General features: G+C 49.2%; 2 protein-coding genes and 1 pseudogene across 9 annotated transcripts; 2 read left to right on the forward strand and 1 right to left on the reverse strand.

Moving 5' to 3' along the window:
• Positions 1 to 22,483: 22,483 nt before the first annotated feature.
• On the forward strand, positions 22,484 to 22,602 carry LOC112582874 (annotated as a pseudogene).
• A 2,509-nt stretch (positions 22,603 to 25,111) lies between these two features.
• LOC123464632 (S-antigen protein-like) lies at positions 25,112 to 29,203 on the forward strand. 8 transcript variants are annotated; one of them, XR_006639667.1, is made up of 3 exons: positions 25,112 to 25,511; positions 27,410 to 27,476; positions 28,191 to 29,203. XR_006639667.1 is itself a non-coding variant. In XM_045161982.1 (3 exons), the coding sequence occupies exons 1-3, from the start codon at positions 26,423 to 26,425 to the stop codon at positions 28,253 to 28,255; spliced, it is 579 nt and encodes a 192-aa protein (XP_045017917.1). In that variant the 5' UTR covers positions 26,396 to 26,422; the 3' UTR covers positions 28,256 to 29,203. The 8 variants fall into 8 exon arrangements, 1 of the variants encoding a protein (XP_045017917.1); XR_006639666.1 differs by lacking the exon at positions 25,112 to 25,511 and adding an exon at positions 25,527 to 26,283; XR_006639669.1 differs by lacking the exon at positions 25,112 to 25,511 and adding an exon at positions 25,527 to 25,881.
• A 4-nt stretch (positions 29,204 to 29,207) lies between these two features.
• LOC102415700 (liprin-alpha-1) lies at positions 29,208 to 58,628 on the reverse strand. Its single transcript, XM_045161981.1, is given in 16 exon segments — positions 29,208 to 30,851; positions 32,146 to 32,318; positions 33,165 to 33,361; positions 33,950 to 34,030; positions 38,907 to 39,129; positions 40,926 to 41,149; positions 43,840 to 43,975; positions 45,742 to 45,927; positions 46,556 to 46,635; positions 50,425 to 50,556; positions 53,851 to 54,051; positions 54,274 to 54,375; positions 55,475 to 55,594; positions 55,597 to 55,641; positions 56,113 to 56,211; positions 57,406 to 58,628. Coding segments are annotated over 16 exon segments (2,172 nt in total). The 5' UTR covers positions 57,523 to 58,628; the 3' UTR covers positions 29,208 to 30,795.
• Between the last annotated feature and the right edge of the window lie 456 nt (positions 58,629 to 59,084).

Consider the following 59,084-nt stretch of genomic DNA (forward strand, 5'->3'; position numbering starts at 1 on the left):
CAGTGATTTTGGACCCCCAAAAAATAAAGTCTGACATTGTTTCCATGGTTTCCCCATCTATTTACCATGAAGTGATGGGACCAGATGCCATGGTCTTAGTTTTCTGAATGTTGAGCTTTAAGCCAACTTTTTCACTCTCCTCTTTCAATCATTCTACCTTATCATCTGTTATATAGAGACATTAGTCAAGTGTCAATTCATTCCACCTAGAACTCAAGAGAATTCCTGATTACTTTAATATAACTGCTTGAGCCTCATCAATACTTTTAAAAATCTGGAGTTCTAACTTTGGTTAATCATATGTATTTTTACTCTTATGATACTAAATTTAAAAAAAATCAGTTAATCTTTACTATATTCAAATACAGGGAATTAAAAATTAGATTAAAAATGATTTGAAATTTACAAGGCCACAAAATATAAAGCAACTTGAAATAGTTAAGCCTTCAGGGTAAATTTTTCATAAGTTGCCAGCATCTTTCATAAGTTGCAGCAAAGTGTTAAGTCAATGAGCTTGAGGTTCCTCAAGCCCTTCACATTCCAGAGTGACCACTGACTTTTGATCCTTGAAGATAACTTTTGAGTCCTGAGAATAGCCTGCTTGATAAGATCATATTTGTATAAATGAGACCTTGGTCTTGCCAAATAGTTTATGGAAATGATCTGATTTACAGGGTACACTTGTTTTAAGTTGACATGCAGGCCTGGCAAGGCTGTATCAGTCTGATCTCAGGGAGGGGTACTAATGACTAAGTAGCTAAGGTCAAGTATATGGGCTCTTCATCCCTATGTGACCTCAGTTTAGTTCAGTTCAGTCGCTCAGTCATGTCCGACTCTTTGTGACCCCATGAATCGCAGCATGCCAGGCCTCCCTGCCCATCACCAACTCCTGGAGTTCACTCAGACTCACGTCCATCGAGTTGGTGATGCCATCCAGCCATCTCATCCCCTGCTGTCCCCTTCTCCTCTTGCCCCCAATCCCTCCCAGTGTCAGGGTCTTTTCCAGTGAGTCAACTCTTCACATGAGGTGGCCAAAGTACTAGAGTTTCAGCATTAGCATCAGCCCTTCCAATGAACACCCAGGGCTGATCTCCTTCAGAATGGACTGGTTGGATCTTCTTGCAGTCCAAGGGACTCTCAAGAGTCTTCTCCAACACCGCAGTTCAAAAGCATCAATTCTTCTGTGCTCAGCTTTCTTCACAGTCCAACTCTCACATCCATACATGTGGAAAAACCACTGGAAAAACCATAGCCTTGACTAGATGGACCTTTGTTGACAAAGTAATGTCTCTGCTTTTGAATATGCTGTCCAGGTTGGTCATAACTTTCCTTCCAAGGCGTAAGCATCTTTTAATTTCATGGCTGCAGTCACCATCTGCAGTGATTTTGGAGCCTCAAAAAATAAGTCAGCCACTGTTTCCACCCCCCAATAAAAACCCTGGACATTCAAGGCTTGATGATGGTCGACACTACTCTGCACATGCTGTCACATTGTTTGCTGAGAGAACTAAGCACTGTCTGTAGAGCCCCACTAGGCCAGACAACTGGAAGATTGCATATGGCTCCCTGTATCTTTTTTTTTTTTTTTTTTTTGCTAGCTCTGATCTATATTCTTTTGCTGGTTTTAATCTGTATCCTTCTGCTGATATAAACCATAGTAAGTGCAAGTATTGTGAGTTCTAGGTGGAATGAACTGAAACTTGACTAATGTCTCTGCCTAACAGGATGAGTGGAGAAGGCGATGGCACCCCACTCCAGTACTCTTGCCTAGAAAATCCTATGGACGGAGGAGCCTGGTAGGCTGCAGTCCATGGGGTCGAGAAGAGTTGGACATGACTGAGTGACTTCACTTTTACTTTTCACTTTCATGCATTGGAGAAGGAAATGGCAACCCACTCCAGTGTTCTTGCCTGGAGAATTCCAGGGACAGGGGAGCCTGGTGGGCTGCCATCTATGGGGTCGCACAGAGTTGGACATGACTGAAGCGACTTAGAAACAGTAGCAGCAGCAGCAACAGAATGAGAGGGCAGGATGGGAGGCTCAGAGAAGGGAGATGAATGGAACTGCAGAGCTGAATGGCTGAGGAGGGGCCATGTTTCAGCATCCTCTTCTACTACTCCCTCCTCACCCTCAGGAGTCAAATGTGACCAGACCACAGCTCTAAGATGTTGGTCTGGTACTTTAGTTCCCAAGTACATACCCTGTTCGCAGTTGCCTAAGGGCAGCAGTCTGATGCAGGCAATGGAGAATCCTCTCTTTTCTCTGAGAAGCACTTTTGATATTTGGCTGAATGTCAGTTCCATTTCCTGGGCGATTGATACCATTCTCGCCTTTCTATGTGGACTAGAGTTCATTTTCCTGGTTCTTCCCTACCTCGAGAATAACCCATCCTTTCCTCCTCCTAGGAAATGTGGAAGCATCAGGAAGGGAAGGAAACCTTGGCAGAGATCCACAAGTATGAGATCCTCTTTTCTTTTCTATTATTATTTCTACTTTTCTGAATCATCTAGAGAGATCCCTGAGAAGGGAAAGAATAGGACATCTATTCTCATGAAAGAATAAAACATCACCCTCAGGGGACAACCAGGCTGGGCAGAGTGACCATTTCTCTCCAAAGATCTCAGGTATCAGTTGTCCGGATCTGTTTGAGGGCTCCAGGGTATGTCTCAAACACAGTGACCAGGGCCTGAGGACTGGATACTGAGTTAAATCTCAAATACAGCACAGGTGCGCGAGCACTGCTTCACCAGCCATGAAAAGGTATCTTGGACGAGGACTAATCTGAGGACAGTGCTGAGGTCTTGAGCATCTTGGAGTGGGGCCCTGGACTTGGGAAACAGAGACCCACCTGACAGAAGGCAGATTCACCCACTGTTCTGAGAATGTGTGCATTTTTGAGCAGAGGAACAATGGCAAAATATCCAGGTGAATCTCACTTCAGAATCCTTATGTTCTTCAAAAAATGAAAACAGAAAATCTTTTTATCCACCTTAAAAATGCGTGAAAAGAAAGAAAAACCACAGAGCTCTGTTAGTGAAATGCAGAAAATCATATTATGTATGGACACTGAGTGTCTGATGCTAGTCTTGAGACGGGAGCCTGAAACTTGGGTCTCAAGCCCTCATATGTTTGGGTGGGTCTCAGCATCAAGTGGAGCCAAAGGAGAGAGGCGGGAGTAGGGATGGAAATGGAGCTTTGAAAGGCACGTTTTGAAAGGCCATTCAGCAACGTGTTTACCTGGTGTTAGCCCCATCTCTCCAGCCCTGAGGGCCCAGGACCACCGGCTCAGAAGAGGCCTTGGGAAACAGAAACCTCAGGGAAGCTCCTGGAAGAAGAGCAGAACCCAGATACTACCCAGATTCCAAAGGTGTGGCCCAGAAGGTGCCTGTGGGCTGCACTGAGCCAATAGCACCTGGATTGGGAGGTGGGACTCCAGGTCCAACTGTGGACACATTTTTTGTTTTAATTAATTTATTTTAACTGGAGGATAATTCGTTTTGCACATCATTTAACTTCTCTCATATTCGTCTATGCGGTGACTGCTGTCTATTCTTCCCCACAGAGGGGTTGGTGAGGGCGTCAAGGGGTAATGGATATGAAAGCACTTTGTTAATGTAAACCCTATTATAAGCCTCACCATCACTGAAGGGATCATGTGGCCTTGGACCCTGGTACTTGGATTCCAATCTCCCAGTTGTGTCCCCTTAAAGGGACACAGCAATCAGCCTCCTATAATACCCTTATGCCCTGGCTTCCTCACCATGACCTAGTCTGCTGATTTCCAGCTTGCAGAGGTTGCCTGGAAGCACTGGAAGAGGTCTGGGACCTATCACTTCTGCAAAGGCGGAGATTCTTCCTCTTCTCTCCTTGGTGGTTATTCTTCCCAGAGCCTATGGTGTGACCCCAGGGCTGTAGGTAGGCTGGGGTTGAGCTGGGAAAGGGAGTCCTGGGGGTGGGTTATGGCTAAAATCCTGGGGTAAGGAGCAGCAGGAGCATTGTAAAGTCAGTATGGGGGGGGGGCGTGCAGGGCTGTGGGCTGTAGATGCCCACCCTGGCCAACTTGCCCATGTCTCCTGGCCCAGTAGCTCCTGGCTGCAGCTTGCTTCTCAAGTCTTCTGCAGGCACCTGGGAAGGTTCCCTGACAAGGATGGCTTTCATCAGGTCTCCTCTCAAGATACTCCTGGGAGGCGTGCAAAGCAACACCTACTGTAGCCCAACAGCAGGTTCCAGGGAAGAGCCTGCTCCCACCATGTCTCCTCGGCCCAAACAGCCTCTGCCTTGAGCCTCCACCTTTTCTCCAGGCTCAGTTCCCTCCTTCATTTCCACTCACTCAAATTCATCCTTGAGTGCCTCTCAACATCAGAGCCTTTCCTTCCCCTGGACAGTCTTTCACCAAGGCCACTTGCTGTCTCCCCTTCCTCACCATGTAACCTTGATGAAGGGACCTGCCCTCCACCTCTGACACCCTCCTCCACCTCACCACCATCAGGCTCCATGCTGAGTCTCACTTAGGCTAACTCCATGGCACTCCCACTAGGCACCATCCCACAAAGGTCATCTCCATGCTCCCCTTGGAGCTTGTCCATTCAAGCTTGTCTCAGGGCTTGTCCATTCAAGCTGTCCTCTTTCAAACCTGTCTTGTTGGTAGGGGGCTGCCAGAGCATGGAGCTTCTCCACCTTGACACATTTGGAGTCCTAGTAAGAACACCTTCACTGCCACCCACCAGAAACAGACACCCCAGACACAGACAGGTAGAGGCTGGTAGCTTCTCTTGTCAACCTGTATGTCCAGAAGCTGCTAGAGATATGGATTACCAAGAGAGTGGAACTGAAGATTTGGAAGGAGAAATAAAAGGAGGAGGAGGCCCGCTACCATCTGACTTCACTGGGGATGAGAATTAAGTCACTGAGTTACAAGCAGGACACCTTGGGTCACCAAAACTTCTGGAACATAAAAGACAAACAAGAACAGCTGCTTGGTCCCCAATAGACCTGATATCCTGACACTTTGGGGGACCATCTACAGAAGACATGCAGGCAGCTCTTCTGGGGTCTCCCCTTTCTGCAGAGTGAGTCTCTGGTGGCTACTGACACAGTACCTGGGTCCCCTCTAGAGTAACACCCTATCTTATTCAATAAATGCTCTAAGGCTGAACAATTCCAAGTTCAAGCTAAATTAACTTCACAGCTGTCATTGGTCCAGCCATTACCCATGCTGTAGCCCACTCTCAGCCTCAGTCCTTGACTCCAACTATGTCCCAGTTGCAACTATCACCTCTGGGTCACATGGAGACCCAGGCCAGACCCCTACCCTTAACTCTAGCCATGCCCCCAGATTCAATCACCACATTTGGGCTGACATGAAGACTCAGGCTAGACGACAAGTCTTGACTCCAACCATGCCTCAGTGTCAACCACTACCTCAGGTTCAAGTGGAGACTCAGGTCCAAAACACTTGACTCCAACCATGACTCACTTTCAACAACCACCTCCAGCTTATGTGGACACATATGCTCAACCACAATCCTTGACACCAACCACAGCTCACTTTCACTGACCACTACCTCAGGCTCACATGGGGACCCAGACTGACCCAGTCCCTGACTCCAATAAAACCTTAGTCTCAACCACAACCTCGGGCTCACATGGGAACCCAGGTCCAACCCCAACCCTTGACTCCAACCATATCTCACTCACAGCCACAAACTTGGGCTGACATAAAGACTCAGGTCAACTCCTATCCTTGACTCCACTCAAGCCTCACTCACAACAACAACTTCGGGCTCACATAGAGGACCCAGCCCAACTGCAACTTTTGACTCTAACCAAGCCTCACTCTCAACCACAATTTGGGGCTCATATGACAATCCAGGCCCGACTCACTCTTGACTCTAACCATGCCCCAAGATCAAGGACCACTTTGGGCTCAGTTAGAGACCACTGCCCATCTCACACTGTATTTCCCAATCCAACCATCTCCCTATTAACTTCAGACTAGGTACTATGAAGTCTTGCCCTATAATCCAAAATAAGTCACAATCTTTGATCCCCAATGCAATTCAAATCCTGGAATATCATTTTTTTTAAAGCAACTAAAAAGTGGGAGAACTTTATCCTCTTTGGTTAAAAAATCTCAGCAAGTCTTTAGCCAGGTCACCCCCAATCTTCCCCAGGGGAACAGGTCTTCTCAGGCCCATGCCTCTGTTTCCATCACTCCTAGGGGTTTGATCAGCCCTGAGGTTTGGGAGAAACTGGAGTATCATCTTTCCAAAGGGTTCATGCAACAAGAGAGAGCCCTGCCCTGCAAAATCCAAGAGTCTCAGAAAGTGATGCAGACTCAGAGCGATTCCCTAAGGCCTTGTCAGGCACTGGAAAAGAAGGGGCCCTCAAGTCCCTCTGGAGGTCTAAGCAAAAGCAATCCGGATGCACAAAAGATGAGGTCCTGGTACCCAGCAAGGATCCCACAAGGGAAGCACCTGTGCCAGGATGTAAAGCAGAGCATGGAGAGGATCCTAAAAGATCTGTACATGATCTCAGCCAACCCTCCAGTGAAGTTTCCAAGTGCAAAGCCTGAGTTAGAAAGAGTTGAGCCCAGGCAGGAAGCATCCAGAAGTCCTGGGGGTCCTTATAAGCAGGAAGGGACAGCAGATGTATGAGTGACGGATACCTGTCAGTGTCTGTTATTCAAGACTTGCTGCCAACCACTTCTTAGACCTTCCTGGAGAGTCAAATGCTCCTTCGGGTACAGAAAATGCAGGTTCCTCTCAGGATAGGGAAGCCTCCATGAATACTTCCCATGAAGTCTCTTGTCCTCAGTCCTTATATTCAATAGGAGCTGGAAGTGCATATGACAAGGTTTTGCATCAGGCACAGATGGGTCCTACTACCCAAGGTCCTCAAAATCACATTTAGCTTGAAGTTGAAAAGTACTCACTGTATATTCCTTCCAAGGTCCACCTTGAAGGCCACTCTGGGGACCACCCAAAAGCCCAGTTACCAGAGGGCTTGTGAAAACATTCTCATCCCCATCCAGGAGAGAAATTGATAACAATGTAGGCAGTGCCCACCCTGGACAGTCCCCTCCCTGCCCCCTACTGTGTGACTGAGGAAACCCCGGGGGACTCTGGAAGGAACCTCAACTGGCAAACATCCAGAGGCCCTCAGAGGCCCCTCTGACTGGACAGGAAGACAAGCCACCTTCTTAGGCCCCCACATAGAACAGAATTTGGCACAATGAGTCTGTTGTGGAGGCTGACAAAGGCAGCCTGGAGCCCAGTCCAAATCCAGCAGTGTTCATGAATGAGCCACAGGAGGAATCTGGAGGACGGGCCTCCCCAGAAACTTGCTGTAATGAGAGAGTCATGGACCTCGATGAATATTCCCAATCTTCCAGAGAACAAGAGGCAATGGGCAGAGACACTACTTGGAAAGGTACTTTTGAACCTGGTCTCTTAATCAAATACCAAATAATTAATGTAGATATGAGATCGTGGTATCCAAGGCCCCATAAAAATCCCTCCTCAAACACAAAGTCTGTTGCCACAAATCCAGAAGATGTATCCTTTGATGAACAGTTTCAAAAGCTTAAGTTCCAAGGGTTCACAGACTGGCAGAAACAGGCTACGGGCCAGGCCACTTGCCTGCTCCTTCAAGACTGTGCCACTGAGAGGCTTCTCAAAGACTGCCATTTGGATATAATCATTGCCACAAACACCTTGGCTTCTCAAGGATCTCTGTGCTGTTTTGAGACCTTGTCCAGTGGAGACACATCGGATTCCCTCACATGTGATGTTACATCGAGTGGAGGGAGCAGCCAGGGACAGCAGGAGGCCCTGAGAAGGCAGCCCCAACATCAGAGTCAGCACAGGAAGCTCATTTCCACTGATGCGAGAGAGACTAATAGGAATCCCAAACTGGGACAGCGTAGAAAGTGGTTGGCGGTACGGAAGTCCTACCAGGCCTGCAGGATGAGCCACCCTGGCCAGAAAAAGGAATCAGCAGAGTCCCTACAAAGCAAGTCTCACAAGATAATCCTGAAGAAGGGACACATTTCTTCAGAAAACCACTTCAGAGAAAGGATTAAGCACTTTCTGCAGTGGATTTTCCCCAATAAATCAAAAGACCAGAATAGCCCCTGCAAAAAGGCAAGCCTGCAGCAGACACTGCCCAGAGCCAGGGAACAGTCCAAAGAAGTCTGACTATGGACATCAAGACTGTTGAGGATCAGGCTGTCATGACAGCTGTTGGACAGATCTTAGAGGAGAAGATGGAGCTTCACCATGGACCTCAGCTTCAGAGTTTCATTGATACAAAGGAGAACTCCAGGACCCATAGGTCCATACTTACTGCTACCATAAGTTTCTCTCCAACAAAGAGCAAAAGAGAGTGATGGAAAAACAGGGGGGACAAATGGGGGACAAACAGTGTGCTACCCCCATGGGCCGCAGCTGTCCTACAAAGAGTAAGTGGACTAGTCCCAGGGACTGTATGTGGACCTTCCCTCCCAGGGATTCAGGTCCCCTTTCGGGCAGAGCCTGTCAGCATGGATCAAGAGTGACAAGTGTCCCACGCCATCCCCTCCACTGTCCAAGACACTGTCTTCTTCAGAAATACACCTCTTCTGGTCAATCAAAACATGCTTGTCACAGCTTTCCTGAAAAGAAAACTCTTCTCCAAAAAAAATGCATACCATGCATATGAAAACATTGTTCTCTCATGTTAGAACATCCTCTGTGTTCTAAAAGCTTCTTCCTACCACACAATTAGTTTCCTGAAATAAATGTTTTTTTCTCATGAGAAATGGTGCTCTGTCTGTGCCCTGCTGGCTGGAAGAAAATGGATCAGGGTCCACTCTTCCCAGGTACCTGCTTTGACTTCCATATGGGACGAGGTCACGGAAGGAAAGTGAACCCCAGCATGGATACTCATCCATACCCTAATTCCCTCCCTGCACCTCAGTGTCCGCAATACCAGCATTACAGAAACAAGCAACAGCATTCAGGATATGTCACATGAACTAAACCTAAAGACCTCCTTCTTCTCAGGATTTAGCTCTGTCATCTCCACTTCTCTCTCTACCTTGAAATTGTGAGGCTGTAGGGGAGGAGTTTGCATAAGCTGAAATTCCACTCAGGCTCAGAAAGTGTCAGAGACAATTCACATGTCAGAACAAGGAGGGGACTTTGGGGCAGTGCTGGCCCGGAGTCCAGGGTGAGAGATAGTCCCCGTGTAATGGTGGGATTAGATGGCTCTGTCCTGGAATGGCTCTGTCCTCTTCTGGATGAAGCTGTAGTGAGATGGACCAGGCCTGTTACCCTTCCTCTGTGTTTCTCATGTGCTGGAGCAGTGGCGAGGATGAGGACCACACACTCTCAGCTATAAGAGTGTGTGGTGTGGAGCATGGAGGTCTCCAAAGGCCAGTCCACCTCCACCCTGGAGAAGAGGACAGCCTGCTCATAGTACCCGCCTCTGCCAGGGAATGGGCAGAGGCATGTCTTTGTGTGCAGTCCCCTCACTGTCTGAGAGTGGGACACTGTGCCCCTAATTTCGGATGCAGGGAAAGGAGGCAGGGGGCAGAGTCACTTCATCCCATCAGTGAAACATGAAACTGAGATGAGCTTCCCACTGCTAGAAGAATCCTAAGTCTTCACAAAAGAACAGAGAGCACGTCTAAAGGCTTTGGGAACATCAGAGCCATATCTCTTCATAGTGGGACTCCTCAATCTCTCCAGTTCTCTGACCTTAACTCCTTCTCAGGGACACAACTTCCCCACTGTTAGGGAAATTAAATAAATAGTCTTTTCCAGGCTTCAGAGACAGAGCAGAGCAGGCCTCTGACCTAGCTTCTAACTTGCCTGGACACTGCCCTAACACTGAGTGCCCTGATTGCCTATTGTGAGTGCAAGGCTGGTGGCACCATATGTAAGATAGGGGACGAGTCTTAAAATTGCTGAGCCCTGGGAGGAACCCTTTTTGCATTTCTTTTTCTTGGGGATGGTCTTGAGGATGACAGAATGGCTTCTGCAGAGGCCTTACAAACAGCTGAGAAAAGAAGGGAAGGGAAGGCGCAGAGAGAAGGAAAGACACACCCATCTGAGTGCAGACTTCCAGAGAAGAGCAAGGAGAGAGAAGAAAGCCTTCCTCAGCGATCAGTGCAAAGAGATAGAGGAAAATAATAGAATGGGAAAGACTAGAGATCTCTTCAAGAAAACTAGAGATACCAAGGGAACATTTCCTGCAAAGACAGGCACAATAAAGGACAGAAATGGTATGGACCTAAGAGAAGCAGAAGATATTAAGAAGAAGTGGCAAGAATACATGGAAGAACTATACAAAAAAGATCTTCATGACCCAGATAACCACAATGGTGTGATCACTCACCTAGAGCCACACATCCCGGAGTGTGAAGTCAAGTAGGCCTTAGGAAGCATCACTATGAACAAAGCTAGTGGAGGTGATGAGATTTAGCTGCACTATTTCAAGTCCTAAAAGATGATGCTGGGAAAGTGCTGCACTCAATAGGCCAGCAAATTTAGAAAACAGCAGTGGCCACAGGACTGGAAAAGGTCAGTTTTCATTCCAATCGCAAAGAAGACAAGGCCAAAGAGTGTTCAAACTACCGCACAAATGCACTCATGTCACACGCTAACAAAGTAATGCTCAAAATTCTCCATGTGTGTTTTCAATAGTTTGTGAACTGTGAACTTCCATATGTACAAGCTGTATTTAGGAAAGGCAGAGGAACCAGAGATCAAATTGCCAACATCCTTTGGATCATGGAAAAAGCGAGAGAGTTCCAGAGAAACACCTACTTCTGCTTCATTGACTGACTATGCTAAGGCCCTTAACTGTGTGAACCACAACAAACTCTGCAAAATTTTGAAAGAGATGGGAATGCCAGACCACCTTACCTGCCTCCTGAGAAATCTGTATGCAGGTCAAGAAGAAACAGTTAGAACTGAACATGGATCAACGGACCTGTTCCAAATTGGAAAAGGAGTAGGTGAAGGCTGTATGTTGTCACCGTGCTTATTTAACTTACATGCAGAGTACATCATGTGAAATGCTGGGCTGGACAAAGCACAAGCTGGAATCAAGATTGCTGGGAGAAATATCAATAACCTTAGATATGCAGATGACACCACCCTTACGGCAGAAAGTGAAGAGGAGCTGAAGAGCCTCTTGATGAAAGTGAAAGAGGAGAATGAAAAAGCTAGCTTAAAACTCAACATTCAAAAAATTAAGATTATGGCATCAGAACCCATCACTTCATGGTGAATAGATTGGGAAACAATGGCAACAGTGGCTGACTTTATTTTCTTAGACTCCAAAATCACTGCAGCTGGTGACTGCAGTCAGGATACTGAGACACTTGCTCCTCGGAAGAAAAGCTATGACAAACCTAGACATCATATTAAAAATCTGAGACATTACTTTGCCAACAAAGGGGCATCTAGTCAAAGCTATGGTTTTTCCAGTAGTCATGTATGGACGTGAGAGTTGGACCATAAAGAAAGCTGAGTGCCATAGAATTGATGCTTTTGAACTGCAGTGTTGCAGAAGACTCTTGAGAGTCCCTTGGACTTCAAGGATATCCATCCAATCCATCCTGAAGGAGATCAGTGCTGAATGTTCATTGGAACGACTGACGTTGAAGCTGAAACTCCAATACTTTGGCCACCTGATGTGAGGAACTGACTCATTGGAAAAGACCCTGGTGCTGGGAAAGATTGATGGCAGGAGGAGAAGCAGGCAACAGAGGATGAGGTGGTTGGATAGCATCACCAGCTCTATGGACATGAGTTTGAGTAAGCTCTGGGAGTTGGTGATGGACAGGGAACCCTGGAGTGCTGCAGTCCATGGGGTCCCATAGAGTCAGACAAGACTGAGCAACTGAACTGAACTGGAGGGTCCCTGGCCAACAAAGTCCCAGGCTTAACAACATTCCAGTTTTGCACGTCAAACAAACAGCATTAATATGAAACCAGGGCTGCAGTTTGTTCACAGATTGATGATGGTATCAGTTTGAGTTCTCGGATTATAAACTGGAATCCCAAATTGCAACATTTGAAATCTCACTCATGGAGCACATGCATTGCCTGGAAACTTCTTCCAACTGGGACTCCAGATATGCGATGTCATGCAACTTCCCAGTACTATTTATGCCTGGGTGTTGGTCAAAACCCATCCAATTTGTTAATAAATTCTTTGAATCTGAGACAGAAGTGAAAACTTTCTGCAAAACACGCACCTTCATCCTTGTCAGTTCACTGATCCCCAGAGGTCCTGTGTATCCCTGGGATGTTAGGCTTCCACACATCTAAGCTGGTTGAAGGGCTTCCCTGGTGCCTTACTCATAAGGAATCCACCTACAATGTGGATTGATCCCTGGTCCCTGAGTTCGATCCCTTGGTGAGGAAGATACCCAGAAGGAGTAAATGGCAACCCACTCCAGTATTCTTGCCTGGGAAAACCCATGGACAGAGGAGCCTGGCAGGCTATAGTCCATGAGGTCGTAAAGAGTCAGATACGACTGAGTGCACACACACACAGGTTAGTTGAGACCTAGTAATACAGATGATACTGTATCACTGTGATACAGATGGCTACTCCATAGTGCCCATGGCATCCTGGGGCAGCTGTGTTTAGGCACACATGACTTTGTAGACTTACACCACCTGGACCCATTATGGAGTTGTCCTTGCCCATCAGCTGTCCCACAGAAAAGCCAGCACCACCTGGTGATGTCCAACCAAACCGCAGGGGTTTTTCCTGAGAGAGCACTTGGTTATCTGACCTCTTACCCAGGAAGCACCATGACTTTTGACTGCTGCCTGTTACACCAAGACACCTCTGAGGGTTCTCCTCTGCATGGCCATCTGTCCACCAGACCCACCCCTCTAGGGGCCCAGATGCTAGGACCCACCACACAAATGCTGAAGGAGTGCACACCAGCCTGAGGTACAGACATCCCTCTATCCATCTGCATGATTTCTGCTGGGAATCCCCAATATTGATGGGAATCCTTTGACCCACCTGATAGGAACAATGCAATGATTCAGAATGATGAGGGTCCATTTGCCGAGGTCCAGCCCTGGCTGATCCAGGGTATTCGAAGGAGAGACGGCGTTGGCGATTTATTTAAATATTAATTAGAGATATAAAGAGTAATAGAATGAGAATAGCTCAGTAGGAAAATTCAGCGGAGAAAAGTGGCTGAGTAGCTTGGTTTACATGGAAAATCAGTATAACCTGTGACACCAGGTTAGCTCTGACCACGGAGGCTGCAGGCGCCCTCTCGAATAGCAGAAGGTGCCCCACCTTAGATACCTTCTAGAGTGGGTCTTAGAAGCCCAGGCAAATAAAGGTCGCAGAGGACCTCCGCACTCCAGATGGAGACTCAGCCAGAATGTGAAAAGAACGAATGACATGGGGAGACCAAGCTTTGGTGAGCAAGGCCTGTAGCTTTATTTTCAACAGGGGCTTTTATACCCTAAGTTACACATAGAGGATAATAGGGGATGTGAAATCATGCAAAGTCAGCAGTCTTTGATCCTTATCAAAAACCAGGGTTTCTTTCCTGCAAATTTATCATATACAAATGGTTTAGGTGATTTACATCATCTTCTGGCCAGAAGGCCTATTAACATTTTATGGCTCTTGACAAAGGTTTGTCAACCATAAGACTTATTTTCTCTAAGAGTAATTATTTTAAGGTTTGGCACCATCCTCTGAAGGTGTTAGATAAAGTTGCATTCCTATAGGGCAGAGGTGCAGTGGGTTTACAACAAAGGAAATAATTTATTACCTTAAGGGTCTAAAGTTGCTAACACCAAGTCCACTACTTATTTTTTCTACATACCAACTATATTAATTAATACACATTCAAGCATACAATACAGGGGATGTGGAAACTTGGCAGCAAGCATTGGCTCATCAATGAAATCTTTTACTAATTTTATTCTGACAGTTTCTAACTCTCTGAGAGGCTCTAAGCTATTTGAATATCTTAAGCTTCCTGTGCCTCTGGAGACTGGGAGACTGTAAACAATCGTATGCATAGCTGTAGGAGTCCGGGTAAACTTGTCAGGCCAGTTAGAGAGCTATCTGAGGGGTTTGGATTTAAACACTCCTAATGCCCAGGAACTTTAATAATTGGAGCTGTAAGTTAACTCTTTGTCAGAGAGAGCAAGATGGTGGTGGGGGACAGCCCCCAGTAAAGTCAGAGGTAAGAGCACAAAGCAGTAAAGTAGGCAGACTCTGTTTTTTTGGGGGGGTAGATCCAGGGGGACTCCTGAGGCTCAATCCCGCCTTTGCATATGCCAAGCCTCCTTCCTCATGACCTTTGCCATGAGTGGAGTGCCTCTCACTGGCTCCCGGCATCCATTCACACATACAAGGGCCCAAAACCCCAGAAGCCCGATACACAATCACATAAGAGGGTCCTACAATGTTCCCACTGATGCCCAAATATTCTTGCTGACACATATATACTTCTAAGCACAGCATCAATATGTGATGATAAATGCTTAATAAAAAGTTCTTTGAGAAAAGCAGGAGGACTGTATTTGTGATATCTAAATAAATGTTCCCACCATGATTTCAAGCTACCTACTTGACATCACTGAACACAGAGCTGGGAGGAGATACGTACCATTGACTATCTGATGCTAGTATGAACCAGTTCCAGAGCATCCCAAATCTTTTCATATGAGCATGTGCATACAATCTACTTACACCTAGAGTAGGACCCTCAACTCCCATCACAGATATATAAGCAGAAGGACAATGTGTGTGTGTATATATATATATATATATACACACACACACACATACATACATATATGTGTGCATGTGTGTGTTCATATACATTTATTCTGAACACACATATACATTCCTACTCTCATCTTGAATAAATAATACACACAGAGCAACTTTTACTACCTAAATTTTTACAGACAAAGCCCTATTCACCCTGAAGATGTCCATGACACTCTTACAACTATATATATAAACACACACAACATGGGCCTAAACACAAACGTGCAACCAATATACCACTGAGATGTACACACTGAATACACACACACACAGGCTCAGCAAGTACACAACTGCCTCATGCATAACTCCAAAAAGACCCACATGCAATCCCACAGCCCTAAAATACATATACTCCAGATTTCTGAACATACACATAACCTACACAGTCTACTGAATCCTCACATCCACCAGAATACTCACCTAATAACCCCAGGAACTCAAATCACACACAGACACAAACCACCTACACTTATCAAATACAGCTGAACCTCGAACAACTTGGGGTATAGGGTGCCAACCCTCCATTCAGTGCTTCTGTATGCATGGATCATGTATTAGTACTGTCAGTCAGTTCAGTCGCTCACTTGTGTCCGAATCTTTGCAACCCCATGGACTGCAGCACGCCAGGCCTCCCTGTCCATCACCAACTCCCAGAGATACCTCAAATACATGTCCATCGAGTTGGTGATGCCATCCACCCATCTCATCCTCTGTCATCCCCTTCTCCTCCTGCCTTCGATCTTTCCCAGCATCAGGGTCTTTTTCAATGAGTCAGTTCCTCGCATCAGGTGGCCAAAGTATTGGAGTTTCAGCTTCAGCATCAGACCTTCCAATGAATACTCAAGACTGATTTCCTTTAGGATGGACTGTTTGGATCTCCTTGCAGTCCAAGGGACTCTCAAGAGTCTTCTCCAATACCACAATTCAAAAGCATCAATTCTTTGGGCATCAGCTTTGTTTATGGTCCAACTCTCACATCCATACATGACTACTGGAAAAAAAAACATAGCTATGCCTAGACGGACCTTTGTCGGCAAAGAAATGTCTTGCTTTTTAATGTTTAGATTGGTCATAGCTTTTCTTCCAAGGAGCACGCATCTCTTAATCTTATGACTGCAGTCACCATCTGCAGTGATTTTGGAGCCCAAGAAGATGAAATCTGTCACTGTTTCCATTGTTTTCCCATCTATTTCCCATGAAGTGATGGGACCTGATGTCATGATCTTAGTTTTTTTAATTTTGAGCTTTAAGCCAGCTTTTTCCACTCTCCTCTTTCACTTTCATCAAGAGACTCTTCAGTTCCTCTTCACTTTCTGCCCTAAGGGTTGTGTCCTCTTCATATCTGAGGTTATTGATATTTCTCCTGGCAATCTTGATTCCAGCTTGTGCTTCATCCAGTACTGTAGTATTTACTAAAAATAGATAGAGAAAAACAAAACCACTAGGAGTGGACTGTGTGGTTCAAACCCATGATGTTACAGAGCCAACTGTACTTATATGTCCAACTCACTAATACTGAGAATATATATACAAGCAACATCACTAAAATCTTTAGGCATTACATTTTGAGATAGATACAAAGAGGACTGTAAGCCTTCTGATATACTCACAAATCACAAAAACACACATCTACACACCACCCATGTGTATACACCCCAAATGCTCAGACACACACAAAACACAAAAACACCAAATCTCTGCATCTTACTAAAATACATACACAGTTCTCACACATCTATGGACACATATGTGCAAAAATTCCCAACCCCTGAATGTAGAGATTGCCCCAAACACTATACATTATGTTACCTCTCCAGAATACAACCTTCCAACTGATCCCAAAAAATGTCAACAAAAGATACAATATACATATATCTACCCTCAGACTAATATACAAACGGACCACTGCTTACTTTGAAACCCATGTATAAACATCCTAGGAGTCTCCAAAGAAATGCACTTAGAATATGCCTAACAATTCCATACTTTATGAACAAACTGATAACTCAGGCACATGGTGATGGACATACAAATTACAATACACAAGAAGACACAGAGAAATATCTACAGCAAATCATTTATGAAATATCTTCCATATGCCAAATTATCCTTCGCTAATAGGAGCCAGCTCCTATGTCTGCAAAGACCAACAAATAATCATATCATATATTCCTAATACATATAAATGCAATTCTGCATCTCCTAGGTAGAAATATAGAACTGCACCTCACCATTAGATACACATATACTCACTTCTCAAAATATGTAAGCCTAAGAGGCCCGTAGTAAAAATACAAATGCATAGCAGCCACAAATATTCCTGCAAATGGCCGTGCCCCTTGAATACACACAAAAACTCATTATACACACAACAATCCACAAGCCCCCAATACAATCACAATTACCCATTACACTACAAATATGCAAACATAGAGCAGTATATAACCTTTGTTCCAAATACACATATAATACCACACTATCGGCATATACATAACCCCACATTCCCAAATTCTCAGATTAACTCTTCCATCATGAAGAATACAGAATCACACAAATAAAACACACCTACATATACAATATCTACTAGTCCCATACAATAGCCACAGACTTGCCCCCTACACAGCAAAACATACATAGACAGCTCTGGAAAATATACACACACACAAACCTCAAATCCATACAACATACACAATACACAAATGATATCCTGATACACAAATGATCATCCTACATTCCCCAAATACACAAAAGATCATATACCCAAAATAATATACCCCAGTAGTTTTCCTAACATTGCCCTTTATGCATACAGAAATTCACCATTACACCCATACAAATTTCCAAATTCATGGGTGAAAAAAACACATGTGAAAATATTCCCCAAACACCAATTTACAATTACCTAACCATCCGCACCTTGAGTATGCCTGTATGAAATCTAAACTTCCTTCAAATACAACATTCACCTTTACACATCCTCACAAAAACACAACCTGCCCTTAAATACAAATATCCACAAACAAAACCAACCTACACATTGGGCTACATGTCAGATTCCACCAGTCAACTAAATAGGCACAGACCCCATCTGAACTTGCAAACCAGTCATGATTTGACATCAGACTACTAACTGATGTCTATTACTACATTCAGCAAAGTTTCTCCCATCGTGGACAAGAGTGCAGTTTGAATATATGTGTTGATGTTTTCATGTTGTAGCAGATTCATTTTGATATTTGGCAAAACTAATACAATTATGTAAAGTTTAAAAATAAAATAAAATTAAAAAAAAAAGGAAGACACTCATGAAACGATGAGAATGTACAGTTAGATCTTCACCCACTTTCCACTCATTTTCCTATAACCTGTGCTGGTTCTTGGGAACCTGATGAAGGCTTTCAAATCAGAAGAACTCCCCTCTAGCTTTGGTACTCCTCAGAGCACGTGGACAGAATGGCACCTATTTCAGGCTCTCACCCACTATTTACTCTGAAATGTATGCCTGCCTTCACTGAACTGACTATGCAGCCTGCTCCCCTATGTCACTAAACCTGGTGTAAACAGAGCAAGGGAACTGAGCTCTATGGAGGCCTGAGTCCACATTCTGGGGAGTCTCCCTACATGGACAAGGCCACAAATAACCAACAAAGTGAATAGCAGTGCAGACTGTGACACCTGAGGGGTTGAGAGTCCCTGTATCTCTTACTTTGATGTTCCTTTATTTTATTTATTTTTTTAATTTATGTATTTTAATTGGAGGTTAATGACTTTACAATATTGTATTGGTTTTGCCATACATTGACATGAATCCGCCACGGGGGTACATGTGTTCCCCATCTTGAACCCCCCTCCCATCTCTCTTCCCCCTCCCCCCCCCATATCATCCCTCTGGGTCATCCCAGTGCACCAGCCCCGAGTATCCTGTATCATGCATCGAACCTGGACTGGTGATTCCTTTCACATATGATAATATACGTGTTTCAATGCCATTCTCCCAAATCATCCCACCCTTGTCCTCTCCCACAGAGTCCAAAAGACTGTTCTATACATCTGTGTCTCTTGCTGTCTCGCATACAGGGTTATCGTTACTATCTTTCAAAATTCCATATATATGCATTAGTATACTGTATTGGTATTTTTCTTTCTGGCTTACTTCACTCTGTATAATAGGCTCCAGTTTCATCCACCTCATTAGAACTGATTCAAATGTATTCTTTTTAATGGCTGAGTAATACTCCATTGTGTATATGTACCACCGCTTTCTTATCCATTCATCTGCTTATGGACATCTAGGTTGCTTCCATGCCCTGGCTATCATAAACAGTGCTGCAATGAACATTGGGGTACACGTGTTTCTTTCATTTCTGGTTTCCTCAGTATGTATGCCTGGCAGTGGGATTGCTGGGTCGTACGGCAGTTCTATTTCCAGTTTTTTAAGGAATCTCCACACTGTTCTCCATAGTGGCTGTACTAGTTTGCATTCCCACCAACAGTGTAAGAAGGTTCCCTTTTCTCCACACTATCTCCAGCATTCATTGCTTGTAGACTTTTTGATAGCAGCCATTCTGAGTGGCGTGAAATGGTACCTCATTGTGGTGGTTTTGATTTGCATTTCTCTGATAATGAGTGATGTTGAGCATCTTTTCATGTGTTTGTTAGCCATCTGTATGTCTTCTTTGGAGAAATGTCTATTTAGTTCTTTGGCCCATTTTTTGATTGGGTTGTTTATTTTTCTGGAATTGAGCTACAGGAGTTGCTTGTATATTTTTGAGATTAGTTCTTTGTCAGTTGCTTCATTTGCTATTATTTTCTCCCATTCTGAAGGCTGTCTTTTCACCTTGCTTAGAGTTTCCTTTGTTGTGCAGAAACTTTTAATTTTAATTAGGTTCCATGTGTTTATTTTTGCTTTTATTTCCAATATTCTGGGAGGTGGGTCATAGAGGATCCTGCTGTGATTTATGTCAGAGAGTGTTTTGCCTATGTTCTCCTTCAAAGACTGGTTACTGAGATAAGCTTTAGAAACAAACTCAGAGTGTCCTTTTTAACAACTTAATTAAGCCTCTTAGCAATGTAATATAATCACAAGGAACTATCTAAGGAGTGAGTCTTAGAAATACAGACCTTAATTAACAAAACTGGGACTTAATATTCAGTGAAACATAATAGATGCCATAGGCCTGACATCAGTTAGGTAGATTTGTCTTTTAGAGCTCCCCGGTATACGTTGAGATTTCTGTATATGTTAGGAGACAGTTGTTTTATTTACCTGATAAGGCTGTTCAGAACCCAAGTGTTTCCAGTTTCTGGAGGGATGAGGCAGAGAGAAAAAAGGTATAATTTTACCCATAGGAGTAAGTCACTAGATTGTTTTAAACCATCAGTAACTTGAGAAGTGCTTCTTTATATCTGAAAACACAGATTAAAAGCCAATAATATGTCAGACAAAAAGTCATGAAAATTGTGGTCATATTTAGCAGTCTACTGCATCCCATGCAATTGATCCCTTTGTTCTGTTGTCCTTGCCCAATGACCAAGGACATCAGTGAAAGCAATAGTCTCGAAGAAACTCATGAGGTTTTTGCCAGTGTCTGTACAACTGGTCCAGCAAAATGGGTACCCCGATCACTGGAGATTGTAGAAAGCACATTTTAACCTTTTTTTTTTTTTTTTCCTTTCTTTCTATTCTGAGATATTAATCCTGAAGCCAGGAAAGGCATTATCAAATAAAAATGAGGTTTGTCAGGGAGCCAGGAAAAGCCAAGCGGCCATCTTGGACCTCTCATAGCCCCAACTGTTTGGTTTATAGCCATTTTTAATCCGTTTTAAATTCCCCAAGAGGGGTTAATTTTTGCAGGAGCAGAATGAGCTTTGTTCATGTGTGCTATAGTCTGTTATCAAAAGCCACATTCCAAGAGAACTTTCTTCTTTCAATCAGCGAGAAAAAACCAAATTCCAGTTTGGTACTGGCTGTGAAGCAATAGTTATTCACTTAGTCATAGTAACAATAAGACTTCAAAGGTAGTTTAATGTGTTAACAAACTTGTACCATGCACAAAAGTCTTCTTTCACTTGCCACACACCTTTTTTACACTTTCTGTATTCATCACTTCATTTGTCCATTTAGAGGACAGCCACCTGTACTTTTAGACTTACTTTCCTTTTCCTTAATAGAATGTAATTCCATTCCTTATTACTTTTTATTAAAAACACATATCTTACTTTTCTTCAGCAACCATGAATTGTACTTTACATCATCATTCTATACACTGGTAAGGATACATCACCCAAAGTTATGTCATTTATAGAAGTATATTCACAATGTTTCTGTTAATTAGATCAATAAACAAACATCAATATCATGTATCAATTCAATAATGATTATTTACCAGTTCACACAAGCATTACATTCATTTACGTTAATTTTATTGAATTTAGAATTGTTTGATTTGAAAGCACTTACTTCTCTTTAGGCCAATTAATTAGAGCTCATTGATCCACTTCAGTTCAGCTCAGTTCGGTCACTCAGTCGTGTCTGACTCTTTGTGACCCCATGAATTGCAGTACGCCAGGCCTCCTTGTCCATCACCACTTCTTGGAGTTCACCCAAACTCATGTCCATTGAGTCGGTGATGCCATTCGGCCATCTCATCCTCTGTCGTCCCCTTCTCCTCCTGCCACTGGATTCATGGATTCTTCTGGGGCCAAAGACAGTCTCAGTCACTCAGAGCTTTGTGTATATTTTATTTAAAGTGAAGGTGACAGAAAAAGCTTCTGACACAGACATCAGAAGGGGGTAGGAGTGTAACCACCTCACTAATTTAAGCAGGGACATATATACTTCTCAACTAGCTTCTGAGAATAGACAACATCTCAAGGATGTGAGCGTTTTGCCCAGACCCTTTCCTATAGCATACATCCAAAGCTCAAAAAGAGGAATGTCCTTGAACCTGAGATACTGCTCCCTACAATGCCTACTTGTCTTAGGCCAAAGAATGTGAAAAAGCAAGCAAGCTTGCCTCCTCCTTAAAGGGGCTTTAGGCTTGGACTCTTTATCAACCTGCTGGGACAGGTAAGTATACAGTTAAAATCAGAAAACTCTAATGTTGTAATGGTGGTGAGTAAAGCATTTGTATAACATACCACTGATAACTCATATAAGTATATCACTTATAAATTCAGTATGAAGGTCAAAAGATAAAATATCAAAATAATGATAACTACAAAATGAAATAATGGAACCATGTTTGAAGAATTAGATGACAGTATGATACTAAGTCAACAAACAGAGAGACCCAATGAAGAGCTACAAATTATTTTTTTTAAAGGAAACTAACATAAATTCTGGATTTGAAAACGAAAATAATTGAAATGAAAAATTGATAGGTTCAATAGCACATATGAGATGCTGGCAGAAATAATCCATAAACTTGAAGATGAATTCATAGAAATCAATGTAAAAATAAAGAGAAAAAAATGTTGAGGGAAAATGATCTAAGGCATCCATTCATTACACCATCGAGTATGGAAGGAGAGAGACTCTCAGAAAGCAGGGAGAGAAAGGGGAAGGAGTAAAATTACTTGTAGTCGGAATGGCTGACCGGCAGGTCAGAGCGAAAGGGAGGCGCAGCGCAGGGCTCTTAGGGCGCCGGCGGCAGCGGCCTCCGTCTAAGGCCATAGCACCCTGAACGCGCCCTGTCTCGTCTGATCTCGGAAGCTAAGCAGGGTCGGGCCTGGTTCTTACTTGGATGGGAGACCGCCTGGGAATACCGGGTGCTGTAGGCTCTTTGCCTTCCCTCTCCTTTAGCCCCCGCCCCCACGTCCCAACTCTTGGGCTCCCGCACCCCAACCCCTCCTGGGGGTGGGTGGCCAGGGCACCGACTCCCGCTGCAGACCTGGGGTGCCTCCGCGCGGCCCGCGAGCCCCTCCGCATTTGGCTTCCAGGAAACCAGACGACCGTCCCGCGGGTCTCCGTCTGGGGCTCCCTTGGCGTGCCTCAGGCAATCCCCGGGGGCTGCACCAGCTCCAGCCCCAGCCCCAGCCCCAGCCCCAGCCCTACCCCCAGCCCCACCCCCACCCCCCATCCTCGCAGGCGAACGCCCGAGCTCGCGCGCATCTGCGTGCACACACAGATATATGTGCACAGACGGTGCATGTATCTTGTTCAGTTATACTTTTGGTGGATATGTGCCTGGGAGTGGGACTGCTGAATCATATGGTACTTCTAGGTTTAGATCCTTCAGGAACCTCCATACTCTTTTCCATAGTGGCTCTACCAACTCACATTCCTACTAACGGTGGAGGCGAGTTCCCTTTTCTCCACATCCTCTCCAGCATTTGTTATCTACAGACTTTTCCATGAGGACCATTCTGACTAATGTGAAGTGGTACCTCGTTGTAGTTTGGAGTTGAGTCTGTCCAATCATGAGTGATGTGGAGCAAGATGACCTTTTTAAAATGCAGATGCAGTTCTATCACCTCCCTGCTCCAACTGCTCTTGTATTTTCCCATCATAGTGAAGATATGACCAAATCCCTTCATTGCTTGGTCCCCACTTTCTTCTCTGATTTCTTTTCACTGGAATGCCCTCTGCACTCTTTTGGTTCCATCCCATAGGGCATTTTTCATTTCTTGAATGTACTAAGGTTCCCTTGTCACGTAGCCTTCCAAGATGCTATTTTACCTGCCTGAAATTCTTCCTGCATCTCAACCCTGGTTTACGTTGGTTCAACCTATGGATCTCAACTCAATTATTAGTCTGAAAAGCCTTCTCTGACATCCAGTTTTTGGTGAGGGAAGAGGCCCTATAGAAGTTCTCAAAGGATCTGCCTGTTATTTATCATTAGATTAGTCTCAGGGAAAGAAGGAACTGTGTGTCTTCTTCTCTCAGCATTCTATTTCCAGAAACATATTGCATGCCTACTAGCTCATAGTAGGTGCTCAATATTTATTCAGTGTGTGAAAGACAGAAAAGTTCTGTGAAGCCTCAACTTTTCACTTGGCTCAGCACTTTTGATCTCTTTGTATCTTTGTCGATTCAGTTCTTTTCTTTCTTCTGTTGATGTGCACACTATATTCAAGGCACGATCTAAGGCATGAAGACATATCAATAAATATAGGTTCTTGCTTTCCAGGAACTCGTACATCAGATTTCTATAATTCAGGGTTTTTTTTAATGCTCTAGAACAATGTGAACTTTTAGTATTATCCATTTTCATTTCAAAGAAAGATCATTTTACTTACATAGCAAAGGTGGAGACCTTCCAACTTTCAGTCCAATACTTATACCTTTACCATTTCAGGCAAGTCTTGTGGTTCCTTCTGGAGGTGTGTGGCTCTTCCAGAAATGTGAAGATCTTCCATAGTCCTCAGACTTTGGTGTGATTTGGAATCATCAAGAAAGTTTCCAGGTATAGGTTCCAGACCACCACCTCAAAGAGTCAGTAGCGAATGGAGTGGATTCCAGGAACATGCATTGTTAACCAGCATCACTGGTGATTCTGTTGCTACAGACTCAATGCAGTGGGCAGGGCCTGGACTGCCCACTGGGTCTGATGTGGAATGGAAAGAAGGGCTTCCCCCCTCCACTGTTTCTAGCCTTGTGACTAGAAACGGTCCCCAAACAAAAATCAGACAAACAAGATAATCCCAGATGGTAGTCCATGAGATGAAGGAACTAAGCAGCTGGTTGAGATGGAGCCAAGGGGAAAGGTTGCTCTTTTTTTCTCCACCTCTACTCCTTTCTTCCTTGATGCCTTAGTGATTCATCGTGGAGATTTGAAATAAAGTTCACAAGAGTCATATTTGTCGAATAAAGATTTTGCATTGAACCAACTCTAAAAAATGAAGAAAGTTTCACCTGCCACATGTTTCTTTTAAAAAGTCAATTGCTTTTCAACTCTGGGGTTTCTCCATTGCCTTGTTCAAGTAGCCTTAATCGGAAAAATAAAATATAACTAAATAAAGATTTAAATATACCAACAAAGGAAAGCTTCCGTTTCTTAAATCATCTTTCCACTTAGTAGAACACTAGCTCTTTTCTTTGTATTTTGACTAGGCAATTAGTTGTATCGTGGCTCAGATGGGAAGGCATCCGCCTGCAGGAGACTCAGGTTTGATCCCTGGGTCGGGAAGATCCCCTGGAGAAAGAAATGGCAACCCACTCCAGTATTCTTGACTGGGAAATGCCACGGACAGAGGAGCCTGACGGGCCACAGTCCATGGGTAGCATAAAAGTTGGGCACAACTGAGCAACTAAGAGCAGAAGTATTTCCAAGGACCACATTCAAGAGATTTGGAACTCTTGCTTGACTCCCTCATGTTGACCATGTTGACTAGGCAGCAGATAGCAGCTGATTCATCTGTACAATTAAAAAAGAATGTGTCATTCTGTTCTATACTTTTCTGTACTGTAGGCAGAGACTGTACAGAGCAGATGTCTGGACTTGTACAGGACTTTCGGTCCTTTAGAGGATTACAGTGGCACCATCAATGCTTGCCAGAGGTGGCAGGAAGGCGGCCCTGGAAGTTTGAGTCCAGACATGTCCAGTGTTTTAGACTCATATATCAGATGAGTCAGAGTGCATTTACCCTTCACTATGTCTCCATAGAAAGTTGCTTTGGGTTTGGAGGTACACACACACACACACACACACACCCTGCCGCCGAGACAGGTCAAGAGCTAGAAACCACAGGTAAGGGAGACGGAGAAAGAGGGAGAGAGAGACAGCAAGAGGACACGCAAGCTTCCCAACCCCCGGCCTCCACACCCTCCCCCTCCACTCTGGGTATCCACCCGGCCCCAAGTCGACCCGACCCCACCCTCACCCACCGACACACTCACACACACTCTCACACACTCACCCTCTGGCCTGGGGGTGGGGGCTGGGTCTCGCCTTAGGTAGCCAGGCCGAAGGGGACCTTTGAGACCTCGGCTTCGAGGAAGTCTTGGGGTCCCCACGGGTGACCGCCAGCCCCAGGGCACCGCGTCCAGCCGGGGCCCGGCCCAAGGCTGACGCCCCCTCCCTTGGGGAAGCTGCTTCTTCCGCGTGGCCTTCCTCTGAGGTGCGTCACGGGCTGTGCCAGTGTGTCTGTCTCAGATCCGATGCCATCCTCTCTCCCCTGTCTGTCTCCTGTTTGCTGTCTCTCTGTCACTCGCTCTGTGTCTCCATCTGTCTCTGCCTCCCTGTGTGTGTGTGTGTGTGTGTGTGTGTGTGTGCACGCGCGTGCGCATGCGTCTGTCTGTCTGTCTGTCTGTATCTCCCTCTCGCAGTCTTGGAGTCTGTCTCTGAACTTTCATCTCTTTCTGCCTCTGTCTCTCCTGACACCCGGCGGCCCGTCCGTTCCTCTGGCCCCAGCCTCTCACAGGTGCTATGGCTCTGGCTGACGAGCTTGCGACGGCGGGCTGTCGACTGTCTGTGTGTCTGTCCGTGTGACTGCCTGTCGCTCGTTTGCTCTCTCAGGAAGGTTGTGTGCTTGTCCGGCGGCGTGGGGGAAAGGGGGGGGGGGGGCCTCGGTAGGGCGAAGGGGCGGGACTGAGGCGCTCGGGAGGACTGCGCCTCCGTGGCTCCCGGTGGGTTTGGGCACCGGGCAGGTGTCCGGCAGGATGGGCGCTCAGGGCCCTGGCTGGGCTGCGCCTAGGCCCACAGGAGGCTCAGAGGCCCGCGGGCCGCGGGGGAGCGGGTGGCGGCGGGTCCGAAAGCCAGACACCTCTGGGCCGCACGGCCCTGAGCAGCGAACGGGATCCGGGGAGGCCCGGTTCGCCGAGCGCAGCCGGGCCTGGAGAGGCCCGGGGTGGGAGGGCACCGAGACCTCCGCGCCCCTCAGCCCACCCCCCAGGCCCGCACGCACGCACGCACGCACGCCCGGCATGCCGCTGGGGGTCCTGGAAGCCCTCCGGGCTGCCGAACCTGGCCAGGCGTTTGCTGGCCACGGGGCGGCGGTGTTCGGGGGCGTGGCGGCATTGGCCGGCCGGAGTCTGGTCGCGGGTCCTTCGGCTCAAGTACAGCGCGCGCCCCCGGGGAGAGGTGCGGCCGGCTGGCCCGACCGGCAGGTCAGAGCGAAAGGGAGGCGCAGCGCAGGGCTCTTAGGGCGCCCGGCGGCAGCCGCCTCCGTCTACGGCCATACCACCCTGAACGCGCCTGATCTCGTCTGATCTCGAGGGCTCACATTTGATGGTGGGCTTGTCATCTCGTACCTCTTTCTCGTAAAGCTGGCAGCTGAGGGAATGAGGGAAGTGTAAAATTGAATAACAATAGACTATGTGGAATCTGTGAATCTGGACCTCTGTGAATCCCTAGGTCTAAGGAGAGACTGGCAGCTGCCGATGTGGAGTATCTGTCCCCATGACCACGTTTACGTTATCAAATGTGCCATTGACCGCCCTCCCCCCACCCCGGGGGGCAGGGACCCCCACGTGGCAGCCTCCAGGCTCGCTCTCTCCAGCTCATCCACCCTCTACAAGTTTCCCCAGACCCTCAGTAGGAGTGGGCACTGCTGCGGGTGTGCGTTGTGTGTCCTCGTGCCCCATGTGACGTTGCACGACTAACCGCACTCTGTGTTTGCACCCTTCCTCCCACGCTCATGGGACCAGGCAGCGTGGCGGGAACGCAGGGGCTGGATTCTGCTACAGTCAGGACTTGCTCCTGATGTGCTTCGGGGTGAGTACAGGCCGGCCTGGTCCTGCGGGGGCACGGAGCCCACGCCCCAGGGAGTGGAGGGTCAGCGGGTCTCCGGAGGTTAGCCTGGGAGAACCCTCACAGCAGAGAACGTGACCTTGGTGCCCCACTGCCGCCGGAGTGGTCAGAGCATGGCCAAGGCCCCTCGCATAGGGACGCGTGGGTATCCCTCCCACAGTGGCAGTGCTGCCGGCCACGCCCTGCGTGCACGTTCTCGGAGGGAACAGGGCCCAGACCGTCAGGGTTCACGAGGCTGCCCTGCCCTGGACCTCTCCGTGCAGAGGCCAGCATTTCACACGGAGGTGCACCGGCATCTGGGGCTCGGCGGCCACTAAGGGGCCACCCTCCCTTGCAGGTGCTGCTCTGGGTGGTCCTCTGGTGGGTCCGGCCCTGGGGCCCAGCCCTGCTCGAGCAACTCTGAGGGCAGGAGGCTGTCTGCTCTGTCCTGTTCACATCTCAGCTAGAAAGCTGGATTGGGCTTTTGAGGGTTTTTTTTTACCAGCAGCTTTTAGCTATATGTCAGAATCAAGTCAGCCACAGAGTTCTCTCCTTGATCTGCTTGGTCCTCCATGTTTCTCTGAATTCTCAAAGCAGCTGAAGCCCCAAATGGGGTAGGGGGTGGGGGTGTCAGGAGGGGCAGGGGCTGGGGCACCAGCTGCCAACCCAGGACTGACTTTTCTGTGTGTTTGTTTCCAGTTTACCTGCACGAATTCTCCAGATGTTTATACAGCATCCAGTATACAACAAAGACTACATTTTGAACTCGATGTCATCTTTACTCTGTTAATACTTGTTACATGGATCCGAAGATATTACAGGGTTTTTAATTAGTGAAAAATTCATGAAGACCATAGAGAAAAAATATTTTAGAATTTAATGTTTCTGATATTTATGTAAACTTATGACTTCATTTATAGAATTACTTCCTTTTTCTTGTATATTCAGGCTATGAATATCCTTTCAGATCCATTCATGTTCTGATACCTGATTTCAGTCTTTCAAATGAATGTACTGTAGTGCTTGTCTGTATAAATCCTATGAACAAACACAGGGCTTTTGTAAATGATGCATTTATTGTCATTATTCTTGTTTTTCAATGTTAAACCATGAGAGAAGGGGTTTTCCTGCGATGGTAAAATCATCATGACACGGTGTGCATTATTATCCTTCCAGAATGTAACCAAGCTCTCCAACAATCACTCTGAAATAAGCAAACTTAATTTCAACCAATTGTTGGTGGATGTTAACGACTGGCCTAAACTGTACTTTTTCTAGCAAGAAATGGTTTTTGTCCACAGCGTGAAGTGATTTAAAAGTACTGGGTGTTAAATGTGAGCTTCTAATGAAATTTGGGCTGAAAGGATGCCTAGAAGACGACTATGAAGATCTCTCCTGTAACCTAGTCTCTGTGGACCCGGATCCCTCCTCTCCCGTGAGACTCTTTGGGGACCAATTGCGATGCCCTGCACCTGCTGCAGAGCCATCGAGCTGGACAGTGAAGGTGCCACTTCCCAGACAGACAGGGTAGTGCAGCTCTGACAAAGGCCTTATTTTTATGTAAATCATCTTTTTACATGTTTGTAAACATGTGTAAAGAATGGACCTAGGCGTACATTTTTAGATTGTGATGACATAGCCATTCTGGATTGTATAAATAGCAAATGTAATCTTTACTTTTTCAGCAGCACATTAAAAAAGCCAGCAAGAGATGCGTTCAGGTCACAGTGTGATATTTATTATGCAGCTGGTATCTTGGTAGACAGAGACAGCATGTCTCTTTACATGTGGGTTCCGCCTTTAATTTACTTGTACAATTCATTGTTATCATTCTATTTTCCTATTAATCTTTTGTGAACTTCCCGAATATGTGACAAAGTATGTACAGTCTACTTTTGAACTATTTTTATCACAGTATTATTTATTGCTTTCTTTCAATCAAGTACTGAAGCAAAATTTCCCAGGGCCAATAAAGAGTGCCGAGGGTAAGCTGTACTCTCACTGAGAACAGACCAGAGCTGGTAACGGGAGCCCGTGTCATCACACGGACATTCTCTTAAGAGAAACGGACGGATGCAATGGAAAGGCCAGAAGGCGGAAGCATAGGTGTCCCTAGAGGGCGCCCGACGGTGTGTTCATTCCCTTGGCTCCGGAGACAAGAGGCTCCATCACTTCAGCATCTGCGGGGACAGGGCCCCTCTGCTGCTGAGGCGTGGGCAGCGGGCCGAGGGTGGGAACAAAGTGCAGGTGTCGAGGCTCGCCATCGGTCACAGGGCGGGGTGTCCGAGGGCAACCTTGACGGGGACCCGAATGATGCACCCTAGTCCAGCATCAGGTCCTCCCTCAGCATCAGACCCTAGTCCAGCATCAGACCCCAGTCCAGCATCAGATCCCAGTCCAGCGTCACGGCCCTAGTCCAGCATCAGGCCCTCCCCCACCCTCAGACCCTCCCCCCACCTCCGACCCTTCCCCAGTATCAGGCCCCCCACCTCCAGTATGAGGTGTGGCAGCCCTAACTTGTCTGGTACTCCTGAGCACACTCAGGCAGCCCCAGAGCAGCAGGACAATAGCTCTGGCAGGAGGTGCATCTTTAGGAATCACCTGCAGAGCAGCAGCAGCTGGCGTTTGTTTCAGGTCAAGGAGAGACAAAGAAAAGGCACTTGTGCAGGAGGCAGTGGAGGTTGTGTGCACGTTCCCCAGCTCTGCTTCCTCCCCGTAGGGGCTTTGCTCTCCTGCTCTCTCACAGGCCCCAGGGTGGTGTCCTTCCAGATTCACGGTCTCCTTGATATCTCAAGCCCAAGTCCTGAGTTGCGTCCCAGTCCGGTGTGGCAGAGGGCTGGGAACACCCAAGCTCAAGGGCTGAAAGGATCCCAGGGGGACAGCCGGGCCCCAGCAAGTAGGCAGGGCAGGGCATGAGGGTGGCCGCCCACAGAGGGCCCCAGAGCAGCACTGGAAGGAGAGCGGTGATGCCTGAGCTCACTCGGGGACGCTGCCCGGCCTGGCACTCAGAGAGGTTACTGCCAGCAGCTCTGGGGATGCAGGAAGCCCGGTGAGTGACACCACGCCACCCAGGCCGTGTGGTGGGCACTGCTGACCATGGCCTCGGTTTTCATTCTGGTTCCAGCTGTCCCTCCAAGGGCTGACGGGCTCCTCTTCCGAATGGCACAGATATTTCCTCTATGTGGGTGAACGCATCCCTTGTTTCTGTTGGCGCTGTTGTCGCTCATCGTGTGTTTTCCTCTTTACAACCTGTGCTTGCTGCTCTTCCAGTTTAACTTAGGAGCGGCCCTTATGTTCTGCGTTTCTAGTTGTCAGCATTCACTGGGGCTTTCCAGGTGGCGCTAGGGGTAAAGATCCTGCCTGCCAATGCAATAGATAACGAGAGATGTGGGTTCGATCCCTGGGTTGAGAAGATGCCCTGGAAGAGAGCATGGCAACCCACTCCAGTCTTCTTGCCTGGAGAATCCCATGGACAGAGGAGCTAGCGGGCTACAGTCCCTGGGGTCGCAGAGTCAGACACGACTGAAGCAGGTTAGCACACACTCAGGTTTTAGTTCAGTCGCTCAGTTGTGTCCGACTCTTGCCACTCCTTGGATTGCAGCACTCCAGGCTTTCCTGTCCTTCACTATCTCCTGGAGTTTGCTCCAACTCATGTCCATTGAACCATCATGCCATAGAGCCATCTCATTCCTGTTTCATCCACGAGAGAGGTGGCTGGGGCTCGGCAAAGTGCCTGGTCCCACTGGGTGGGTGTGAACCTGCCCTCACCGCTCCCTAACCACGTGACTGTCACTGTGTCCTCCTCTGTGAATCGGGAGGGGGCAGCACCTGCTTGCTAAGGCGCACACAGCATCTGGTACATAATCAATGCACCATCCATCTCATGCATTGTATTTACTAATAATAGGGATAGCATTTAATAATCTGCTCCTTTTTCTCTCTTGTCACTTAGCTGTGCTCCAGACCACATCTGCTTTACTTACCCCTGTACATCCCACACCCAGCACAAACAAGACTCAACAAATTTGTGGCTGAAGAGGCAGGAACATATGCTGTCTGTCCTCAAGGAGAGGAAGCTGAGTGATATGGGGGCCTGATGATAACCCTGTGTGATGAGGGGACCCCAGGAGGACCTGTGTGGCTGTGGGGTGGGGTGGGGGCATGGGCAGAACCCCTGATGAGCTCCTGGGGATGGGGAAGGTGGCAGGAAGGAGGGCGGGCTGTTCCTTGTGGGGTGTCCACAGATTGTACCTCACCCCTCACTGAGGACCACTTAGGCCGTTTCCAAACACATGTCACTGTTAGGATGAAACAATCATTGCCCAGCTCCTACTCAATCAATTGCGTAGAATATGTTTCTAGCACTGGAGTACAATCATCTGCTTTATTCATTCCATGCTCCATTCATCCACCCATCCAGCCAGCCATCTGTTCATCCATCCACCCCTCACTAATCCATCCATCCATCCACCCAACCATCCACTCATTAACTCAGCCGATCATCTCAGACCCATTGAGAAGACAGACGCCTCCTCCACTCCTGCTCCCAGGAGGACCCCCAGCGTGATTGACAGGAGCCTCGTGGGGACGACGGGGGAGACACAGAAGGGAGATGCCTGCAGGCCCTCCTCCCTCTGAACGGTGAAGCACCCACCTGGTCCTAACGCCTCCTTGCTGGGGTGTTCAGGCCGGCCCTTTTCCTTCTTGCGAAACAAGCGGCTGATGGAGGACTTGATGCCCTTCTTCTTTGGGGCTTTGTGCAGCGAGCCCTGGCTGCTGGTGCTGCTGCTGGGGTTGTTCCCGGGGCTGTCCTGAGAGCCTGTGGAGCTTCGGGGAGAGAAAACGACCTTTAACTGGCACCCTTGTGCAAACACACACCCCTCCACAAGAGCTACTGATAGAAACGGGCACCCAGCAACACCCGCGCCTCAACCTCGCAGCTGACAGTTGGAGTCTCCTTCACCAACCACACTCCACACAAGCAATGCAGGCTCCCGGCGTCAGACAACCGCACTGGGAAGCTGAGATTCTCTGCCTCGAGCTCTCCCGCGAGGAGGGCTTGACTCCAGGCCAGCTGGTGCAGAGGGCGCTCTGACCCTCCCTTAGGGTCGCTGCTCGGCAGGTGACGACGCTCCAGGAGAAGACGAGCTCCCCTGCTCTGGGTAGATCCCCCCGCCTCCCACAGGGTAACCATCCCCGGCCGTGGCAGGAGAGCGACGGTCACCGTGCAGGGCCGCTGGTCAGGTGACCACATGTGCCCTCCATCGAGTGCTGCCTGGCTCAGGACGGGAGCTCAGCAAGTGGTGGTCTGAATGAGGACAGTGTCAGTCACAGGAGGGGACAGGGTCTCCTGAGAGGAGACCCCTGCAGGAAAGGGAGGGACCCTCAAGAGCGAACCCGAGAGGCACGGGGCCGTCACCGTCAGGAACGTGCCCCAGGCCGGGCAGACCTCTACCAAGAGCAGGAAGAAAGCTCCCACAGGAGTCAATCTGTAGAGATGGACGTTTTCTAAAATCACTGAGGTCACTGAGCTCTTCTTCCCCAGCACCTGAAGTTCACCACTAAACACAGGCACCGAACTCAGTGGTATTCCTTTAAAATCATCCTTGCAACTCTTTCAAGACAAGAGGCGCAGGGCTCCTGAAACTGACGACGCACACACAGGCCGCTTACTTGTGGGCGTCCCTGAGGTCCTCGTGGGTGGCTGTGCGCAGCGCCCCCGTGTGCAGGCGGCCCAGCCGAAGGGACCGCGGCCAGGCGAGGGTCGAGGGTTCACATCTGATGGCGGTCTTGTCATCTTCTACCTCTTCCCGTAAAGCTGGCAGCTGAGGGAGTGAGCTAAGTGTCAAATTGGCTAACAATAGACTGTTCTGAAAAAGGCAATCACACAGGCTTTACATTATAACCAGAAACTTATTTGAAAATCTATTAGCTATGCTTTCCCCCAAGTACAAAAAAACCCTTGTTATAGCTTAATGCCATCTTAAAGGACTGTCTTGTTCAAAAAAAGTGGGGCTATGGGGCAGCGAGAGCATCTGACTGAGTGCAGAGACCCCGGACGGGAGCCTCCCTGCAGCCGGCCTCGGCCCTCCCTGGAATCCAGCGACCAGATGGCCCTGCAGGGCAGGACAGCAGAGCGATGCTGGCACCGTGGATCCTGCACGGCATGAACTGCCCTGATGACAGGACTGTGCTCATCGCCAGATGCTGCTCAGAAGCACCACAGCTAGAGTACAAAACCTCTCAGCAAAGCCGTCCAGACCTTTCTGTTTGAAGGAGAAAAAGACACAGCTTGTGCCACCATCCAAGATCATTTGTAGTGATGATGCAGGTTACTGGAACCCATGACAACAAGAGAAACACAGAAAAGGTACCTAACCCCTCCACGCGAACACCATGTGCCTGGATCGTATTTCTCGGTAACATACAGACTGGGGACTACCCACTGAAGTACTTACACGCTGTTCGAGTGTCATTCGCTCACAGTGGTTTCCATAAGGCACCCCCAGGTCTTCACTAACAGATGATCTTGTATCACCCTAGAGCGGTGGGAGGTTCAAAAGGGAGGAGATATATGGATACCTATGGCTGATTCATGTTGAGGTTTGACAGAAAAGAAAATTCTGTAAAGCAATTATCTTTGAATTAAAAAATAAACTAATTAAAAAAAAAAAAAAGAAGAAGATGATCTCTCTTGGACTCCCAGCGTTTCCGCTGGTCCTGGGTGTGAGGAAAGGAAAGACAGTGTGGGAACAGATTAACCCTGCAGGGTCCAAACAGGTCTCACTGATACATTTTGGTGTGTGGCTAAACCTGGGGAGGTTTTAGGAAACATGCATGGCATGTATTGTTATAAACAATGAGTGCGTTGTTTTAACCAACTAACCTGTGCCTTTTTGGTGGGATTCTGTAAAGAATACTGATCCCGTGCAGCCCCAGAGGAGCTTGGTGACAACAAAGTAACTTAGTGCAAAATACAGCTGAACTCATTTAACAGCAGCTGGATAAACTGGGCTCCCTCCCCTGAGCTCTAACAAGAACCCTCAGACAACAGAAGGCTACAAAGGCTAGAAATTTTCCACATGGAACTGAACAGGGATCAATCTCAAATTCAAGTTAAAATAAGCATTTATAAAAATCAGAAAACAACAACCAACAGAGCAGGGAAGTGACACACCTGGGTTGACTATGGACTCAGTGGAGACAAACACCTGCCTCGGAGTCAGGGCCCAGGCCAGCCCCTTCCCCCGGGCCTCCTCCTGAGGAAGGCCTCTGGGTCTGCAGCCTGGCTGCCCTCCCCCAGGATGGGAGCTGCCCCACTGGTGCCACATGTGGCTAGGAAGGGCAGTGCCGTGTCCTCGCTGAACAGGAGGGCAAAGCAGGCCACAGAGCGGGCGAGCGGCACGCCCAGGTCACCAACCCCAGGGGGACGGCGCTGCTCTGCTGTGCCCAGCAGAAGGGCTCCCGGGCACTGAGCCGCCTGAACTGGAGCACGGCCACCCCAGTCCTGCGGGAAGGCCCAGGAGTGCTCGGCCAGCGGGCTGGGAGCAGGAGAGGGACAAGGAAGGCCAGCCCTTGGGGCACTGGACTCCAACAACAGGGGCTCATCCAAGTGACCCGAGGGGAGAGGCAGAGAGCTCCCTCCTGATGCTCCCTCCATCAGGGATGCCGTGATGGACACGAGAGCCTCTGGAGGAAAGCGGGCTGGACAGCACCACGGTTAAGTGTCCAGGCTCTGATCAGACCAGTCCACACCACGCTGCTGGGTGTGAGAGCCTGGGCAGGGTGCCCGGCCTCGCTAAGCCTCAGTGTCTATGTCTGCTGAACGGGGATAGCAGTAGACTGGACCTCACCTGGGGATGAGATGACAGACTCGGAAAGCACGTGCCCGGCACACAGAGTCTCCTGCACACTGCTACCCACCATCATTAAATTGGCTTCCCGCAAATCTAACATCTATGGCTCTGATTCAGTCATTTCTTATATGAAAACACTAAGCGGAAATTCCATGGTGGTCCAAAGGTTAAGACTTGGCACTTTCACTGCCGGGACACTGGTCTGATCCCTGGTTGGGGAACTAAGATCCCATAAGCTGTGCAGCACGGCCAAAAACATAAGTACAGAAATTTTTAAAAATAATAAATAATACTATGTCTATTATAAACAAGCATGAGATGACCAGAAGGCCAACAAGTGGGAGAAAGGCACACTGTTACAATTGTCCCAACGAATGACCAATTTCCAACAGAACCATCAGCACATTTTAAGTGGTGGGTGAGTTTCATCACTTCCATTAAACCGTCAATTATTCACCAGGACATAACCACACAGTGTTCATTCACGTTAAACGATAAGGACTCTTCAATACTTCACAGAGAAACAAAGGCCTGCTAAATTACTCAATAGTTTACCTTTCGACGCTGCTTCCTTAAATCACTAGGCTGATAGATGCATGCAAAGAAATGAAGAGAAACCAGATTCATTGCGACTTGGAAGCTAAAATTTCAAGAATCCGTAGAGGCAAATACAGTAAAGCAAAAATGATGGCAAACATGTAAGTGACATGAAGATTTAGAGAAATGTGACTGGAAACAGAACATTTTTTTGACCACAGAAGTTAAATAAGCTATTCGAGATTTACTAGAGAAACACTATAAATTATTACTCAGGAAGATACCATTCTATTACAACATCATGATTTATTAAAGCACAGCATTCTGTACAACAAAGGGCCTTAACAGGTGTCTATTCTCAGCCAAATCTCTCTATAAGTTAGCTTCTCTTAATCAAAAACATGTTACACTTTAAATTAGTAATTTAACTGATGAGGAAGTTACCATAATACCTAGTTTAACATTGAACAAATCTAACCACCTCTTGGACATTCATGTAAAATCCTGACATAGAATTTGATTTAAAACTTCTCAAAATAAATTCATTAAAGCAAGTTCCCTGTGAAAATATGTAAGAATGAAAGCTAGCACAATAGCAGGTGCAGTCTTTACATTTTATTAACCATAGAAGATACTTTTTTAACGAGTCTAATAGAGACATTAACTGTGCAAAAGCTGATGAGATTTACAGTCTTAAATACAAGCACCAACACAGAAAGGATATTGTGTCAGTTCAGTTCAGTTCAGTCGCTCAGTCGTGTCCGACTCTTTGTGACCCCATGAATCGCAGCATGCCAGGACCCCCTGTCCATCACCAACTCTTGGCGTTCACCCAAACTCATGTCCATTGAGTTGGTGATGCCATCCAGCCATCTCATCCTCTGTCGTCCCCTTCTCCTCCTGCCCCCAATTCCTCCCAGCATCAGAGTCTTTTCCAATAAGTCAACTCTTCACTTGAGGTGGCCAAAGTGCTGGAGTTTCAGCTTTAGCATCGGTCCTTCCAATCAACACCCAGGACTGATCTCCTTTAGAATGGACTGGTTGCATCTCCTTGCAGTCCAAGGGACTCACTCTCAAGAGTCTTCTCCAACACCACAGCTCAAAAGCATCAATCCTTTGATGCTCAGCTTTCTTCACAGTCCAACTTTCATATCCATACATGACAACTGGAAGAACCATAGCCTTGACTAGATGGACCTTTGTTGGCAAAGTAATGTCTCTGCTTTTGAATACGCTATCTACGTTGGTCATAACTTTGCTTCCAAGGAGTAAGCGCCTTTTAAGTTCATGGCTGCAGTCACCATCTGCAGTGATTTTGGAGCCCCCCAAAATAAAGTCTGACACTGTTTCCCCATCTATTTCCTATGAAGTGATGGGACCAGATACCATGATCTTAGTTTTCTGAATGGTGAGCTTTCAGCCAACTTTTTCACTCTCCTCTTTCACTTTCATCAAGAGGCTTTCTAGTTCCTCTCCCTTTCTGCCTTAAGGGTGATGTTATCTGCATATCTAAAACTCTACTAATTCTACACTTAAGAGGATCATTTCTTTATGTAAGCACAATCTCATTTATGAATTATACATGATATGTAGTTTAGGATCCATCTACATACATTATGCTTATAACTGCAGTGCTGCTGCTGCTAAGTCGCTTCAGTCGTGTCCGACTCTGTGCGACCCCATGGACTGCAGCCTACCAGGTTCCTCCGTCCATGGGATTTTCCAGGCAAGAGTACTGGAGTGGGTTGCCATTGCCTTCTCCTGTAACTGCATAGTGATACACCAATTCAACTTACTGCTATGGGGGAAAAACACCATTTAATGAGACATGAAGACAAAGCACAAACCTGACTAAGGGGACACACGCTGTGGACCACAGCACGGCTATGACCAGAGCAAGTGAGGGGACGGGGGAGGGGAGATGGATGGGTAAACTACAGCCTCGGGGGCTGGGGGGGGGATCTGGATTCATGACGACTAAGCAGACAACAGGATGAGAGAGGGAATCAAAACCAATGATGAAAGCAGACACACTGTCAGAGAACTCCAACAGCAAGGAAAACATGCAGAACTGTTCTTTTCCAAATATTCGGAAAGAAATCAAGCATGAAACCACAGAGAAATCATCAAAGAATTTTAAATATCAACTAATTAGCCAATGATGCAAATTATAAAAACAGTGTGTCAAAAGACCACAAAATGGACTAGTTACCACTTCACAGGCCGCTAAAATGATTCACGGTTAATTTAATTATAAGCTGACTAACAATGCAGCTAACATGCAATGGGTGGTAACAGAAAAAAGAGACAATACAAGTCCAGTTACAAAGCAGGATGTTGTACACGTGATTTCATGGGGTGAACAGCAATGCACTCACAACACCTAAGCTAAACACGCAAGAAAGCTGGAACATGTGCTTTAGAGCCACACACTCTGTCACCAAAAGCCCTAGGTCGTCATCCCAGTTTTAGACTCGGAAAAGTGAGGCAGCCCGACGTCTTCCCTGGGGCCCTGGGCCCTGGGCTTTTAACCTGGTTTCACACGCAGAGCTGGCCTGAGCGCGTGGCCAGGTCCATCAGTAAGCAGACCAATGTAGATTCTTGGTTTTGTTCCCACCGCATGCCCTGCACCCTGTAGCCAGGCATCCCCAGTGGAAAATCTGCTGCACGGCTTTCCCATGCCATGAGAGCTGCCTATGGTTACTTTCACGAAGCTGTCTGCTCCCTGAGAACAGAAACTTCCCTGCAGCTGCTGTGCCCTGCACAAGGCCAGGCCCAACGTTACAGAGGCAGGCTCTGGCTGAGTTCATGATGACGTGCTAAGTGGTGGTCCAAATATCAAGACTAATTTGTCGCTGTGCCATTGTGGAATGATTAAAGACGAGGCAGTTTAAAAACTTTTAGACCTCTGAGCGTAGCAAATGTACCTGATTTTCTTCTGGGTATAAAGAGAAAAAACAAAAAACAAACAAAAAACAGCATGCTGGGGGAGGGATGCGGCAGGGAGGAGGCAGTCACATACCAGAGTCATGATGCCCAGCTGGTCTCCCTCCTGCGCCAGGCTCTGCTGCCTCCTTCTGGGCTTGGGCAGGGGCGGGCAGGAGCCAGCATGCGAGGAGGTGGGAAGCAGGTTGAGGGAGCTCACTGATTTAAAACGACGGAGGCTGCCTAAGCTCCCCCTGCCCTCCCTGCTCTCAGTCTCCTCGGCCCGCTGCTCCGTGTTCTCCTTCTCTTCTTCGATCAACCTAAAATAGAATAAAAGGCGTCACCTGCCTTTGTCAGCAGAGGAACCTGTCTGGACAATAAATTTGGGCTGGCATTCTGTGTCATGATTAGCAAATTCCAGAAACAGTTGCTCAATTAACATCTCAGACAAAAGGTTCTACCTTTCCTCTTTGGAATATTCTCAAACTTAGAATAACTTAGCCTTGAGTCTTACAAACTGGCCCTGACCATCCACGCTTGATTTCACTTATTTACTCTAACATTCTGAAGGGGCCCCGGTGGCAACTCTCTTTCCTGTGAAGAGATACCTCAAGTTGACAACCCTTACCTCCCCTGCTCTCAGGGCAGAGATGCACGTCAAGTGCCTCAAGTCTTTTCCGCTGGGAATCAGGAACTCTGTATAATCAAAACAGCAATTCACAAACAAGCTGCAGTTTCTAAACACAAGTCTCCAGACCAGATGAAGTGCTGAGTTGATCATTTTTTTTTTTTTTTTAAGGTTGTATACATACAAACGCATCACTTGATGAAGTTCTCCACCAGCTTTGTGTGAGTTTCTGGATTCATGTCAATGTGCTGCATTAACCTAGAATTCACAGTTTCTGCTCTTCTCCCCTAATGTGTGGTGGATGTTTTTATATAGCAGTTTAAATATACGATTATGCAAATACAATGATTTTCAAATTAAAATACAAGATTCTTACAGGAAGTAAACTCTCCAGCTTCACTTCAACTCATACATCTGGAAAGTTTTTCACTGTTGATAACAAGTTGATGGACAGAATTGACCGTTTACATCAAGTCAACTTGTCGCATAAGGAAAAATCACTTTTACCTGAAAACTTGCTGTAAAAATAAAAATATTAATCTATAACCGTTCCATATTTCCTGCAGGGACGCAGAAAGACCATCTTTCTGAGCTCGTCTGTGCTCAAACACGGCCCACAAAGCTGTCTGTCTTGGCGTGAAATGGGCAGGTGACACCACCTGCGTTTGCTGGTTGTCCCGTTCACCCCCTGCCTCTCCCCCGGAGCCCCGCGCTCGGCCGACAGGAACGGGCACCTCGGCCTGGGCTGACGTGATGAGACCAGTCTGAGCAGCAGCTCTGCCTGGTCCTGTGCAGGGTCACCGGCCTGCGGCCACTCTGAACGTGGACTCGGGACACGGGCATAGCTGGGCAGGTGTGGCACCAGGCAGGCCTCGGGGCCCCCAGCCACCTGGCTGCACCCAGACCCAAGGCCCCCTGCTCACCACGAGGCAGGCCTTTGGATTCTATCCTGTTTTGAAAATTGTTATACCTGCCAAGATGGTGTCTAAAGAAAACATCTTAAATATACTGAGGAGATGAGAAAAACTCAAACACATGTCCTTGGACCACTGTCTTACAACAAGCCAATCTTCATACTACATTAAGTTAAAAAGGAAAAGGCAGATCTGAGTGGGAATTTGCCAACCCCAAAACCCCAGCTTTCACCAGGTGGCTTTTCACCAGAACGTGGGGGGCTCTGAGGGACACAGGAGGGTCCACGGGCCGCAGGGGACACCGCCTCGGCACCTCACCCACCTTGGGGCTCAGAGCTGAGGGGGGACACCCCACAACGCCGCCCCCCCCCGCCCCCACAGAGCGCTGACACCACACCGTGGACAGAACGCCCCGGCTGCCCGAGCTCTGTAATCAAGGGCCATCTCAAAACTGAAAATTCTTGAAGCAGACCTGAGGTCAGGTTTCTTACTATGGAACACTCAGACGTCCCTAGGAGAAGACAGCTCCTCAGAGAAACCGAGTTTCTGGGGAGCTGAGTTCAGGATCACCCACCGGATCTCTTCGTTGATGGCGTCCAGCTGCTCCTGCATCATCACGGTCAGAGTCTTGGCATTGGCCTGCCTGCTGGGCGACAGCTGAGTGGCCGAGCTGAAGAGGGTGACCCTGTCGCCCTCGTCGTCAGACACGCCCTCGTCACTCTCAAACGCCTGGGCCACATCGGCCAGCATGCTGGCTTGCTGCGTGCGCTCCCAGTCCTGCTCCTTCGGGGTCTGCACCTGGGCACGAGAGGACCACGTCTCGTCAGCGACATTCAGGGCAGCTCAAGTCTATCAGGAACTGAACCCAATTTTACATGGAAGCCCTGACTGTGGATAAATGGGCCATGCTCATGAGACACTGCCATCTCTTAAGCGAACAGGACTCAAGAAACAGGCAGGGGGAGAATCCAGTTCCTAGATGGCCTGGTGACACCCAGGTCTCAGCGTGGACGGCAGGCAATCCTATGAGGTTATTCACAAGGGTGGGCTGATGGAGTCAGAGACAGAAACCGAAAATTACAAAAATACATCCATGCCTCCATCAGCCAGGCTGGAAGAAAATAAGAAAAAAGAACCCTTCAGCTCGGCAGCCGCTGGGTCCCTATCAGCGGTCATCACTGGTACCAGTTCACCAGAGTGTGCCGTCCTCGCAGGCTCCCAGTCCTCCGTTTCCCAGGCTGGTCTGAACACCCACAGAGAGGCGCAAGCAGGGGCAGCCAGGAGACGGGAGGGCCAGCCCCTCCGCGGCTCTCCTCTCGGGACACAGGCCCTCGGGCTGTTCTGGGGGATGGCTCCTCGCACCGCAAGGCTGGCTCTGTCATCAGAGACACATGGGATTGTGCCTGCGGTGCCCCGTGCCACCCTCCCGCTCTCACACCTCACACCCTTGTCTCTGCAAACGTCCCCCCTGCCACACTGTCACCCAGGTCCTGCCTTCTTTCCCAGACATGACCTCAAAGGAACTGAGGGGCAGCCTCGAGGTGCTGGCTTGCTGGCTCCCTGTCCCCTGTGGCCAGTGCCCTCGCCTCCTGTCTTCGTCACGACCCCGCCCCAGGGCTGGGCTACCCCATTCGCTGGCTCCAGGACCACCTGCCATCATTCCTGCTCTGCTCCAGCGAACCAGCTGCCTATGGGTTCACCCCCATCAGCCCGGTCGGCATGTCCTCTCCCTTCTCTCGCCTTCCAATCGCACAAGGGGAACCAGCAGATTCCTCCTCCAGGGCTCCCTGCAGCGCCCACTGCGGGTCTCTGAAAGCTCCTTGGGAGTGGCCTCTACGGTCCCCCTCCCCGCCCGGTCTCCACTTCTCTGCCAGCAGGCGGTGAGCCCCGCCCTGCAGGGCAACTCCCCGGGGGCTCGAGGAACCCATGTTACCAAGCCCCCTCCCTTCCTTGCCCTCCCCCACGCCACCCCCCCACCCCCAGCATGTCTCTCCCTGGGCTCCAGGCCCTGCCCTCCCTGTGGTTATTCCTCAGTCCCTTGCGCCCCTTCTCAACCTTGGAATGCAGGATGCCCCACAGCTCTACCCTTGCACCCCATCTCTCTCCACCGGCACCTGCCTGGTGACTTTACCATGCTCGTGCCTTTAAATGCCATCTGTATGCCCACGACCCCAAGTCCACCCTGAGCTGAATGAGTCCTCTCCCGGATGCAGGCCGGAACACTCAGCTGTTCTCCTGACACGTCCCCGGGACACCCCATGGGCTCGTCCACCTCAACAGGGCTGAGGCCCGGCTCTTAGCTCCCCGCCCCGGCAGCCCTCCTCACCTCAGGAAACAGGCTCTGGCCTCGAGCTGCTCAGGCCTGAGCCCAGGCTCCTCCCTGATGCGGCCCGCTCTCTCCCTTGTCCCCGCTGGTTGACATGACCCTTTTTCTATCTCCGAGTGGCTACTTCTCTTCCTGCCTCCGGGTCTCTGGTTCAAGGTCACCCTCCTGGTGTCACCTCACTGGCCACCCTGTTTACACACGATCGTCCCCTCCTCCTTGGACAACTCAGGCACTCTGGTCTCCTTTCCCTGCTCATTACTGTTCAACAGGCTGCGCGGGTTTAAAAAGGGGTCCACAAATTCTTCCATCCTCCTCCCTTCAAGAGGCAGAAGGGGCAACTCCTGCTCAGCCCCTGAGCGAGGCAGGACTTAGCAGCTCACTCTCGCAAACATAAGTGAAGGTGTGCGGCCTCGAGACCAGGGCAGTGAAGGGCCCCGGGCTAAACCCCGCACTCTTGCTCTCAGAGGGTGTTCCGAGGAAAGCCAGGCCATGGGAAAGCCACACGGCAGGGACCTCGGCCTGTCCCCAGCAGCCAGGTGAGTCTGAAAGCCTGCCATCCAGCCCTGGGGTGCCTTCCCGCATCTGTGCCCTCAGGAGGCCCTGAACCAGGCCCGCTTGCTACAATGCACAGGCACTGAGGACTGTGAGCTGCTCCCTGGGAAGTCACTAAGCTTTGCAATGATTCGTTACGTAGCAGTGGATAAAGAACACACACGGTTTTTAATTCACTGCTGGAGTCCTACTTCTGACCATGTCTGGCCCAAACTAACTGCTCACTGAATGTGGAAGCTCAAAACACAGACATGTATGAACAAATACATGGCATGAATGAGGTGAAAACATAAAGGCACTTAAACTTCCAATGAGAATTCCTCTCACTATAAGCTGATGGATATGTGTATCCATTTACTCGTAGGACGATTTCAAAACTGTGCTAATTAGTACCATGCTGGGCCTCACAATAGGCCACAAATTATTAAAATTGGTTAAGGAAAAAAAGCATGCCTTAAAAGTAAACTCTTAGCCAGAAAAAGGAAAATGGGAAGACGTAAAGCGACCTATCAGCGCTTTGTTCCAAACCCACCTCAGGACCACAGTGTGAGGGGACAGGTGCCTCACAAGGTGCCCACCAGGGATGGGAAGGGGGCGGCGGGGTCCTTGCCTCGGATGGCTCATCGTGCAACGCTGCCAGCCGGCCTTTCTGGGGGCACCACAGCACCGCCCCGTTGCCCAAGGAGTCTGCCGGCCGGTCCGCCACAGGGAACCTGAGGTCCGGGGCGCTGCCCAAGTGGGGTCGGCTGAAACACACGGCAAAGAGCAGCACTGTTAGAAGAAAAGAGAGCTCACTCTGTCAGACGGGCCAAAGCCTGTCCATTTGGAAGATCGGCAATTTCACAGCAAAAGGGCCCCCGGGAGGGCACTGCCCTCCTGGCTCCAATAGCAACAGGCCGCCCGCTGCTCCGCAGACACTCAGGGCTCATCCCCAGCAGCTGGAAAACTCCTGTATGTGGGGAAGGCAGTGCTGACGCGAGGGTGTGGAGCTGACTAGGACAGGATCGGCTGTCTGGGGTTGGGGCGTCCAGGGTCCCCCTGGAGCCCGCTCTCAGGTCCCAGGGCAGGGCCTGCACCTGCTCTGCTTTCCCCTTGGCACCCCACCTCCCCTTCGGCCCACGCCTGCTCTGACCTCCCTCTCCCACGGGAAGTCCGTGGATCACAATCACCGGTCTGCCTGGAACACTGTCTGCACGGCTCTCAGTGTTTTTAAAGGCGCCTCAGACAACCCGCAGCAGAAAAGCCTCAGACCCACAGCTCGGAGCTGAGCACCATTGGTGTCTCCCATTAAAGCAGAGGTGAGCGTGTCACCGGACTCTGGGCTGAACAAGGCCCAGCACAGATGCTCAGGCCCTGAGCACTAAGGCCTGGGCCTGCAGGTGCCAGGAGCTCACTCAGCAGGGGCCTGCTGGGAGGCAGGGCGGCCCCGCCTTGACTGTGAGCCGCCTGCACTGCAGGACCGCCCGGGCTCTGCTCAGTCTTCTCTCTGGGAAGAGGGGGGTGCCTTCACGTGCAGGAGTCCCTAAACCCAGGAGACAGGGCCTTCCTCCGAGGACAGGACACCCCATACGCTGCAGAGTGGCCAGGGCCGACCACCAGCTCAGCCTGCTCGGGGTCACACGCTGCTCTGCTCGACGGTTTTGCAAGGAACACTGTGCTGCACAGGAGATGGAAGTCTGGAATCTCCCGGAGCCACACCTGTCTTCCCTCCCGTCTCCCCTCCCTCCTGACAGAACTGTTCCCTTCTCTGCTCCACTTCCACCCAAGGGCCTGGGGCTAGAGCACACTTGGGAACTGGGTGGGGGGTACGACACAGTCCCGCTGTGGACTGCGGGCCCTCGAGGGTCCTCTGAGGGCCACAGAGGCCTCCGGGTTGGGTCGCCCCCCAACCATCGCCTCCCAGTCCCCTCGCGGGGTGCAGCCTTCATCTCTCTCCCCCTCCTCACCCGAAGCTCTTTCCTCAGGGAGAAGGTCTCAGAGACAAGGTGACCAATTCCTCTGGGAGGTCCCACCAAATACGCCGTGCCTGCCCTGCCTGGGAGCCAGTTTTCAGTCCCCACTCCCTCCCTCCTGAGGCAGCACAGTGCCCCCCACCCAGCCCACACTGCCCACAAGCCCCACTCCGAGGCCCCACCTGTGCTGCTAAGTCACTGCTGTGACCCCTCCAGAGCTGCCTCCTGGAGACACCCCTCCCTCGCACCAGCCGCTGTGGCCCACTGTCTTCAGAGCACAGCGGCTCCTCCTGCCCCGCGGCTGCTTCCTCTTCTCGTCTCTCACTCTCACTGACACACACGGGACTGGTGACCAGGCCCCAGGCTTCTCCATCTGAAGCCCCCAATTGTGTCAGGCCTCGGGTCCTGGCACCAGGTCCCTCCTCGTTACCCAAAAACCCCCAAGAGGAGGAGGCCGTGTCCACCTCCTCTTCCTCCACTGTCTACGCAGTCCTCCTCACACTCACCTCGTCCACCCCGGGAGCAGGGGTTCCCCACCTCTGACAGCCCCAGCCCCTCACCCTGGAGGAGCTCTGCCACCAAGTCCGGCCACGTCCCCTCCTGTTCTACAGGGCACGTGCTCTCCTTGAACTCCACCCGCCGTGGTTTCAGACACAGGACCAGTTTCTGGCTCTGCCTTTGTCTCAAATGACATCTCCTTTTCTCTAGAAGAAGGCTGGGTGGGGGCTCTGGACTGCGAGGATCCCCTAAGCACACAAACACAGAAATATGCGTATGGGCTCCAAACTGTCTCCTAAGTCAGGCTGCAAGCAGTAGTCGATTTCCTACAGATGAATGAATGTCACCAGTAAGCACTTAATCACCTTTGCTAGAGTTTCTCTCTCACTTGTGACCGTTTTCCGTGAAGAAGCCAAAGAAACATTTAAATACTCAATAAGAATTACCGCCCCTCTAACAACGAGGAAGAAAAAAGCAGGATGCTCAGTAATCTGCTCGCCTCATTCACAAGCCAGGTGATTCCTCCCACCGCAGTCAAAAGACTACAGGTCATTAACCTTCTGCGACTCTTCAGAAACATCGGTGTCACAGTCTGTCAGGCCCCTCAAATGAATACGCCCAAATATCAACTGGTCGGCCCCCTACTTCCAAACCTCTGCCTGTGGTTTTGAGTGTTGTCAATCCTGTGACTACCACTCCGTGGTACCAAGTTTGACCCTAAGGAACGATGCTTGTCTCTTCCCTCTCGCTGGCCACGAAGCTACAGGCTCCTTGAGGTGCGACCATGAGCAACACCCAGTCATACTGTCCACACACCAGACAGGCCCTTGTCACACTCGACAGCGCTGAGGGGAGCTGCCCGGGGGAGCAGCCTACCTGTGGTGGAAGGGAGCCCCTCGCAGTCTCGTCTGGTCCACTTCGGCTCTCAGGGGTTCCAGGTTTAGAATCAGCTGGTCCTACGAAACAGCAAATGACACAGCCTGCACCGCTTGCTTTCTGGATGTCAAGTGACTTGCACCAAAATGTGCAGAACAGGTTACGTGAGTAGGTATCAACTCCCAACATTTTAATTCTGAGAAAATGTTCTCTAAGAGTCCCTAGCAAATGGAAACACTCAGAACAATATTAACCCTTATAAACCATAATGAGGAGGAAGTTCCATCTCAGGTGTAGAAAAGGTTTCTCTGGAGGAAACATGGCAAGCCATTAACAACGATGAAGTCTGTAGAGAGAAGCTGGACTTCAGGCGGGGGGTTCGGGTCAGGGGGACACGACTCACTCTATTGCCCTCCCTCCTCTCACTGCTTTCAATTGTCTCCATGGAGCTCACCTGCATTCCTCACATTCATTCCTCTACAGCCCACTTCACTTGCTCATGGGGTAAAACAAGTCAAACGGGCCAAGTCTGTGAGTCACTCAACTCAACCTGGAAGCTCTGTGCTGTCGGCCATGGCAGTCACTCGCCTCGTGCAGCCCCTGAGCACGTGAGACAGGCTGCTGCAAAGCCCGATGTGGAAATCACACAGAGGATTTCAAGACTCGTGGTGAAAGAAGGACGTCGAGTAGCCCGTTGGTTTTTAGGAAATTTTAGATTGTGTAGGTGGCTCGTATTATCTTTCTGACGCACAGCACAGCCCACGTGAATGGCTCACGCTTTGTCTCAGCTCTTGGGTGAATCCAGAAAGGACTACTCAGAATTCTGAACCACACACAACAGCCACACACTCTAAATCCATCTATAATGCAAACACATTCAGTGTTCAAAACCAGAAGTGCTATACGTGTTACAGCAGTGGATTCGCCATAAGGAGAATGTAACTCGACTTCTGCTAAGCATCTGCTCAAACTCATGTCCACTGAGTTGGTGATGCCGTCCAACCGTCTCATCCTCTGTCATCCACTCTCTCCCTGACTTCAATCTTTCCCAGCATCAGGGTCTTTTCCAATATGAAAATTCATATTAAAAAACTGGAAATAATTACCTCAAACAATTTTTAAATGCAATAACAAAGTTGCCAAGTCTGTGTTTTATAAAATGAGCATCAATTTCAAGGTTTATAAAGCTGTTTCAGAACCTACTGTATTAAAAAAAAAATGGAGAGAAGACAAAAGAATGATCTATTTGAGATTGGCTCTGTATGAGAAATTGCTGAGACGAACTGACGGGACGGGTCATGGGTATTTATTATACTACTCCATCCACTTTTGTGCATGTTTGCAATTTTCCATCGTAATACATTTTAAAAGTTTATTTTCTGTTAAAGCAGAGTCTTCTCCAGCAACACAATTCGAAAGCATCAATTCTTCAGTGCTCAGCCTTCTTTATGGTCCAACTCTCACACCCATACGTTACTACCGGAAAAACCATAGTTTTGAGTATATGGTTTGAGTATATGGTTTGTCGGCAAAGTGATGTCCCTACTTTTCAATATGCTGTCTATGTTTGTCATAGCTTTCCAAGGAGCAAGCATTTTTTAATCTCATGGCTGCAGTCACCGTCTGCAGTGATTTTTGAGCCCAAGGAAACAAAACCTGTCACAGCTTCCACAATAAGGCATCGGCCTTCAAAGATTTTTAAAGCAAAACAAAAGTTGACTTTGAATTGGCTTAGTCTAGTCATAAACAGCATCCCGATCTCAACAGCCTCTGAGCAGCAGTTATGAAAGTAAGAAGTGCACCCCTGATCGGGAGATATTGAGCTCTCCGCCTAAGCGGGGAGGGCGCCTCACCGCGGGTCGCATGATGGGAGTCAGAACCACTGCCCCCTGGAAGCCCGCCTGTGAGGCTCTGCAGTCCAAGCCCAAGAACACAGGTATGGTGGGGACAGTACTGACACGTGAGGCTGGACCCGGGATCCCCACTCCATTTCCTGGATGGTCTGTATTGCCGTGTGGCCAACCTTTCCGGGAAACCTCTCTCAGGACTCGGTGACGCGAGCCTCCACCATCACCCTTTCCTGTCGTGATGCGCCTTCTGTCGCAGCACAACTGCGGTTCTCCTGTCTAGAGGCAGCCATCCTACACACACACCGTGTCTGGACCAGCGGTTTGGCATGTGGGACTCCAGCGCCACGTCCGAGGCAAGCAGGCTCCACACCTGGGCGCCATGCCTTCAGTTTCATGGGCCCCGGGCTGGCACCCCAGGTTTGTCTGAGGGGCAGTCGTGAGGTCCACCTGTATCCCAAGCAGCTCCCCGGACTGGCTGGTCAGAGCAACAAGCAGCCTCTTTGAATGTGGGGAGGCCCTGGCTCCTGCCCACTGCCTATGGGCGACCACCTCTGGCCCTGCTCCCGAGGAGGTGGGTGCCCGGATCAGCAGATGGGGCCACACAGGCACACACTCGATGCCAGAGACGGGAGTGGTGGAGAAAGGCAGTGCTGGCCCCCGCCCAAGCCACGTCTCCTGCCCAGACGCCGCCTCCCCGTCAGCACAGGCACCCGCTGCAGCTCCTTGTTCTTTTCCTCCAGTTGGGCCTCCATCTGGCGCAGCCTATCCTCCATGCTGCTGTGTCTCTCTCTCCTGCCTGTCGGCCAAGAACAGCGTCAGCTCCGCTCACAACAACCCTGTCCTGACGGCACGCGGGCTGTGATCGCAGGGGCGGCAAGCGGGCCATGCTCTGTGCGAACCACGGGCCCTGGGTTCGCGGGGGGCACGCCCGCATGCCTGCTCACACAGCCTGCGCGGCTTCGTGTGTGACACATGGCTCACGGAGGGGGCTGGTGACCAGCTCGTGAGAGGAGACGTGCTCCCCGTGCCCCGGGCCCCACACCCACGGCCGCTGCGCTCCCTCCTCGGACTGCCTGTGGCGAGCCCGCGCGGGCAGCAGACAGCGGCAAACGCGAGGCACACGTTCTACCTTCCTAAGCCGGGAAGGAAGTTCGAACCGTTTAGCCTCCTGAGTGGTAGAGCTTCCGGAAGACAAAAGGTCGGACTACAAGGCCGACTGGGGATGGACAGCAGAGATGCCAGGGGAGAGGAGAAACCAAGCCTGGAGAGGAGGATCACAGCAGAAGGGTGCCCCCTGGCGGCTGTTAGTGACCCTGCTCTGGGAGGGTCGGCGAGCACGGGACACCGGCAGCCTCCCGCGACGTGATGGCCCCTCGGGCGCTCACTGAGCTCCTGGCAAGGCTTCCGACAGCCGCGTCAGCACAGACCCGGCCCGACTCTCTATGTTCAGCCAGTGCCCACCGGCAGCGCAGGGCAACACCTTTCCCGCCACAAGGACAGGGTGGCTGGCTGGCTGGCAATGGGGTCGATGCCCCCAGCAGCGCCACATCCCACGGACATGGCCTCTCACCCGCGGGCTCCTGGGGACGGCGAGTGGGGAGTGGGGCCTCGGGTCTGCACGTGCCCTGCTGGGACTTCTTTAACAAGTGTATGGATAATGACTTAAAACTGTGTTCATTACAGAGCTATTTTGGCCATCTCTTAAACGAGAATGGGATTTTTCTAGGTCTCTATCCTGCTAGGCTTTGAGTGGCTGACTGAACTCTGAGCAGCAGTGACTCGGAGCTGAAGCGTCCTAGGGACACACACAACTCGGGACAAAACTGGAGGGAAATTAACGTAGGGATGACGCAGAAGTGGGGCCTGCCTGACACTCAGGGAGCGCTCCCATCTCAGACGGGCAGCACGACCCCCGCGTCTGCGCTCCTGTGTGGACTGAGCAGCACCGGCAGGGGCGCGGTGGGAGAGCAGGGGAACAGGCCCTCCCTGCGCCCGCCCCCCAGGGACCCAGAGCAGCACCTTGGAGAGCGAGGCCACCCTCTGCGCCTGCTCCGCCTCCACCTCGGGCAGCGTCTCTGCCCTCCGCAGTCTCGGCTGCAGCTTCTCTACCAGCTCCAGGCGCTCCTGCAACTGGCGGTTCTTATCCTCTGTCTACAAAGGGAGAGCACAGGATCAAAACAGGCCGAGAGGTGTAGCCACTGTCGCTTTAAGCAAGCTGAGACAAAACCTAAATGCACGTGTCTAGTGGATTCATTCTGTTTCGGAAGCTCCGTCAGGGTAAATTTTCTCTCAGTGTTCCTGGGCTTGGGCTCAGTGAGCAGAACACCTCCTGCCAGAGTATTTGCTTTTCCTAAACGTTCCCCAAGGACGTCTTAAAAATAAAAACAAATTCTTATATATTAAAGAAGATCTGTAGAAGCTTATTCATTCTTATTGACAAGTTAAGGGAAGAAGGGTTCACTACGGACCCTTCTTAAAACATCACCAGAATCATCACTTAGAGGGAACCCTACCGACCGCAGATGGCTACGGGCGTGTAAGCCAAAATATGGCTTTCATCTCCTCTGAAATACAGACCTGATAAGAGCGTGCCTGGTGAAATGCCAGTCAACTAGTATTTGTAAATGCACGATTATTCTTTTAACAGATCTTCTTACTCTGAAAAACTTTCAATGTAGAACAGACAGATTCTTTTTTAAAAAAGAAAAAAATTAAAGTATCTATAAGCTCAGGTTCCTGAGAGGTTAGCATTTGTTTCTAAGCAGCTTTCTTACTTTTTCTGTGTGCGTATTCCTCTATGTACGTACACAAACAATATGCTGTGCTTTAAAACCCTCAGAAAACAATAGCATATGGTACATAGTATTTTCTGATCTGCCTTTTACAGCCATTATTTTGTATATCGTAATGCTTTTAGTTAGCATTCCCCATCATACATTTCAATGGCTTTCTAGTATTTAATTTTTGTGGTGGGGACAATGATACACTTTGGCACACACCAGACTGACTCACTTTGTTTTGGAGAAGCCAGATTTGGTTTTCCTGGTTAAATCCTGATTATCTGAGACCACTCGGGAACAGGAGCGAGTAAGGCTCACCAAACCACAGGAAGTAGAATCCCTAATCAGACCGGAGCTCTAACCCTGCCTTTTGTCACAGTGACCCCAGTTCCCAACACGCAGCCAGCTGCCGTGAAGTTCCCTGCTGCTCTCTACTCTTTCGGTAAAAACTCTAACAAGCCAACAGATTCACGTTCAAGTAAAACAAAAGAGTCAGGAATGGAATTCCACAAAATGGTTAAACCAAGTCCCAAATAATGCAAACCTGTAAGTTGCAGTCACCCGCAATTTTTTAAAAATGTATTTCCTTCCAGTACAGCTGATTTACCATGATGTACATCCACACTTTTGAACACAGTATTTTAGGGTCATAAGAACTTTACACTGGGACTTGATTTCCAATGTGGGAGTCACATGAAAAGATCTTTACCTTCCTTCCTCAGGAATTCACTACTATAAAGTCAGACACAGTTCAGAAAGGCCATTACCTGTCGATGCCTAGAATCCTTATTTGCAATTTCATTTTCAAGTTTATCATTGATGTCGTCCTAAGTTTCAAATCAAACATAAAGTTAACGTCCTCAAAATAAAAGTCCTAGACACGGCAGTTTTCTCGGACGTGAGCAAAAATGCGCCTATCCCAAAGGTCACATTTGCCACGATTGGCACCCATCTGTCTTAACGTTCTGTCCAGCCACTTGGTTGACCAAGCTTCTTTTCTACATAACAAACCCAAACAGCAAACGAAAAGTATACTAAACTACCCTGTTATTGCAAGAATTCCAGGAGGGAAGGTATCTGGCATGAAGTCAGGACCTCTGTCTGCTACACCATACAGGCGGGCTTGACCCAGAACAGGGAGGGACCTTCAACAGATCCAACGGGGAGCTCTGAGGCTCGTTTCCTCGAGTAAAAGTTGGAAAAGTCTCATGCAATTTCCTCAGAATTAAAGTAGCATATTAACGAGTGGAAACAGAAGTCAAATTGTACACAACTGGGAGCAGCCTTCTCAAGCCTAGTTCTTCAAAAGCAGACTTACACCACATGGATGAAACGCTCAAACCAGGACCAGAACTTGCTGCTGGTGCAACTCCTGTCCGCCACCTCAAAATCCACTTCAGGTCCCTCCCTGGTCACTAAGTAGCCAATGTGGGCAAAGTCCTAACTTTAAAAGTGAAAGGTCTTGAAAACGCTTTTTCTAGAATTCTATACGTATTCAACTCGGACACCTAATCTCCTGTTGCCAAAGAGTAGTGTGAATAGCTTATACAAACCTGTGCAAATATTTCTGTTTTGAGTTCTCACACAGAATTACTCACACCAAGCTACTGAACAAGTACACCTGCTGTACCACATGTTGGAGGGGTTCTCTCTGAGACGGTCTCACGGGGGAGGGGTGGGCAGGGTGGGTGCTGTCTGTCTGTGCACAGAGGAGAGGCGAGGCTCACAGGAAGAGGCCTGAGTCCCCAGCACTCTTCTGTTTTCACAGTGACCGCTAGGGAGTTTCTCATAAATCATGACACCCGCAGACACGACCGCCAGAGACATCACGATTCCACATGGTTACACAGCTCGGGCCTGAGGATCTGAGCGTGAGCAAACACCACTCGACTTGTCTGACCGCCGGTATCACTGTCACACATCCCTTCAAGGAGCGGAACCTCAGAAAACTCGAGAAGATGGCCAGGCAAGCTGCCTCAGCAGAGCCCACACAGCATGCTCCCATCTCTCCGAGAGAACAGGCTCCACAGGTGTCACCAGACTCGCCTGAGTGAATCAGAAGCAAATTTCAGCATCATCAGGAACACATTCGACAGGCAGTTGCGGGGGGGCGGGGATGAACCGGGAGACTCGGGTTGACATATATACAGCACTGATACTACACATAAAGTCAACGAGTGAGGACCTAGTGTACAGCACAGGGAAGTCTACTCAGTGCTCTGTGGTGAAGTAAATGGGCAGGAAATCTAAAAGAGAGACAGATACATAAATAGATAGATAGATAGATGACTGATTCACTTTGCTGTACAGCAGAAATTGACACAGCAGTGTAAAGCAACTATACGCCAATAAATGAATGAATGGATGAATGAATTTTTAGAAAAGGAACACAGTGGGCCCCCTAGAACTTGTGGAAAGGAGGAGTCCACACCCAGGGTGCAGCACAGCGTCAGGGCTGCCCTCAGTGTTGCTCCACTGCCAACGGACTGCCTGGACCAGGCCTCTTCTCCTCCAGAGACCTCGACGCAGAGGCAGGGAGGCAGCCAGTTGCGGTCTCTCCAGTGCTCTGCTCTTACTCACGCAGCCATCCCAAGGCTGAGATCCCCGGGAGAACAAGAAACCCACATTCCACCTCAGGACAACAGACACAGCTGCAGTCACTCACTTCGCGGACGTCCCGCTCAAGTTTTCTGTTCCTGTCCTTGGACTGGAGGAGGTCCTTCCTGGCCGTGTCCAGGTCCTCCTCCAGATGTTTCACGTGGGCAGAGAGGGCTGCCAGGCGCTCCTCCATCTGCCTCTGCTCCCGCAACTGCCTCTGTATGATTTCCTGGAGCTCTGTCTCCTTCGCCAAGCCGTCCGAGGGTCTCTAAGGGGGAAAGGAAGCCTTACACAGCCTGGTTTTGGGAGGGAGGGAACACAGTACTTCCGGGCAATCTGTGAGGTCAAAACTGCCTTCTGCGCTCTGGGAGCTCACAGGACCCTCACGGCCGCTCAGACCTACATGGTGCATCGGTGAGAGGTCCCAACAGCCCCGCACAGACTGGATGGTAAGACGAGAACCAGACAGAGAGCGAGACCAAGGACTTGCCTTTCCATTGGCGCTTGGCATGTTTTCTTGCTCATGATGTACATCAAGCACCCTGTCCGTTAGTATCTTTTCCTGGTTATTCTCCTCTGAAAGAATCATCTGCTAAAACCAAAACATTGAATCAGAGTAAAGAAATTAAGTAAAGACAGCAAAACTCCACCTGGAAAACTCAACTCTAAACTGAAAACACAACATAAAAAGAAAATACATGGTGATGCTATCCATCCCGAATACCACCAGGTGATTAGAGTCAGAATTTGTCTTCTACTGGACAAAGGGGTACTTAAGAGATCCTGCAACTCTGAGTCCACAAGTCTAGTTTACTAGTCATTAAAGTAACCCTGGTGGGCGGGTCCTCAATCAGAAAGATAAATAACATCTGATGCCCACCACTACAGCCTTCATTCTTTTTTAAAATGAAAGGATTCAAATGACAAACCCTTCACGGAAATTACACAAAGACTGATCAAACTTACCTCTTTATGTGTGGCACCTAATTCTTCTTCGAACAAACTACAGCTCTCGAGTGCTACTCGTAATCACCTCTCAACTCAAATAAAAGGGGCCGAGTCACTGTGTGTTGATGTGTGTATATATGTTAGTACACTTCTTAGTGTATACTCACCCTAATACATGGGTACTGTCACAGAATACCTTTAATGTCTCTCATTGATCTTAACGTCAAGAGAATCTGCTTGTTAACAGCTTTAAATTCTAAGTTTGAGAGAACAAAATGTTATCCTAAATTAATTATTACCCAGTTTTTAACTGCAAAGTTGATATACAGAATATAATAAGTCTTGAGACATTCATGCCAACGAATACTTTTTAACTGGGGGCTTCCCAGGTGGCTCAGTGGTAAAGAATCCGCCTGCCAATGCAAGAGGGCAGGTTCGATCCCTGGGTCAGGAAGATTCCCTGGAGTAGAAGATGGCCACGCACTCCAGTATGCATGACTGGGAAGCCCCATGAAGAGAGGAGCGTGGTGGGCTACAGTCCACAGGGTTGCAAAGATTCGGACATGACTGAGCATGTACGCAGGCAACGCTTTTTAACCATATAAACTCTGACTTCTTACAGAAAAAAAATGTATATACAAGAATTCAAGATGCTCAAAACTCAACTAGTTACATAAATATGTGCATCATCCACCTAACAAGGCAGCAAGTGTACAAATCCAGGACGGCCGGATGGCTGGTACCTTCTCGTCCAGGGCCTTGTGGTATTCAAAGAGAAATTTCAGCGCCCTGAGCACCTCCACCTCACTCGTCATGCCGGCTGGGGACTGCGCCTGCCACTTGCCCGCTGTCATCCCGACGGCTGGCTAAAGTGTCGGGAAACCAGGCGCTCCAGGTGCTCCAGCAGCAGCTGCAGGGCAGGGCCAAAGGAACACCTTCAACATCAGGCTCGAATTCCGGGCCGATAACTCCTCTCAGCCTCACGCTATAGCCGGAAACACGCTAAGGCACGTCGGAATCCCGCCAGTGCAGTCGAAAGTTAGAGTGGACTTCCCCAGGGGTCCAGTAGTTAAGACTCCACACTTCTTCAAGGATCATGGGTTTTAACCCCTGGTCGGGGAACTAAGATCCCACACAAAGTGTAGCGTGGACAAAAATGTAAGTTAAGAGAACTCCCCCCTCATATGTACTAAAATTACATTAGCTCTCATCAGAAATTTGAAGCAAGGTTATGAGAACCCCGAACTGATCCACCCTGGTCTGCTCAGTGGGAAGATGTGAAAAATGACTTGAAAATCAGACAGAGTTTAAAGACAGCACACGGAGGCCAGCGGTGACCCCCACGGGGCAAATGTCAACACGTGAGAATCCCCCTACTGACCCTGGTGTTGTTTCTTTCAGCTTTTAGCTGAGCGATCTCCTCTTGTCTTTCACGCAGCTGCTGCCTCCATGTGTGTAGTTCTTCAGGAGTTGGAAACTCCTAGAAAACAGTTCAATGAGAAACTAAATGCAAACATAAATTAAAAAGAGAGCGAGACTGTGAAGACTGACCCTGTCGAGTCTCTCCAGGCTCCACACAAAGGATCTCCATGCCCCTCCAGAGAAGAGGGGTCCACTGACCCCAAGACAACACAGGCCACCACAACTCAGACCGGCCTTCGGCCTCCACCTCGACCTGGCAGGCACGTGGCAGGAGAGAACCTGGAATCCAAGCCTGCCTTCTCAAGACCCAGGGACATTTGAGAAACTTTCCAAAACGTAAACCTAACAACAAAGTGGATAAAGAGATTCTTAAACGACACACAGACCAGTGACCTAGAGCCACTGGGGAGAGTGAAGAAAAAAAGGAAGGTCTACAAGGCCACGAGGCTTTGGAGTGTTCCTCTGGGAAAAAGGCGGATGGCACCTCAAAGCCATCTGTTAGCCTGACTCCACGGAAGCCACCCAGTCATTCACTCAACCGGTTAACATGTTAAATTTATGTTAGATGTACTTTACCACAATTTGCGTGCATGCGGGGCCGTCCACGTGGTGAACTTGCTCAAACTGAACCACACGGAGTCTTTCATTCTTCTCTTTTTCTTTGCAGAAATTAAAAAATCCTGGGCTACTATCCCCTACTACATACTGAGTGTTCAGCACCCAGAACAGTGCCCAGCACTTGTAAGAGGCATGTAGTAGACATGTGTAGCTATGAGGGTGTATGTCATACACGTAAGCAGCAGGTACCTGTCATTAAAATACTGGACACACTGGTCTGTGCTTTGTAAGATGGGAGACATTAACGGGCTTAGCCTTTCTGCTTCATGGACTGACTCTCTAGCTCGATCCTCATGCCCCAGAGATTCCTCCAGCCCGTATATCCTTTCTTTGCAAGAAGGGAGACATTAAGGGGCTTAGCCTTTCTGCTTCAAGGACTGACTCTATAGCTCAGTCCACGTGCCCCAGTGACTTCTCCAGCCAGTGTTTCCCTTCTTGTGGGGCCCCCGCCCATCCTCCACACAGCAACTGCACAACCTCTTACAAGGTAAACCTGCTGGGGTCGATCCTGCCCACTAAGGCCAGAACGCCCTGGCCGGCAGGGCCCACAACCATGCTAACAAAATGAAACACAACCCCAATGCTTCGCCGGGTGAGGGCCAATCTGATGGGCCCAGCCCCTGGCTGCTCTCACCTCAGGCCGCTCTGCTTCCAGGACGTGGGCTGAGGCCAAGTCCTTCCTAGTCTTCGCCTTTGCCTTGGGGTTGCAGCGCTGGAATAACGCCCACAGGCGGGCCCTTCTGCGACCCATCCTCACGGATGGGGGAAGCCCCCCACTCGGGGGCAACCGCTGTTTCACAGTAGGATACCTCGGCTACCACCACCAATCTCACACTACAACCACCGCTCTCACACACACACTGCTCTCACACACCACTCTCACACACACCGTTCTCACACTATGACCACTGCTCTCACACTATGACCACCAAATGGCATGAAGGCTCTGCCTCCGGCACGTCTCCCAGGAGCCCAGAACTGGAACCCACTCAGTCACAAGGGGCTCCGTGGCAACAGGGGGGCTGGGCTCAGGCCCACTGTCAAGGGTGCAGAGAGGGGGGAGGGGCTGCCAAAAAGACAACACTTGAGCGTGGAGTGCAGGAGAAGGCAGGCTGTGCCCACGGCTCAGGCCCCCTGTCAAACATGACCCTGCAAGGTACTGGGTCACAGTCGAACCGACCAGTATATACTCCTTCAGAAACCACCACCCCTGGGAATGAGCATGTCTTCTAAGTGGGCTTCTGCCCCCCTTTAAGCCCCTAAACAAGCCTCCAGTGGGGCTACTGAAAGGGCAGCCCTGAACTCAAGGGTGTCCCCAGAACCCACCCGGCTGAGGAGGACTCACCATGCTAGCTGCCCCTCACTCCCACCCTGAGCTCGGTCCTCCCTGACTGACTCCCTCACTCGAGCTCAGCAAGGGCTTGACCCACCTCGCTCCAGGCACTTAAAATGAACCCACAGTGGGTACAGGGGTTCATTCAACCTGCTGCGAACTTGCCCTCTTAACTTCGACCCTTGGCTGCCAGACGACTCTGCCCTGTGGGGGCTGCATAGTGGAGGTTCAGGGGTGTCCCTGCCTTGAGCGGCGACAGCCAGCGCCTCCCAGACCCCGCCTGAGTCTCCCACCCCTCTCCTGGCTCCACTCCCACCCTCGCGGCTCTCCACTCGCCAGGGCACAGGCCACTTGCTCCTGGCTCAGCCCGGACCTCTGCTGTCATTTGAGGACCTCGGTCCCCAGGGTGCTTGGGGTCCTACATCCACCCATCTCAGCAATTACACACTCTGGGAGAGACAGAGTACAGTTTGGGGTCCCGCCCGCAGTTCACCCTGAACACGTTCTCTTTTTTTAGCTTTATCTACTGGAGTTCTCTGAGATGTGTTCTTAAAGCATCAACTGTTGCTTTCAAAAAGACTGTAAGGTCACTGTGCTCAACTTTATGAATAAAGTCTTCATTTTCCACCTTAAAGTGAAACTGGAGGGAAGACTAAAAGCAGTCATTTTTTCAAACTGAAAAAGAAAACCCACATGTGACCATGTCACAGAATACAGGTCACGTAATCCCTCCCTCCTCAGCCTTGGCCTCCACCACCAGCAGCCCGTCATCGCAAGGCCTGCCCTGGGCCGCCAGGGGCAAGGGCAGAGGGGAGACCGGCTCCTCTGTCTCCAGGCCGCGTGGGCCTGCCTGCTCCACCTCCTTCCCAAGTTCACGTGGCACTGAAACAGCCCGGGCAAGCTGGGGATTCTGACCAGAAACACAACCGTGGGTACCAAGCAAGGACCCCTGGTTCTTGTTTTCCCTGGTATCAAATAAA

The sequence above is a fragment of the Bubalus bubalis genome, chromosome 10 (genome assembly GCF_019923935.1).
Source record: "Bubalus bubalis isolate 160015118507 breed Murrah chromosome 10, NDDB_SH_1, whole genome shotgun sequence".
Lineage (NCBI taxonomy): Eukaryota > Metazoa > Chordata > Mammalia > Artiodactyla > Bovidae > Bubalus > Bubalus bubalis.

Bases quoted from the DNA above. Each gene is read 5' to 3' on its own strand.
- LOC123464632 (XM_045161982.1), top strand. From the start codon at position 26,423: ATGGGCGCTCAGGGCCCTGGCTGGGCTGCGCCTAGGCCCACAGGAGGC. The intron at 26,870-27,409 runs GTCAGAGCGAAA...TCATGGGACCAG, and splicing joins CCGGCTGGCCCGACCGGCAG to GCAGCGTGGCGGGAACGCAG. The intron at 27,477-28,190 runs GTGAGTACAGGC...GTTTGTTTCCAG, and splicing joins TGCTCCTGATGTGCTTCGGG to TTTACCTGCACGAATTCTCC.